Source organism: Amblyomma maculatum, chromosome 9, assembly GCF_055883805.1.
Source record: "Amblyomma maculatum isolate TAMU_Amacu chromosome 9, ASM5588380v1, whole genome shotgun sequence".
Lineage (NCBI taxonomy): Eukaryota > Metazoa > Arthropoda > Arachnida > Ixodida > Ixodidae > Amblyomma > Amblyomma maculatum.
Genome location: NC_139352.1, coordinates 69971448 through 70030004, shown reverse-complemented (window position 1 = coordinate 70030004; position 58557 = coordinate 69971448). Strand labels below are relative to the sequence as shown.

Below are 58557 nucleotides of genomic sequence, written 5' to 3'. Positions count from 1 at the left end.
ATCCAGATGCGACAGGCAGGTGTGCAAGGTCTGCAACATCCCATGAATCACACATTTCATTAATGGCTGACAGAAAGATTAGTACAAAGTTATAGACAGAAAACATCCATCCGTCACTAAAATCAAGGAAAGAATAAGAGTATTCATACTTTCTAATTTGCAGTGCTGCACTCAGTGCTGCAATGCCGCAATATCAGTGCTGCACTCTATAAATTAGTCTTTTATTGATAGATCTGCCAGTTTCACCAATGTATGCCTTGCCAGAAGACAGTGGAATGGAGTATATGATGATTTCTGTACATGCAATGATGGGATTCTTGTATTATATAGTATGAGCGTTTCTCTTTGTCATATCTATTAATAAAAGACTAATGAAGCACAGCAGTGATATTAAATGTTCACTGTCCAGAAATATGCAGTGGACAGTTGCAAATGTGACAGCAATGCAAAATTTTTACCTGCTTTTTGAACAAACGACCCTTCTGAAAAAGTGCCAAAACAAGCTCACACATGAAATAATGAAAGCTGCCATGATCGCAAACTTCAAGGATGACTACGTGAGCACCGCCTCCGTTTCCCTTTCACGCAAGGAGGTTCCCTTTGTCACTGGTTTTACCCAATTTTATCCTTGGTTTTCTTTGCACCCTTTACATGCCCTCACTTTATATTTTTTTCTTTTATTAGTCCGGTTCAGAGCTTGTTTGTCCTGTATATTCTTCAGTGCTCTGTACTCGTCCTGCTATGCTCTGCTGAAAGTGATTATACACAAGAACAGGAGCACAACGGCGACAGCACAAAGAGAGAAATAACACAAGTGCATACTACCAATTGTTATAAAAACAAGCAGCCAAACATGTTCCTTCCTACCCAAGCACATGACACACTGCAATGTAGTAAAATCTTTCTATCACCGGTGGGTACAGCTATTCAACAATGGAATTTTTATCTTTTTAAATATAAAGGTACCAAACATCTTAGTCAAAGCAGTGTCCACCCAAAGAAACAAAGCCAAACAAACACAGCCAAAGCACAGTCACACAATGAGACCAGAAGCAGTCACAGGTCACACACAACTAAACACAAAGCAAAACAGTTCTCACATGACACTCAGAACATGACACTAAAATGCTCCAAGATATTTTATTTCTGTGCATAGCTAGTGAAGTGTCACCAACACATCTGCTGCCCTTATTTTTTTCAATCTAAAACGACGCTAAAATTTAATGCGCCACTTCATGAATGCTGGGCGGACATTGCTTTTGGCTTATTTGGTATATGTTTAATTGTTGGAAAGGAAAAAAAAACTAATTGTTTATCACCCTTATGCGTGGGTGATAAAAGGGTTTTGAGAGATAGCGATGTGTCATCTGCTTAGGTGTAAAGGAAAAAGTTTGGCTCCTTGTTTTCATAATAATAGCTGATAGTATGTGCTTGCCAGTTCTCTCTCTCTTTGTACTACAGTCGTGCCCATTATTCTTCTGTTCATTAAGAAATCATGCAGCAGGTCATGGACAGCATATCCAAAAAACCAGAGCTCCAAAGGAGTAAGGAAGAGTGGTCTGCTCACAATCCAGGGACCTGTGACTACAGTGGGGCCATAAAGCCCTCCTATTTGGCTCAGCATTGTGCCCTGTGGGATGTAACATGTTTGTCAAAGCTGCACCAATGCATGGCATCATCTCAATATGTTCTACGCACGATGATAAGGATTTAAGTGGAGAATATGAGTGAAGCCAGCAAATCTAACAGAACCTTTAAACTTTCCGGTACAATTATACTGTACAGTGCAAGATACTGTGCAGTACATGTTTAGAGTCAATATTATGCGGAAGTAATATTTTCTTTGCTTTTTCAAACTGCCTGTTCTCTAATTGACGGTACCAATCCGCTACGCGGGCAGGACATATCTACAAAAAAAAAGAAGAAAAATCAATTAAAAAGATAGCAAAGTCGCGCACCACTGCAAAGCACTGGTCGTTTTGACATTATGCTTTAGGCGCCTTCCGCTTAACCACAACTACGAACTTACATATCATTCCCGATTCACACGTAAGGACGAATTTTTCTTTAGCTACGAAATTTGTCGCCCTGAGGCTGTGCACGGGTACGGGTGGGCGTAATAATTGCTCCCTCATTCCAAAACTCCACATTGCCTTGAGGGTTTCCTCTAAAACGCTACCAAGCGATCATAAGAAACACAAACAGAGGAGCGAGGCGCTCGTTTCCGGAGCTTTATGGTACAGGCCTGTCTTGTAGCAGGTATCGCCTCGCGCTTTTAACTTCATGCCATAGCAAACAAAGTACGCAGTAGGTTGCAACTGTGTTACAGCACTATATCCATTCAGCAATAACATCCGAAAAGTAGTGTTCATGCAGTGTTACTTACATTCGGGAGTGACCAGCCGCTGCTTTCATCCAAAGCAACAAATCCCCAGTGTCTAGGCGAAGTCAGTCGCAGAACGACACTTTAGCTCTTTACGAAAGGTCTCGACTAGCGCATAAGTGGCACATCGCTTTAATAGCACTGCCGAATAATCACACAATAAACAAACGACACGAAATAATGAGCTCGAAAAACCAAATTCCGCCGGGGTGGTGCAGTGGTAAGACGCCCGACTACTGTGCCGGAGTTCCCGGGATCAAATCCCGACCTCGGCGGCTGCGTTTCGATGGAGGCGAAACGAAGTGGCGTCCGTGTGCTGTGCGATGTCAGCGCACGTTAAAGATCCCCAGGTGGTCGAAATTTCTCCGTAGCCCTCCACTACGGCCCCCCCTTTCTCTCTATCCGCTTTCACTCCAACCTTCATCCCTTCCCTTACGGCGCGGTTCAGGTGTCCACAGAGCAAGTGTGACATACTGCGCCTTTCCCTTCCTATGAACCAACCAAAGAAGCGCCACGGAACGACAAAGCTCGCCACTCCCGCGACGAATGGCGCCAAAACGTGTCTGCCGGATTGGATATGGTGGACTTTTGAGGTGGGCTTCAATGCATTGCCAGCTGCCTGGCAGGAGTTTCGTTTTCACCGAACGAAGAGTGCATGCCTCGGCATGTTAGAGTGCTGGAGAAAAAACGTTATTATCATATCAAATGCTATAAAGTTACATGATTAATTTTGATCACGTTATTTTATATCAGCGCCATATTCAAGTGGTAGTGTTCAGTTAGTTCGAGCAATCAGTTCATCAATAGGAAGGGGGTCAGATAAATTTCCTCATCTTCGCAACAAAATCCCTTGTTGAAATGTTTTGTGTGAGGACAATTAAAACGCGTATGTCAGCCACAAATTCATGTCGATAGATGGACGTTCACGGATACCTCTCGGATGTCTACGTGCGGACATCCGCTGGCCATCTAATAATGGATGCCCCTCGGACATACACCGAATCTCTAAGGCGGATATCCGATTTTGGACGTCCGTAAGATGTCTCACGAATGTCCTCTAATGGCAATGGAGATTCGGATCTTAATCAGACGTACCACGGATATGCGTGGCTGACTGAGGTATCTACCTAAATAATTTTTAAAAACATTCTTGGTCAGAACAGCCAGCTTCCCTTGGGGAGGTGCAGGAGGAAAAGGTATTGAAACAATATTTGGGATCTAGTCAAGAGACGATTGAGTCCTCTGCGGGCGGAATAAGAAACTCTATGGCGGGCGGCCTCCTCAGGCCGGGGTTTCAGGAGCCGGTACCGTCCTGCGCACTCGCTCGATCATGCGTTGCTGATCTTGGAAGGGTTAACAAAGCAAGCTGAGCTCCTTCTACAAAAGAAGGGAGAATAAAATAAAGTTATCTGTGCTGAACTTTGATTAGATAAAGGACAACTGCCAGTTTCCCTCAACTGATTTTTCTAGATGGCACTGCACGTGTGCAAGCATGTCCGTTCAGAAAGGTCATATCTGAGGAAAAACCCATGCAGAATACCAAAAGATACAAGTTTGACATTCTTTGGCGCACATTCGTGTGGGATCGCAGATGGCAGGAACGCTAGGCAACCTGTCACACTTTCTCCGACAATAAATGAATGAAAACTTTATTTCCACCGAAAAGGAGCCCTTCATCCCCCGCCCCCAGCACGCAGGCCGGGGAGCGGGTCAGGAGGGCCCCGCAGGCTGAGGTCAGGTGAGGTTACAAGCACTCTTCACGGCTTCAGTCGCCAGGCGGGTCGCGTGCCGCTGAACGGTGGGATCTCCGCTCCGCAGCCAAACCTCCCAGGCTTCTCTACTATCAAAGTTTATGCCGGCGCCTGGGGAATCGGCGCATTGCCATATTATATGATGTAGCGTGCCTTTTTGTCCGCAATTTTTACATTTAGAATCTTCTTCCTCCCCGGTCTGTGTTAAGAAAACCCAGACAAGGCAGATGTAGTTATTGGCTTGTAATCGCCTCCAGATGCGTGCTTCATTGTTAGTGAGAGACCGATCTGGGGGAGGGTATACTTTTCGATCTAATTTGTAAGATTCTGTGATCTCATTGTATGTGATAGCGCAATCTTTAATTCCCTTGCATTCGGGCTGTTCTACCGCTGCCCGGTGGTAGAGATCTCGGGCCAACAGGTGCGCAGCTTTGTTGCCAGGGACAGACTCGTGTGCTGGTACCCATATGATGGATATGGTTGTAATGGGATTTGTGAGAAGAATCTTTTTGGCCTCCTCTGAGATCCGTCCTTTTGCAAAATTCCAGACAGCCGTTTTGCTGTCGCTGATTATAGTTTTGGCCTGTGTACCAGTCATGCGAGCGCTATTGCGACCTCTTCAGTTGTACTATTGTCACGGGTGCGTGTTGAGGCCGCAGTTTTAGGTGCACCTTCTCCATTTACTACTGCCGAGACAGCTGCTCCGTGTCGTCCGCATGATGCGTCTACATAAGCAACTTCATCGACTGCTTTGCGTTTCATTCTTTTAGCGATGGCTTTGGCTCTGTGTTCTCTGTGTTCTTTGTTGTAGTCTGGGTGCATGTTTCGAGGTAAGGGTGGTACCAGTATGTGTTCCCTATGTTGTGTTGTATGTGTTCAGTATGTTGGGTGGGATAGATGTTTTCGTCTGTGGGCCTCTGTCTGATTGGAGTCCGACCCAGTCTAGGATGGCTCTGCCTGCCTACTTGTGACTTAGTCTTTCCAGTTGAGAGATTCTGACAGCTTCAGTGAGCTCTTGCCATGTATTATGAATCCCCATTTTCTCCAGCTTCTCTGTTGATGTGGAGACAGGGAGGCCTAGTGCGCGTTTGACGCATTTTCGAATTATGACGTCGATTTTTTCACGTTCTTTCTTTTTGAGATTGAGAAAAGGCGTGGCATAACATATGCGACTGATTATGTAGGTCTGTGTCATTTTGAGTAGACTACGTTCCTTGAGACCGTGTCCTCTAAGCGCTACTCTTCTGGATATGCCCTTAACTTGGGCTGCGTAGTTCTCCAATTTTTTTGATGGTGTTTGTGCTCTGCCCTCTTGCTTGGAGGATCATTCCTAAGATTCTAATTTCCTCTACTTGTGGAACCGGGTAGTTTTCAACATTTATCTTTATGTCTGCTTTATTTTTCTTATATTTGGGGTTGTAGATGAATAGTTTTGACTTTTGCGACGAGCAGGATAGACCGCGTTCCGCAGCGTACTCAACCACCTTATTTGCGGCAGCCTGGAGTTTGTTCTCTATTTCTGCGTCGCTACCTTTATTTATCCAGAGATTTATGTCATATGCGTACATGCTAAATTTTAAGTCCGGTATTTGTTTTAGTTGCGCTCGTAGCCCCCTCATAGCAATGTTAAATAGAAAGGGAGACAAGACAGAGCCTTGTGGCGTTCCCTTGCTACCCAAGGTGATTGTGGGTGATTTGGCGCTTTGAAAGCTCATGGTGACTTCTCTGTTAGTGAGAAAATCTTTGATATAGTTATAGGTTCTGATTCCAACCCCAACTTCTTGGAGACCTTCGAGCACTGCCTTATGCTTGACATTGTCGAAGGCTTTGGTTAGGTCAAGTCCGAGAATAGTCTTTGTATCTGAAGATTCATGTGTTATGATATCGTATCTAAGTCTGAGCATCACGTCCTGTGTGCTTAGCCCCGCCTGAAGCCCACCATTTCGTGTGGCCAGAGGTTCTCTTGCTCCATGTATTTGATAAGTCTCGTCTGAATAAGGCGTTCCATTAGCTTTCCCACGCACGAGGTCAGTGATATGGGTCTTAGGTTTTCTATTTTTGGCGGCTTCCCCAGTTTGGGTATGATGACTATACTGGCATTTTTCCATGCCTGCGGTAGTTGACCAGTCTCCCATACCTTATTCATGTATTCTGTCAGGGCTGTGATTGACTCGTCGTTTAGATTTCTGATAATAGTGTTCGTGATACCGTCAGGTCCTGGGGCCAATCTTATCTTTAATCCAATAATCTCAGCAAGGACTTCAGCTCTAGTGATGGGGGCGTCTAAGTCTAGGTTAGGTTTCCCCTCATATGCTTGTAACGTTTCGGTTTCCGTTTGTCCGATGTAGATTTCGATTAATTTACTCATAAATTGTTCGTCCGAGCCTTTGAAGGCATGCTTAACTTTAGTTTGATTTACGTTGGCTTGTGCTTTAGATTTTTCCGGATCGAGCATGTGTCGTAGAATGTTCCATGTTTTGGAGAGGCTCATGCCTTGTTCCATTTCATCACATCTGCTACACCAGTTTTGTTAATTTAGTTTGATGGCGTATGTCTCCATCTCTTTATTACGTCGAGCTAGTGCTCTCCTAATATTACGGTTCCAGCTTTGTGTTTTTAGGCTTTTCTCTAGGTCCTCTTTTTTGTTCCACATGTTTAGGAGTTTCGCTATCGATACTCGGCGGTGCATCTTCGTCTTCTAGAGTGACTGTTGCTTCCTCCACATGTTTCTTTAGCGTTTGTGACCACTTATCGATATCGTCGATTTTCTCAATTCCCTCGGTCTCTCGTATTTGCCTAAATCTTTCCCATTCCGTGATTTTGGGTTGTTTGGGTTTTCTAATTTTGACTCCTTTTCCTAATGTGAGTGCAATAATCAAGTGGTCACTACCTAGGTTTTGCTCGGCGTTTTTCCAGTCCGCTGTACTTACATTCTTGCTTAAGGTCAGGTCGGGGGTGGTGTCCCTGCTGACGCTATTACCCGTGCGTGTTGGTGCATTTGGATCAGTGGGCAGGGTAAGTCCTAGGGTTTGCATGTCTTCCCATAATTGTCTGCCCTTACGATCCTGCCGATCGTACCCCCATTCCTGATGGGCTGCATTAAAGTCACCGGCTATGGTAAGCGGGTTATTTCTTGCGATCTTTAGGGCTTTTCGGAATAGGACTTGAAACCTAACTTTCCGTTGCTTCGGAGTGCTGTATATGTTCAAAAGAAAGATACTCTTTCGGTTTTTTCTTCCAGTGATGATTTCGGTTAAAACTGCTTCTATATCCCGAGATGTGATCTCGTGATTAGTAGCGGCTATGTTTCTCTGGATAAAAGTCGTAACTTTGGATTTTTCGCCCTTATCGCTGCTGTGGCTTTGATATCCAAACAATTTGGCTGGGTTTTTCCCAGTCTCCTGTATCATGATAGCTATGGGTTTGTCAAGTGTGCGCTTGGATGGTGCGTCATCGCTCCTGTCGCGTGGCTTTTCTTGGTGCGCGCTCAAGTGTGGGATTGCAGATGTCAGCAACGCTTGACAAGATGAGGCTTCTCAGGCTTTCGCCTTTCAATATTTTAGTCTCTAAAGTCCCTCGTAATTTTTAAATTTGTTTTATGTCGTATTTTTCAACATGCCACTATTACCAAACAATATGTTATGTTTGCTGCTACGAGCCGCCTCAGCAATGGCCAAGATATGGAATGTACATGCAGAGGTACCAAGCATGAATGATGCTGTAGATTAACATAAAGCACTCCTACAGCATTGTAGTATTACACAGGCATGCATTGGTGACAGCTAGAGCTCAGCATTTCAAGTGGCTTAATAGGCAAATTTCTAAAGTCACTGTTACAGCTCTAAAAAGTGATCAATAATAACATAACCTAAAACTGTCTTTTTATTCTGTACCTAGAGTGGGTCAGAGAAAATAACTCAAGTTACTGACATTCTAGTGGAAATCAAAAAGAAATGGGCATGGGTAGGACATGTAGTGTGAAGAGAGGATAACAGATGGTCGTTTAGGGGTAACAAACTGGATTCCAAAGGAAGGAAAGCATAGCGGGGGCGGCAGAAAGTTAGGTGGGCGGAGGAGGTTAAGAAATTCGCAGGGGTCAAGTGGATGCAGCTAGCACAGGACCGGGTTAATTGGAGGAATATGGAAAAGGCGTTCGCCCTGCAGTGGGTATAGTCCGGCTGGTGATGATGACGATGTACACAACGTTTTGCTGGTTTCCATGTACCCTTCCCGAAGACACTCTCAGTGGATGTCAGGGGCATATCGACATCAACATGTAGACTAATAGGAAAGAGTCTCCTTAGCTTGCCCTGATGGACTTGGGGCACAAGTAGGTTAACGCCGCTTGCGGCGGGGGCTAGCCTGCTACTGATTTTTATCTTTTTTAGGCCGTCATTGCACCCGCCACCACTTCGGTGGTGGACGACGGCCGTTGTTGCGGCTCGCGTCTTTTTCTCCCTTTTCTTTTTTCTTCCTTGTCTATTTTCTCTTCTGTCCGCACGAGGCAGCGGAGGTGGCTCAGCTACAGAGCCAGTAGCAGGCCCGTACATTTTCTTTTCTTTTTTCCTTCAGCCACAACAACAACAACAACAACAACAACAACAACAACAACAACAAAGAGTCTCTTTAGAGCAGCTGTGAGGAAGTAAGTTTTGTCAGTGTAACGGATTAATATGCAAGCTGCAGCACCAGAATAAAGATATAGATTTAACATGGTGCTAAAGCCTAATGTTGGGGAGAGGATGTGCTTAGATTCGAAAAACCTAAAATCTCCATCCACTTTCTCTCCCACCTTCCTCCCTTCCCTTACGGCGCGGTTCAGGTGTCCACAGCTACAAGTGTGACAGATACAGCGTCCTTTCCCTTCCTGTGCACCAACCAACCAACCTACCCCCATCTGTTCTCGCGTCGATATCTTGATGAGACGGGCATGAGAAATAATTTATTTGGCAAAGTAACTTAGCAGACGTCTTCCGCAAACGTGATTGCAGTTTGTTTAAAGTTCAATCTCTGACAGGTCTTGGCAAAAGTCATACCGACTTCTGTTACTGATGTCAAACAGCTGACTACCAAACAAAGTAACGCGGGCCGGCGACGCCTATGAAACACAGCCAAATGGCCCCCATTGGAGGTCCACATGGCAACATGCTGATAGAGTAATAGGGGTCGCTTTCGGCCGGTTTTTACCGTTCTGTGCCGCCAACTCTCCTGCAGTGTCGGAACGCCGCAAAGCAAGAAACTGGAGATCACGCTGCAGACGCCGCGCCAATGTGTTCTGGGTCGAATGAGTGAGCAAGCACGCCGGCGGCCTTCTCCACGCTCTCTTCCTCGCAAAGGAGGAGATTCTTAGATTTCACATGCAAACTTTTTTTCCAATTGTATGTTTGTGAAGTTAAGGGGGGGGGGGTGCTTAATAATAATTGGTTCATAGCAAGGGGTAGGCGCAGTAGTCACATTTGCTCCATGGACACCTGAACCGCGCCGTAAGGGAAGGGGTAAGGTGGAAGTGAAAGTAGATGGGAGAAAGGGGAGCCGTAGTGGAGGGCTACGGAGAATTTTGGCCACCTGGGGATCTTTAACGTGCGTTGACATCGCACAACACACGGACGCCACTTCGTTTCACCTTCATCGTAACGCAGCCGCCGTGGTCGGGTTCGAACCCGGGAACTCTGGCACAGTAGTCTTAGAATCGCGAAAATACGGTAGTTTTGTCGCCTAACACGGGAAGCATGCATACATCACGGCCCTCCTCACGAGCTTGCCTCTGGCAGGTGGTAGTGCAGGTGACATGACCAAACACTTATTCGTCCGCCATCGCATGACTCAAAAACATTATACAGCGTAAAAATTGGCTTGAAATTTTGCAAAGTAACAATGTAAAGCTATGCAATACCTTCGTATTCTCGCGCACCAGCAGTCTCGCGTCTCTATCGACTTTTAAAGCGAAAGCCTTTTCATCGTTGTCGACAGAAGGTTGTCAGCAAAGTGGTCATGCTTTCGAGAGCGAGAGTTAAATAAAAAATAAACCTCGCCTCCACCGGAAATCGAGCCTCCGTCCCTCGGATCCAGCCGAGTGCTTTACCACTGCGCCACGCCTGGGATCGCGTGAAACGGTGAATTCCCCTTGTCTACCGTGAGGATGATAGCATGACAAATACAACGTCTTTCCTTTCTTGTACACGAATTGTAGAACGTCGGTGAACTTTGATGCGTTCTATGAAATGCTGGTTGCGTTCGACAAGGGTTGGTTGGTTGGTTGCACAACTTTTATTTCCATCGAAAATAAGCGTCCTCTTCCCCGCCCCCGGCACGCGTGCAGCCCTTGTTGTGGCTTCTTAATTCCGCCAAATGGACGGTGCAGTGCTGAATCGCAGGGTCCGTGCTTCGCAGCAGGGTATCCCACGCTTCTCTACTTGTAATATTTTGTCCTATCCCTGGAGATTGTGCGCACTTCCAAATTATGTGGTCGAGGGTACCTCTCGCGTAAGAACAAAAAACAAGTTCACAATTAGTGACAGTAGAACTGCCATCTAAAATTTTGGAAAGGGGGGGGGGATATCGCCGGAGGCAGCCAAAATCTTCACCCAAAGAACGCTGAATAGGAAAATTCAGTTAATTTGGACACCCGCTCACACTGCCGTCTCTGGTAACGAAGGGGCTCACGAGCTAGCCCGAGCTCTCTATTTTCGGGTAGCCGTCGAGCTCCCCGAACACTGGGCATACGACGAGCGTCTGCAAAATTACGGGGAAATCATCGACCATTATAAATTGGGAAGTAGACTGGTACCCACGACGCTGTTAACACACTGCATACATTATGTCAAAAGATTTGGACAACCCTGCAGTGGCCACAGGATTGGAGGAGGTTAGTTTACATCCCCATTCCAAAGAAAGGCAGTGCCAAAGATTGTTCCAACTACTGCACGATCGCGCTTATTTCGCATGCTAGCAAGGTGATGTTAAAAATCCTGCAAGGTAGGCTTCAGTAGTATGTGGATCGGGAGCTTCCGGACGTGCAAGCTGGGTTTCGCAAGGGCAGAGGAACTGGAGACCAAATTGCCAACCTTCGCTGGATCATGGAAAAAGCAAGAGAGTTCCAGAAACCCATTTACTTCTGCTTTATTGATTATGCGAAAGCGTTTGACTGCGTAGATCACAGCAGATTGTGGCAAGCTCTCCAAGAGATGGGAGTTCCAATTCACCTCATCTGTCTCCTCAGGAACCTTTATGAAGGGCAAGAGGCCACAGTCAGAACTGGGCATGGTCTTACTGATTGGTTTCCGATTGAGAAAGGGGTGAGGCAAGGCTGCATACTGTCGCCCTGCCTATTTAACCTATATGCAGAGTGCATCATGAGGAAGGCCGGTCTGGACGAGTCTTCAGCTGGAGTGAAGATCGCTGGAAAACGCATCAACAACCTTAGATATGCGGATGATACCACTTTAATGGCAGAAAGTGAAGTGGATCTCAAGAGACTTCTGATGCGCGTACAAGAAGAGAGTGAGAAGTTTGGGCTTAAACTGAAGATTAAAAAGACGAAGATCATGGCGTCTTGCCCTATCAAGTCCTGGAGCATCAATGGACAAGAAGTGGAAGCTGTGACAGATTTTCTGTTCTTGGGCGCCAAGATTACCTCGGAAGGAGACTGCAGCCATGAAATTAGGAGACGCCTGCTTCTGGGAAAGAGAGCAATGGTTAGCCTTGACCGCCTAGTAAAGAGCAGAGACATTAGTCTACCAACCAAGATCCGTATAACCCGTGCTATGGTCTTTCTAGTTGTGATGTATGGATGCGAGAGTTGGACTGTGAAAAAGGCTGACCGCCGAAGAATTGACGCGTTTGAATTGTGGTGCTGGCGAAGACTCTTAAGAGTTCCTTGGACTGCCAGAAGATCAAATCAGTCGATATTGTCGACCATAAACCCTGACTGCTCATTGGAGGGTCAAATTCTAAAGTTAAAGCTCAGCTACTTTGGTCATCTGATGAGAAGAGAGGAGTCGCTGGAGAAAGATTTGATGTTGGGAAAGGTTGAGGGTCGCCGGAGAAGGGGTAGGCAGCGAACGCGATGATTAGATGGCATTCTCGAGGCATTGCAGATGAAGCTATGTGATGTTAAGAAGATAGTGAGAGACCGGAAAGCGTGGCGTGACATGGTCCACAGGGTCACGAAGAGTCGGACACGACTGAACGCCTGAACTGAACTGAGACTGGTACCCCCGCCGGATGTTAGCCTAAATAATAGAGAAGCTGTCGTGTGGAGGCGGCTACAAACAAATACATTCATAAACCCGGTCTGGGCGTTTCACGCGCTACCAGACCTTAGGGACAATGATTTGTGCAAACACTGTGGGGCGTCCGACAAGGGGGGCGCGATGTACCGTCACGACAGGTCATGAAATCACCAGGCGATTCATGCATATACGAAGCTGACCCCGCCGGACGTCCGATCCAGGAGTCCGTGCGGCGCCTTTCATTTGCCGCTTCCTCGAACGCCGAACCACACATCAAGGAGAAGCAGAACCAGATGTCTAGGAGGCGTTAGTACAGCAGGCATCAGCGGCGTTTGAAATTGATTTACAATATAGAAAAAGGCGCAGTATCTGTCACAATTCGCGCGCATACTCTGCGGCCACACTCCCGATCACAAAATCCACTTAGTCTGGGTACCCGCCCACTCGGCGGGCGGCTCCGCGGATCCAGAGGCATTCGCCGAGGCCCCCTTGACTTTTGCCGAAATCACTAACCTACACAGAGAGACGAGATGACTCATCCCGCCTCCCCATCCTGACCTTGACAGACCGCAGGCCACCCTGTTGCGTAAACTTCAATCACATTCCATTCTCAGCTATTCGAGATTGGCACTGATTTCAGACGGGGACTACGACCCTATTTGCCCCAATTGCGACAGTGCAGTAACGGCCCCATTGGCACACACCCTTTGGGGATGTACGGGAAGACCATCCCCTCGTACCTTACTACCAGTTCCCTCCGAGGAGAGCTGGGACAAACTTCTTACCTGCTCAGACAAGAAGACGCAGCTGGCACTTGTCTCGTGGGCCCAGAGCGTCGCCCCCCATTGATCACACTCTTTTGGCAATGAAAGTTGTTTCTCTCTCTCCGCGGACAATATGTACTACGCCGTAAAGGAAGGGAGGAAGGTGGCAGTGAAATAAGAAAGGGAGATAGAGGTGCCGTAGTGGAGGGCTACGATCCACCGCGATATGATGGCCCTCATCGCACTTTAGTGGTTTAAAGTGCCCTTTATAATTTTTTGATGACCTTTATGTAGATGTGTAGTCCATTCTAAAGCGCTTTTTTACTTTTTGCGGAAGGAAACTAGTAGATCCCATTTATATTACTGGCTTTTCTTACGCTATGTGGACCTTCTTTTATGTGCCCCCCTCAACTCATATACCGGCCCGAGAAAGAAACATTTTGAGAGACTGATTTCTTAAAAGCACCAAGGCGAAAGCCTTTAGGCCTTTCAATGGCCGTAGGCAAATATCACGTGGTGATCCGTGCGCAGTAATGTCTTACGCATTATTACAAATGATAAAACTACAACCCAAACATTAAGTGTCTGCGCTATTTAAGTGTCAGTTCGTCAATACATTTCCTGCATACATTTCCGCAGCCCATAACCTTAAAAAGTAGAACACAGACTGCACCGCGACCCGCCCAAGGAAGCGTCCGTAGCCAAGCCGGCTCGGCTCGGTTGATTACCTTCTACACAGCAGATGAAAGTGTGAAAACGTAGGCACGCTTTGGTCTGCTTGCGGGCCGAGTGAGCACTGACGCTTTCTCTGTTGCGCTGGCTAACCAATGATGACGCTCCGGTGCTTGACGTCACTTGCGCTATTGAGGTCGGAAGAACGCCGCCCGGCACTATTAGGCACAGCGTGATGGGGAACGGGAATTCAAAACAAATTGCTTGCGTATTATCAGCTCGTTTCTGATTAAAGGTTGGTACGTTGTATAAACTTCCAGTGGTACTTTCTTCACATTCTTCACAATGGCATTTTCTCCACTTTCTCAACTATCTTTCGGCGACTTTATCGACATTCTTAGGGACCTGCTGAAAACTTGTGGATACTGAGCGTATCCATAGCAGAGGGAAGCAATATGAGGACAGTTGCAGACCGGGGTCTTTAAATTTATTGTCGGGAGAGACTAAGAAAAAGTCCTATAGATCTGTGAAGAGAAAATGTCACTCACGGCGTATTCCCGAGCACAGTACACATAACCAAGTCGTTCGTCTTGAGTCATGACCGCGAATGTGGCGTCGCAATTGTAGTAACCGTCACGTGCTTGAAGGGTTTGAGCTAATCTCCGTACTTTAAATATATTTTAATCGGCGAAGTTTACTGGTAGTGCTGGAAACACCACATGACTTTTTGAAGCGAAAGCATCGCTATGCCATGTATCAGCCAAGGCCAACCAGGCAGGTCACTTGACCTTCAATGAGCCAGCGATCACAGTGTGGCTATATAGCGCCATGGGACCACCTATGGTGTGCCATCACTTGGCTATTGACCTTGACCTTTGGCCTTTAACGGCAGGCACAGCATCATGTGTTCCCTCTTGTAGTTGACGCGTGCCCTCGACTCTCGGCAATTTAATCGTGGCAAAACCATGTCTGCCCACGTCTAAACCTAAGCCTAACTGAAACAAAACTGAGGAAAACGACGCTCTTGTTCCGCCTGAAGAGGTAACCTCAGTCAGTTAGCAAATGACCATAGCATGCATTGATAGTGACGCTCTTATATGCAGCGATTTTATTTTGCCAACATCAGTCGAGATGATTTTCTATGTGCTCAATCTCTGCTTCGAAGCTCCAATACTTTGGTTATCACTGCTTCCTGTAACCTAATTCGGTTTGTTAGAAAATCTACCGGTGTTTGTAGCACATTTACATACGAGTTTACTACGTATAACCCTGCTTGGTCAGTTGGCCTTTGCACCTTCCATCCCGGCACATCCAGCCATGGATTAATTAGCGGTACTCTTTAAAAGCCAATGGCTGCGAGCAGCCATCCGGCTAAGAGACAAGATGGAGCGCTTCTCGATTTTCCTAATTTGCACACGATGAAACCATTCTGGACTTGCTTGGGCTGAAGTATAACTCATCTAGAAAATTCATTGGTGGCCGTGAAGGTGCAATGGCATAGCACTTGAATACATTAAGCATGTACAACTGTCATGAAAAAGAAACTAAATAAAACGCAGAGGCCTGCTCCACATATCCGGTCGCCGCTTAGACTGCGTGACGCACGAGAAGAAAATGCCATAGCAAAACATTTCCGCTCGCCGCGTTATCTTTAACAGCTTTGTTCACGTTCAACTGCGTGATGCTAATTGTTGTCGGACACTGACGTTTTCTTGCGCATCCACCACCTTTGCAAAGCGCGCACCAGTAATGGGCACGGCTCGCGCGACGCAAATTGAGTCGTGTGGGTGCCGGTGAACATGCGTGCTGATAGCAGCCCTCACAAAAACCCCAGTTTGTCATAATCTGGCTTGCTTTCCCTGCCGTTTGAACGTGAAAGTGAACGTACAACACACTCTCTTTGCAAACAAATATCGTCATTGCGAATCTACGCGCAAACTCCCCGCTGCGAGCTATGGCTGGCCATTTGTGTTGAACGGCGAATCAGCGTCCAAGGCGCTCCTCGTAGTGACTCCGTTGCATTTAGTACAGTATTCAGATCATTTCATATTTTATCAAACAGGGAAATAAATGAACAAATACAAGACAAAATCATCTGTCTTCGGCGATTCGTTTCGAAGAGTAAGTCCTTCCTTGGGACCAAAAGGGCAAATTGATGAGACCGATAACTGCTTTTTCCTTGTTATACCCTGCGTACTTTATATATAATGAATGTTTATGCAGTACGGAACAATTAAAAATACGCATCACTTGTGCAGTCTTTGTGCGCTTCGATGGTAGAGAACACTCAATGTGCTTCAGATTTTTCAGGACCTATATAGCAATAGGCCGGGGTGCTCTGAGCGGCCTTCCTAACCGATAGTTATTTGTCTAAATCATATTTTTGCACCAAGATGTCAAATAGGTCTAAAGTATTTCGCGGTTTTATGTGAGAATATTTGCATTTTACTTACATACGCAGTTCGCTTTGCATGGTTTTAGCTAACATGTGTCGTAAGACGTTTTTGCACGGTCCTGTAAACCCAGGCACGTGCTAGCGAGCATGAGAGAGAAAAAAACAAGAAAAACAGCCAAAGGAACGTCTTTTATAGACTTTCGGCTGTAGAAATTTTGGTACATTCACGAAAACTCCATTACTTCAGAAATGTACATTAATATCATTTTATTTCTCGTACGAATTAAATAATACGCAAAAGCATTCAATCAGGGGTCAAATTTTAACCTGGCTCGCGAACGCAAATAAAAAAAAAAGTATTTTATGGGTGGATGCAATGAGTATTTACTCCTTTATTATTTCAACGAAAGGCAATCGAAAATATTGGCGAATGAATGCAGAGGGCGTGTTCCCATTTACTCTGTAAAAGACTGTCAAGAATTTCGATGAAGTTGATAAAATGAAGCTTTAAAATCCTACGAGCAGTGCCATTTCGCATAAGCATTGAGGGTGTCGCGAGCGCAGAGGTGCCAGGTGGAAAATGTGATTCTTGCACGTGACAGTCCTGGCCAGAGTTACCACCCTGCATTCAAGGAAGAGTCCAAGTCAAGCAACAAAACAACTCGGGCGTCAAAGGCGATCCCTTCACGGTAAACATCGAACGTCAGCCCGGGCTGGTGGTTATGACACTGATGACATCACAAGTGCGTGCGACATAGCTGAGACGCGCCCAACCGAGGACGTCCTTACGGAATCACGGTCTTGGCACATTGCCCGCGAAGCACACAGGCCACTGGCGCAACAACAGGCTGGCGGTTTATATTTATACACTCTGTCTCGGAAGGAACCGTGCAGTAAAATGCGGTGCTTGAGATGCAGCTAACGTAGATTCAGAAAAGCTGTTATCTTATATACAGGAAATGATCTTGATGAGAACATTCGCGGCATGAAGACCAAAATCAAGATGCCGAATGCCTGCAGAAAAAAAGCTGCCGTACCGATAGCCTGCCAAAATTGCAAGACGTACCTCGTCATTTTACAACAGTCCCAAACAAACAAACAAACAAACAAACAAACAAACAAACAAACAAACAAACAAACAAACAAACAAACATACATACATACATACATACATACATACATACATACATACATACATACATACATACATACATACATACATACATACATACATACATACATACATACATACATACATACATACATACATACATACATACATACATACATACACACACACATACATACATACATACATACATACATACATACATACATACATACATACATACATACATACATACATACATACATACATACATACATACATACATACATACATACATACATACATACATACATACATACATACATACATACATACAATCATACATACATACATACATACATACATACATACATACATACATACATACATACATACATACATACATACATACATACATACATACATACATACATACATACATACATACAAACAAATAAATAAAACAAACAAAAACATCTAGATAAAGAAAACCGCACGTGAAGAAATATTGTTGCAGATAAAACATTTGATAATAAAGGAACCTTTCGTGAAGCTAGTAATTAAAGTCAGTTTTCAAGATATAGTCACCAGAAGCATTGATAAAAATGCTGTTTATATAAATTCGATGTATATTGTTTTCTGCTTTGCTCTACCGACGCCTGTCTATTTTTATTCTTGGAGTTCACTTCTGCTTAGAACCTAGCGACCCAGCTACACTCTTAAATAGAATGTAGGTAATTTATGCATTGAAGATATTCAGGCTCTCAAAAAATAAAGAAGAAAGCCAACTGTCACAGAGGACACAAGTACAGGTCGTTAGAAATGCCATTACAGAAGCTTAGTTTGCGCTCGTCTCCACGGTTATTCTTCTTCAGCGGACATGCCGATGGGAGTGTTTGCTCATACAAAATCTTCTTCTATAATAAAAAAATTTTCCATCATAGCTGGTTTCAATTCTTCGCTCATTATTTTGACATTCTTTTTGTTATTCCTATATGTTTCCTCTTTTTTTTAATCTCACAAATTAAAGCTTAGTAAGTTCCAGTAACACTCTCAACCACCTCTGTCAGTAAACCTGTTTGGCTCAAATTACTAATCTCAGTTCTGCAGTATGGAATTCAAAGAAACTGTATTCCCCGCCTGGTCATTACCAATCCCCCTTGTGGGTACAGGCCATTTTAATGAGGGCAACAGCAACAAGTACGGGACTGCATTGAAATGTGTATCGCCCCTAATTAGTAGGGACGGGATGCTGGACAGTGCACGAGCGCCGGCCAACGACTTGCGAAGAGCTTTGAAAAGATTAGGAAAACACAGCTTGACCGTGGGCATAAAAAAACAGCATGTGAAGACTGGAATCAGACGTTGACCCACCTCTCTCTTTCGTCTGATCTCGTACCGCAGTGAGTATTGATCGATTATCAGTATAAACAGAGCCAAGCCTAAGATTCGCACAATTTTGAGCGCTACACCGAGTGAGAGCTGCACATATTATCATAGAGGGTGTTTGGCCGCAGTGTAAAACAGCCGGGAAGACAAACATGAACAAAAAAAAAAAACAGTGACGATGTGCGTATGTTTTGTCGGCAGCAGAAGGAAAGGTCCACGGAATTAGTGACATTGATATTGGATTGCAAAGTGAGTGAGTAAAGAATGGTTTTTCAAGCAAAGCATCTTCCGACAGAAAGCACCTTTTCTGCTATACCTTATTTGAAAAGTAACATTGATATGCGCCTGTGAGTGATAGTGGAGAATGGGAAGCAAGAAAAGGTCTCTAACGAAGTACTGGTTTCGTGTATGCAGAATCCAATTGAAAAAAAAATAAATAATAAGGGGGACACTTAAGCTCTGCCTCTTAGGGTATGACTCGATAGCGAAGGCTGCCACACGATATATAAGCACCGCTTTAACCAAGCCGTATGAACTTCCTGCATGGCCTAGGGGTAATGTGTGAGACTCAGAGTGCAAGGGTCATGACAGGCTGATTCTGTAACACTTTTCCATATGGAAGGAGAGGCCCTAATTGACAGCTCCGGCCAAACGCAATGTCAGTCAACCCTACTTCCATTTAGTGCTCGGTCATGTCAGCTGCCAGCTACGGCCTGCCAGCGCCATATGCTCGTGTGTTTTAACATTCTCGCGTTAAAACATATTTACTGTGCAAATAATGAAAAAAGTCCTAAATACGCGGTGCGTAAGATACCTTTGCAATGTTGTTTTGTGGTCAGTATAATATTATAACAAAAGGGTGTTATTCAGAAAGTAAAATTATTGCCTTTTGATATGACATACAATATTATTGTTAATTATCAACATTATAATTAAATTTAAGAACTGTCGTTGGAATAATGTTTACTTTGAATTTTAAACTGCAGCTTGCTGTAGAACAGTATTTTCTATGTAATATCACTGCTTAGTTAGAGTGAAATGTATAACATATACTTATATACCATTTTAATGCGATGCCTTTAAAGGACACGCTCACCGAAAGTCCGGTGTCGGAGGCCGCCGCCAGCGCCACCGTTAGCGTTGTGAGCGAAAAATCGCAAGCATGGCGCTGGCACGCTGTAGCTGGCAGCTGACATGGCTCATCACTGACTGGACGTAGAGTTGCCTGACATTACGCTTGGCAGAAGCTGCCAACTCGAGCCTCTCCGTTCATATGGGAGGGGGATATCAGAATCAGCCTGCCAAGACCCTTGCATTCACATAATCCCTAGGCCACGCGGGTACGTTCATACGGCTTGGTTGAAGCGGGGCTTCATATGTGGGCTGGTAGCCTACGCAATCGCGCCATACCATTAGAGATGGAGCTTAAGTGTTCCCCACAATTTTTTCTAATATTCGATGCCTGGGATGTTGTTGGATATCATTAATTCAAAATTCAAAATAAACAATAACGCTGATGCTGTCTTCGAAGTGGTGTCTTAATGTTGAAATCATAACTTAGTTGAAATTTAGGGGCATTAGGAAATGTGAAGGGGATTTGCAATAAGAAAGTATTTACCGCAGTATTTAGCACATCCATACGGCTGCGAAGGAAAGCTATACAGGTTTTTCATAAACTTCGTAGTTGTAGAAAAATTCGTGCTAGTTTGCGCTCCAGTGTCTGCTGGCCGTCATGCTCAGGCCAGTTTGTAGAGCAACTGTCTAGAACAGGTGGGCTAGAACCACGGACTAGGATCAGATTTTTTTTTTTTTTTTTTCATCTGCAAAGTTTACGAGAAAGCTGATAGCATTCTTTTGTACTTTCGAGGTTTAAAGGCTGTGCTTGGCTGGACGTTAATGAGTAATTACTTCCTTATTATAAAATCATAACTATAATACAGCGTCAAAAATTAAAGTGCCCAAATATTAACGAATAGAAAACATTGCAAATTTCTATAGGCATTAATCGGGGAACTTTTTCCACTGTCTGCACAGCATGATGTTTTTCAACCAGCATAACTATGGAGTTAAATATTTAGAATGTACCTGGGATAGAATGCACGGAGAGCTCAAAATTTGATTTGAAAGCTTTGCATATTACCCATCCAGCACTGTCACTCATGACACTTTTCTTGGCCGGCGAAATAAGCTTGAGTCCTTATTATTCGTTCGATAGTGAGTGTGAGTATCGCAAGCTGTAGTTGTGGTGTATTGTAGTTGTTCCCATCTCGTTACTCGTTGCCCTTGTCCCTTGCAAAGTGTTAAACTTGTGGCAAGGTCACAACCGGCAGGTACGGGACCTAGATGCAGGTATGGAGTCTTACTATTTTAGCGGAGGCTATCTTTATTTACGTTCAGGTAAGGGTAATTACAAAGCTCATTCGTAACGCTTCACAAGCACTAGAAAAATACATTAACAACAATGTATTAACCTTGGATAAAACATAAAAAATAACATGGTTGCAATGGCTTGTTGCTGACCTTTTTACTATACATATACTGCGTCAAGTGCACTATTAATTCTAAATTACTACTGCACCCATTAGTATAATGGTGGCAAATTCAGCTTTTGACGCGGTTAAAGGCTTCGTACGCTGGAAATTCCTGCGTCGGTGTCGATGCCGGCTTTGCGAGCAAAAAATCACGGGCACTTTCTGGCCGGTGGTAGCTAGCAGCTGACCGAGGCAACGAGCTGACACGGCCGCTCACTGAGTGGCCGTAGGGTTGGGCGATTTTATTCGACCACCTGGCAGGGGCTGCCCACTCGGGCTCCTAAATTCAGGAGAGAGCTAGGGTGAGGCGAATTCAGCCCTCCAGGACCCTTGTATTCCGAGTCAGATATGCCACTCATAGGTCCCGCAGATACGTTCATATGGCTTGGTTAAACAGGGCTTTATACCTGTGTCAGGTGATCTTACTCATTATATGGTATCTGGCATGTTAACTATTATTTGTGAGTAACAGAGCCGCAAACTAAAGGATTAGGGATCACGCGAGTGGTAAAGTGAATGTACAATGCCAATTACAGTTAGCGGGAACACGGCACTATGTGGTTGCGCATGTGCGGAGCACCATTGCGCCCAAGCCAGTACCAAATTCACGCAAAAGGGCGGACAACACGAAGCACTGTATCTAGGTCCTCGTAATCGTGCGTCACTCAGCATTGATCGGTAAACAGGTTACGACAAATGACGCAAAGCACGTGCGTGGCCACGCGGAGCCGTGTTCCCGCTAGACACTGTACGTGAACGACGATCAGCAAAGCCAACCGTTACTATGCTGTCGTTTCACACCCTTAAAGGCGGAACTTAAGACCGCCCACAGCTTTGCCGTAGAAAAGTTGCAGTATAATTAGTTGGGGTTGCCGATTGGGTGGTGCCAGCTTTGGTTTTCGCAGCGCTGCACCCATCTTTCAATGTGGCGCGAGGTGCATAAGTAAAAAGTCTGACAGAGCGGAGCAAGTGAAAGAGACAGAGCCGAGTCAAAATGTCATTTGCGGGGGTTTCCCCTTGCCCCCCTCTCTTTTTCGTCTCTTCGACGCAGCGAGTTGCGTGCCAGCGAGTCTAAAAATACGCATAGTGCGAGCGCATGCATTCTCTCAGGTGTATTTCTTGATCCACCGCACAATATACCTCGACAGTGCGTCGCTACTCAGGTGACCTATGCGCTTCCCGGTCTATTGCGAAACCGAGTGATGGGACGTCGCCGTGTTGTTGACGGTGTGCACAAGCTTAAACCTCGAGGGTGACAGTGGCACACACTAGTGGTCGTCCTCAGCTAGCGCGCGCGCAGGCAACCGAAGCGTGTCGTCGTCCCGAGTTCATTTCCCCCGCATGCTTGACGCCTCCGACGGGCGATGATCTAGCTGTCATTCGAGACAGAATTCCGCGAACCACGGCCACAAGGTATGCATGTTTCGTCGATGTTTCTTTCTTTCTTTCTTTCTTTCTTTCTTTCTTTCTTTCTTTCTTTCTTTCTTTCTTTCTTTCTTTCTTTCTTTCTTTCTTTCTTTCTTTCTTTCTTTCTTTCTTTCTTTCTTTCTTTCTTTCTTTCTTTCTTTCTTTCTTTCTTTCTTTCTTTCTTTCAGTTGGTTTGTGTCATTGAAAGGTAAACTAACATTTTTAAAACTTATATTTTGCGTCTCTTCATGCCTGTCTTTCGTTTGTCGTGTTACCTTTATATTGCTCCCTTATCCATTTGTTATGTCTTTCTTTCAATATAACAACTTACTAAGAAACTTAGTTCTTATTGTTAAAGCTAAATTAACCTTTCTCCCTAATCTCATAATTTGTCTCTCTTCGTATCAGGCTTTCATATGACCAGTTAATTCATCTTCTAGTCGTCTTCTTTGCTTACTGCTCTGATCCTTGAATTCCGGCCAACCTCTCTGCTTTTCCTTTCAATAAATCCATCTATCTATCTATGTCCAGTATCCCCTGGCGGATCAAATATCCATCGCGCGTGTTCTCCGATCAACGGTCGCCAACGGCCCCAGCGCAACGGCTGAATCATACGAGAGCTGTCGATGAGAAGGACAATCGGCGCCAACACGTGACTCTGTGCACCGCACGCGAGGTGATTGCTGCAGCCGTCGGAGACACCGGTCGCATAGGGCAGAGCGAGAGAGAGACGACGAGGAGGAGAAAGAAGCTGATAGACCTTATCGATATGCCGCTCGAATCGGTTCACCCTACCGGCGGCATCAGAAGAAAGCGCCTGCTTCAACGCCCAACGCTTCGCCTCGGCTTCCACCGAGCGGAAGACATGTCCACGGCCAAGGCACGTATTGTAGCCATCCATAAGCTTTCTCGTAGTGCGCATAGCATGCTGTGACGCGTTTTCTTTCTTTATATGTACATATGCATCGAATGCAGGTTTGGCACGGAGCGCGATTAAGCCCGGCTTCATAGTATGTTCAGAAAGATATGGTTGCTACCCGCTATGTCGCTGTGCTGGTTCCCGCAGCTCTGCCTTGCTGAAACGTAGATGTTTTTGCACCTGTCCTTTTAGCAACCCCGAATGCAAGGCGCAAATCGTTTTTTCCGGCACCGAAATTTTCCAGCTATACAAGTTCGAATGTTAGGGAGACTGTTAGGGGGGGACTATTGATTGCTGATATGAGTAACAAATGTTTTTGTTGCGCACGAGTATATATGTTAGCCAACCGAGATCTCATTCTCCGCAACAGTCAGGTACGCGTGTGAGAGCAGTACATAATTGACCTCGTTTCGGCTTCACATTGTTGTCGAATAGCGTATTTGTTTGGCAGGCATGCATTTAACCAATTGATCGATTTGGCCGCCTCGTCCAACAATACTGCTGCTGATACCGGGGAGGCGAGCGATTTCCGCTTATTATTGATGAACGCCAGAATTCAGTCGGAGTTATCGGTCCACCTCTGGCTTTTATGGGCACACATTGTATTCGAGGAAATTTGAGTCACCCTTCATGCACTTTAATAATCACACTCCGTTCAAAAAAATAAAATAAAAATGTGCCTCCTTTTCTAAGCGTGTTTATGTCTTGTAAGTATGCCTCTCCAAAGCCTAAGTCTTCTTATCTCGACCCAAAATAAGAAGGCCAAAGTCGCAAGTTACCCTTGTGTTACTGTCAGTTTCATAATGATCATAGCTGCATAAATTTTCTTAACTTGAGAGATAGGAACAACATTATTTTCTCTTTATTACGAAAAAGCAAATCAGTTTGCTCCTGTTTTTATAGCTTTTGACATTTAGATCTACGCACTGGCATTGACACCATGTACATGGGCATGTCGATGGCAAATCAAGAAAGATAAGGGGGAGAGAAGAGGGAGTTCGAAGTCTCCTTTTGTGTCTACAATACTCAGTACTTGCTCTTTACGCCTACAGCATTCCTTTTCTTTTAGAAGACAATGCCACGCAAAATCGCTTTCCCTCCCAGCCATAATTTCTTATTCTTACCTAGAGGGAAAGCTGTGCTGCCGTCTATGGGAGTTTACATGGAGTTTCCAGACGGCCAGTTCAGCCACCATGGGCGCTCACAGCATCATGGGTCGGAGAGCTACCGAGTGCAGAACTACAACTTTTGGCCAAAACTAATGCAAAGATAAACGTTGTTCTACTGTAAATAATGTCCTAAGATTGAATATTGTGACTATAAATTGCAAAAAGAGAGAGAAACAGCATGTCAGTGTGAGATTTATACAATATAAGCGATGGCTCTTTCTCCTACTGGCTTAGTTTTGAGCGGCACAAATACCAATATTTCGCACTTAATAGGCAAACTGAAATAAAAAAAACGTTATGAAAATATTCATGGTTGTGCAATCACTTAAGGAATTTTTTAGTGGCATTTCGGGAAACAGAAACCATTTATTGGCGACGTCTGCTTTTGCGCCTTCGCTACTATGGCTTTCGCGGTCTATGTACGCACCTTCAGATGACGATGATGACGAAAAAGAAACTTCGCAGTAATGCCCCTCCACGTACCCGAGAAAAACCGACTGTCCCGCAACAAGTAGCACACCGGCCCATGATCCTTAGCGCGCCCATGGTGGCTGAAGTGCAGCGCCCTCAGCCTTCCCTCTAGTTAGTGTAAGGAATCTATGCTCCCAGCGGCACATGTTCACCCTCAATTTGCCAGTTGAATGTTCTAATTCGAGCAGCAGCTAGCGTTTAATGGGTTACGACGCCACGCGTTATTAACCAGCTTTTATCACCCCTTTGCTGCCAAGATAACTGCACTCTATGTATGCTGCGATAAAACGGTTTGGTTATTAAGACAAAAAAGCGGTTCAGTTTGTCGCGCTCATGTGGTAATTTAAGCGCCTATCCGCGTAACAAAATTCAGTCGGGAATAAAGATAACGCCATATCAATTGGCCTGGAGCTTACGTGTTGTCTTGTATACTGATAACTAAAGACGCCGCGAGTGTTCGCACAGTATCGCGCTGCGCAGGGCCAGATATAGAAATCTGCATTTTATGCACTCGTGCCAAGTGCATATCAGGCTGCGCATTGCGTTTCACTCGAAATATCTCGGCGGGTGCTTGATTCCTAGTTTCTCTTTGGTAATTTCTTATTGTCCTTTGAATTTATCTCTGCCCTGCCGGCCGACAAAAGCTCGTGATTGTAATACTGAAAGTTAAATGCTTATATTTCTATATTGCTTTGGCCTTTCATATTCCTAGCTTCTTTCCATTTTTCTTTTGCTCTGATTTACCCCTTCTGTTACGAGAATACACGCTAGGAAAGAAAGTGGACAGGAGCGTTTCGAATTAGTTTGCGTCTTCAAGGTCCAGTGTAGCGGTGATTTTTAATTTCGTCTCTACCTAAATGCGGTTGCCGCAGCAGAGTTTCGAACTCACAGTCTCAAGCTCCACAACGAAAATGCACAGCCCCGGAGCGACCTCGACGGGTTCCATGTTTAGATCAAGAATTATTGCTTCAACGGTTATTTTTTTTGTTTAATTCAACGTTTTTGAACTTACCTAGTTCTTAACGATTTTATTAGTGATTTAGTTTCCGCGGAACCTCGTTAAAACTGTGTTCTTGCAGCTTTTACGGGCCATCAACGTACCGAGCCCTCATCAAGCACCCCTCACAGAAGCTTGGTTTATAGGGATTAACGTCCAAAAGTGACAAACAGGGACGCCTTAGTGGAGGGCTCCGAAAATTTCTTCCACTTGGGTTTTTATGGAAGAGGAATAATAGCTCACAAAACGACACAAACGGAAGGACAGAAAGGAACAGGACACGAAATAGGCATGAACCAACTCGCAGAGATACAGGTTTTGTTAAATTGGTGTTCTTTGTTAACTGACGATGAATAGTAAAAATGCCCTGTATTACGCATTCTTGGAAACGTTTCAGCCGCGACCGGGACGAAACCCGCGTCATTGAGACCGCCAGTCGAGTGCACTAACGGTTGAGCTACAGGGATATGATTGGAAAGCACGCTATCACATCAGTCGAATGGCATGCATGTAATTTGAGTATCTATGCTGTAATGTTAAGCGATACATGCTAGCGATATGCGACAGCGTATCTTTCTGAAGTAAAATTTGTTGCTAGGTGGTGTGCATATTGTATGAAAACAAGTTAGCGCAAAACAGAGTTGCCAGTAGCGCGTCGTCCTGTCTCCCTCTCTTTTTGCTATTTGGTTTGTTGGCTTATGAGGTTTAACGTCACAAAGCGATTCAGACTATGAGGGATGCCGTTGTGGAGGACTCCGCAAATTTCGACCACCTGGGGTTCTTTAACGTGCACCGATATCGCACAGCACACGCGGGCGCCTTGGTTTTTGCCTCCATCGAAAGCAGCGGCCGCCGTGGCCGGGATTCGATCCCGCATCCTTTCGCACATGCAGAGTCGAGCGCCGTAACCACTGGCACTACCGCGGTGGGGCCATCTGTTTCGTACTGATTTGTTTGCATACATATCTCCCTTTTCTATACCCTCATTCCTTTTCCGCAAAGGTGGGTAGCCAACCGGAACACGTTTCGAATTAACCTTACTACCTTTCACCCCCACCCCTCCTTACCTCTATCTCTAGTTATTTGAAAATTGAAAATCAGAGCAAGATGCGATGCAGCACGGCTGTTGAAATGTTTTCTAGTGTCCATATTTCACAGCAGCTACTCGACAGCAGAATATGTATCCACATTGAGCTTTCTGTTCCTTTCAGCTCAATCATCAAGGGGGGTTTAATGGACCCTGAATGCGATTTCATTTTAACATGTATCGATAGACTGCGGCATTGGGAAAGTGACCACTACAGAGAGGTCAAAAAAGAATACAGATGTTACTGCTTACATGCTGTGTAGGCGAAAGCATGAATGCCTTTTTGTTTATTTGTCATGTGTTGGTATCCTGTCGCGAGCTACTCTCCTATTTGACAAGCAGTTAAATGTTATGTGCTAGGAGAAATTGTGTGACATCACACAGACCGCTGTACGACGGACTATTGCGTCACAACTATAAAACGAAAGTCCCGGGAAGGTATTCCATTAATAAAGGCAATGGGTGACTGAATAGCTGATTCCTGGAATGAGGTCCCCTCCCCTCTTCCCCCCCCCCCCCCCCTCCAAAAAAAAAAAAAAGCTTCCCCCTGCTGTGGTGGGTATTGGCCAATATTATTGAACTTCTACATGGCGTTCTTTAGTTGGTACTCGTGATGCACAAAATTTGGACATTATCGCGCGTTTCGCATATCTGAGGACACTTTTTTCAGAAGAGGATTATTCGGTTATTAGCTGCTCTTTCACGAGGCACGAGGTAGAACTAGCAATCGATCGGTTGAGTCTCTGAGGGGATCTTGAGGGAATTTCATAAAACATTTATTTCATCCCAACTTCTATCTTGCTGCAAGTCTTCATGATAGGTTTTGATAAGCACCGATGAAGAAAAATTGCGTTCAGAGGAAGGTTATGGGCCCATCACGTTGAGAAGTGCTGCTTAGAAAACTTTTGCTACAGTTTTACCAAATTTACTACATGCAGATTGCAATGTCAGTCCTGACTGCCAATCATTAGACGGGCATTTTGAAACGTCGCTTATTTAAATATAATGTTTTTGGTTTAATAGTTTCATAGTGTTTAACTTCCCGAAGTACTCAGGTTATGAGAGACGGTGTAGTGGAGGACTCCGGAAATTTCAACCACCTGGGGTTTGTTAACGTGCACTGACATCGCACAGCACACGGCATTTCAAAGTAATGTACACATTGTACTTACAATTCTCGAAATTTATTGCGGCTGCGATGATCAGTTTGCTTTGCTTCAAATCGATGTTTTTAAGGTGTTCGATTACATTTGCCTCATGAGTCCTGCTTTCTCTTCTAGAGCGAGGAAATATGCCTTGTTTGAATCTCTTTATTGTTAGTGGTTATTTGCCAAACCCCGTGCCGGCTCGCTCTTCTGTGAAGCAAGACTGCCCAATGCCCCCGCTGCTTTTTGCCCTTTGCGGGGAGCCTCTTTAGTCGAGTGTTTTTATGCAGTAATATCCATGGCATCTCTATTTTGGGCAATGAAAATTGTGGGTGGTGGTGGTGGTGGTGGTGAAAACGTTTATTAAAAATAGAGTTACATGGAGGTTGCTCTTGGTCGGGCATAGTGCCCTTCTTCTCACAAACACTAGGTGGAGTCCCTAGTACGGGACCCCAGTGGCTTCCGCTGCCTCCATTGCTCGTTTGACCAACGCCTTTTGGGCTTTCAGGTCGGAGCAGGCGAGTAGGGTCGTCGCCTTCCAGTCCTCCCGGGTGTGGTTCGGGTTAGGTGCAAAGGCAGGGTTGGAGGGGCACGCCCACACAATGTGGCAAAGATCCGAGGACATTTCCCCACAGTGCGGGAACTCCCCGGAGAAGGCACTGTCAAAGTGTTTAAGTGACGCCGAGCACATCATGATGTTCGTAAGGAGGCAAAGCTCCTCTACCCACGAGAAATACACAGACAGGCTGAGGCGGGACATAAGAACAAACAGGTTGTTTATTGCTTACTAGGCGTCCATGACTGAGGCCAAGGGAGTTGCGGTCGGCTGTATGCAGGCGAAGCGCCAGAAACCAGACGACTCTCGCATGACGAAGTAGAATGGACCCTCGAGGCGATAGTACACTTCGACCATCGCAAGAGGACAAAGGGGTATGAGGGACCGCGATGGGAAGTCCAGGAAATGAGCGCGGGATTTCAATGCACTTGGTGCGGGGTACTTGCGCAAACTGACGACCTTGTTCTTTTCTGCACTGACGCGGAAACTCTGACGAAGCTTTATCGACGAGGCCAATTTGGCATTATCTCTGGCGTCCCGATGAACCGCTCCAAAGATTGGACCTGTGGTTTGGTTCGTGAGGCTTGACGCCGCTCATAATGCTCGTGCGTGGGCCCTTTAAATATCCTGGCGTCCCACATTACGTATTTAAATCAAGCGCACAGTGGGTTCCGATTGTTGAGCGTTATGCTCAGAATTCATAACACATCGCGTTTCGAGTTTTGGTCGTGTTCATGCCTGCAACATATTTTTGTCGAGAAAAAATATTGCGCATTTAGGAGGAGGATTTTATCTAAGGAAGACTGGGCATAGTGAATTTGTATGTGAGACAGTTAATTGCCCATTTATTCGTTTTTCATCGTTATTCCGATATGATTAATAGAGCATTCTTGCTGGAAAAATTTCACGACGCAGCTTCCAAACTTAGTGGCTTCATTCATTAAACTTTGCTGAGTGGCCCTGTTTTCATTAGGCCTGATGCAGGAAGTTTATACACCTGCAAGAAATTTCACAGTTCGATTTCCAAATGACCACTTGTATTCTGTTTCGCGTAAGAGTTTGTACAGGGATTTGATGACAATGCTGTTTCCACCGCCATTGTATCGTTGGGCCAATGTTGCCTTGATGTATTAATGCGAGTAGGAAAAATGCCGATTTCTTCTTGCATCAAAACCTTTTTTGCTGCTAATTACAAGAGGTAGCGCTACCTACTATCACGTGGCTATATTAAAAATATATTTAGTACATTCTGTTAGCTGTAGTCTGTACAGTGTACCTAAAACCACTGATGATTGGTTTATTTACTACAAAGATGCAGTTTCGTTTTGCATATACTAAAACGACGCTTAAGAAAGACTTAGTTTTAGAATCGCTACTGTGTGCGTTACCTTAACGTACTCATCTTACGAACTGTATGAAGTGTTTCCCTCATTGTACTTCATAGCCTGCGGAAAACGTAGTACATGTTTTACCACAACGTTTCACCACTTTTTTCACCCAGAAGCCATTTTAGCCGAAGGATACTTCAACTCAGAGTCATAAATGACTGTGTTGCGAGTTGGTTTCTATAGTTCCTTTATGAGTTCTGAGTATCGTTGCTCAGTATCGAAGCTTTGTTGGCGTTTCTATTGGTCGAATTCGGACCAAGTGGGCTTTTGAGGGTGGCTCACCCAAACTTGAAACTCACCATTGAGTTGGCCATATTGAAATCAGATTAGGCATCAATTTTGCTCTCATTCGGACGAAGACAGGTTTCGGGAGTCCAAGGTATATTTGCAAGCTTAGTTGACCACAATAAAATTAGGTTAGACACAAATTTTGGTCAAATTGGGACGAAGTCAAATTTCGGGGCTCAGAAGTACATTCACAGTATCACAAAGCCGAGCATCGGAATTGTGGGCCGTCACTTTGTTTGGCTAACCTGTTTAGCGACTTCATCGACGTGAAGACGTCATTAGACGTCGCCATAGAAACCTAAACTTTAGCCACCTACACCTGGTGGTTTCCATAGCAACCGAGACCCTGGCACCCCCCCCCCCCCCCCCCCCCCTCCCTCTCGTTTGAAGCCTGTAGCCCGCCAAAAATCATGGCAGGTGGTTTTTGACAGATGTCAAGGTCGGGCACTGATTGGTCAGCGGGTTGTGTGAAGTTACGAGCTGCTTGGGCAGCTCCAAATGTAGCTCGAAGCTCGAACGCTACCCAGTACAGCTATCTAATATAGCTCACTAGCACAATACCCAAATAGTTGCGGCATACTATCCATTGCGGCATACACTTCAAGCTGAAGCCGCTCATGTCGCTGGAGCCCGAGGCCGCTAGAGGTGTTGGAGCTAGGTCCACCAAAGGTTCACACAGTAATCAGATAGGCAGTAGGCAAAATCAATCAGACGTTCCGCCAGTGACGAAGAACGAGCTTAAGAAAGCTTTAGAAACTATGGAAAGGGGGAAAGCAGCTGCAGAGGATCAGGTAACTGCAGATTTGTTGAAGGATGGGGAGGGGGGGGGGGATATTGTGCTAGGAAAACTGGCCATCCTGTATACGCAATGCCTGGTGCCATTGACGCTACCGGAACCATGGAAGAACGCAAACATTATCTTAATTTATAAGAAAGGGGAAGCTAAGGACTTGAAAAATCACAGACCATATATTAGTTTACTATCTGTTACGTATATGGTGTTTACTATGGTAATCACTAATAGAATCAGGACAACCTTAGACTTCGCTCAAGTAAAATATCAAGCAGGTTTTCGGGAAGGGTACTATACTATTGATCATATCCATACCATCAAACAGTTTATAGAAAAGTGCTCGGAATATAAACAGCCCTTATACATAACATTCATTGATTACGAAAGAGCATTTGGCTCAGTAGAAACCTAGAAACCTCGGCGGCCATGCAGGTATTGCGAAATCAGGGTGGAGACGAGCTGCATGTGAAAGTACTGGAATTTATATATAGCGGCTGCAGAGCAACTATAGTTCTGCATAAAGAAAGTAACAAAATTCCTGTAAAGAAAGGTGTTACTATTCACAGCTTGCTTAGAAGAAGTATTCGAAGATTTGGAATAGGAGCTGTTAGTGATAAGGGTAGATTGAAAATACCTCAGCAATCTGCGATTCGCTAATGACATTGCCTTGATAAGTAATTTAGGGGATGAACTGCAAAAAAATGAATGATGGCCTAGGCAGGAAAAGCAGAAAGGTAGGCTTGAAAATCAATATGCAGAAGACTAAGGTAATGTTCAACAACATCGGGAAGGAGCAGCAGTTTACGTTAGGTAGCGAAGCACTGGAAGTAGTAGGCGAATATGTCTACTTAGGACAGGTAGTAACCGCAGATCCGGACCATTAAATGGAAGTAACCTGGGGAATAATTGATTTTGAGGGAGCGCATTTGGCAAGTATACTCGCAGATTATGACTAGCAGATTACCGTATCGCTCAGGAGGAAAGTATTCAACAGTTATGGGGCTGAAACGCGGATGCTAACGACAAGGGTTGTGCTTAAGTTGATTACAACGCAGAGGGCTATGGAACGAAAAATGGTGGGTGTAACATTAAGAGATAGGAAGCGTGCAGAGTGGGTCAGAGAAATAACTCAAGTTACTGACATTCTAGTGGAAATCACGAAGCGATGGGCATGGACAGGACATGTAGGGCGAAGAGAGGATAACCGATGGTCGCTTAGGGTAACAAACTGGATTCCAACAGAAGGAAAACGTAGCAGGGTGCGGCAGAAAGTTTGATTGGCGGATGAGGTAAAGAAGTTCGCAGGGGTCAAGTGGAAGCAGCTAGCACAGGACCGGGTTGATTGGACGAATATGGGAGAGGCCTTTGCCTTGCAGTGGGTATAGTCCGGCTGATGATGACGATGATGATGAACTTTTGTTGTGCTGGATACAGTTGCCATGGGAACAATGCTACACTCCATTTGGCTTTCCTCCGCCCGCTCACAGAGAAATTGGCTTTGATGTCTGGATTGGCTGGATAATAAAACTGAGCACGGAAGTATCTTAACATTGACGTGCTTCTCAGAACTCGCTTATTCTTCACCCGAGTGGAAAGTGCCTCCGCTGTTGTCCGCGACTCGCTATCTGTGTTACGCCATCACTGGCGCATTTTTAGGCACGCTTGTTTGGGTGTCGCATTTGAGGTTGAAATTGCTCGGCTATTGTCAAAAGTGCTCTGAACGCGATTATGCGCAAAGGTCGTTCGATTGTGCAGGCTCTACCTGACATGCGTTTATTGAAGATAAGGCTCTTTCAGAATGCCTTCATTTCGCTGCCATTCACCACCCAGACGGGCGTATCGCTTGTGACCTTGGCATTCGCCGGACAATTGAAACGATCAAGCCCGACAAAGCTCGATGTTATTGTGCAGGCTGGTAATATTAGCTGCTGCCGCTCATGGTAACCTCGCTGGTTTGTGAGATGCTGTGGAGATTAGGAAAAGGTAGGCTGCCACGATCGATGAGAAGATAACAAAGTACTTTCGCACTTTCACATGAAGCAACTATACTTTGCTGTTATAGCGAGGACTGCAAGGAAGGCGGTGTTGACAAAGACGATACCTCGTATACTTTACGGTACTGTAAAACATATTTTCAGTTGTGTTCAGATTTCATTAAAACTCTAAAATTACACTATTATATAAACTTAAATATCTCTTTATTGGGACAACTCGACCGCCCAAGGTCTATCGTTTGTTTACGAAACTAGAAAAAAAAAAACACGGATGATTTAATTCGGCTATTCGCGGAATATCGCGGATCTTCAGATCTTGGCGTTGTTGCGCACGGTGAATCTCTTTCGCAGACAGGCCAGACGGCCCTGGCTCGCTTTCCATGGTTGCCGAAAGCTATGTACACCACAGTTCACTCATTAAGGAAACATGAGACTGCACTGTTTCAGCTTTTTGCAAAGATCTCTCGCGATAGCCAATGACAAATAATGGCAAATGGTGCATGCGCAGTGACCATCACCGGCTGCTCTTCCCCAGAATGCACACAGTATCTTCCATTCTCGCCAGTTGTCGGTGGCAGCGCTTTAAGAAGTGTGTAGGCCATGTGACAGAACGTTCCCTTTAACAGTGAACGGTACTGTACACACAGCGAGTACATAGGGGGAATTGAAAAGCGAAGCATGTGTGCGCGGGTATTTATCTTCAAGTGATAATCATGTGATTTCTTCACAAAAAACACTTAGACAGTCTCAACATTGAAGGGAAGGTCAAGATCAAGGCCAAAGTTCGGTTCTTTAGTTGTCCAGGTCAAAAGCCAAAATAGGCTAAGGTGCTTAAGGGTGAAACCCAGACAGTGGCCAAATCTGTTCTGCTAGCCTAACGGTGCACCTTTTGCATTATTATTTAAAAGAAAAACGTGTAATAAAAGACCATGTACAGGACGCTACGCCGCGAATAATGAGCAGAACGTCCGGCGATCAGTCGTAGCTTTTTCCACAATACACACGAGCATCAGAGTGAGCATCCTGCGGTTGTCGTCACCGTTTTTCTCGAGTGTCAGGCGCTGCAAAATTCAGGAGCCGAATGCATGTCTTACAAACGAAGTATTTCGGACAGTGCACTGACCGAAACTACGTCCGACACATTGTCAAGATAGTATATCTGCCTTTCCCGCCTGCGTGGGGTGCACCATATAGTTTACCGTTCTACCACTGGAATATTTGTCCCTGTTTTGGTACTCCGAACTGATATGATGGGATTTTTAACTTCAACGGGACTTCGGCGGGGCATGTTGGCGGGCCATATCAAGCTAGCTCGCCTACGCACCATAACAGCTGTTTTTCCGCTACTATGGCATTCCCCAGGTGTTGTCACATTGGGGCTATATATATAGAGGGTACCTGTCATCTCCGTTCATATATTACTCCTATTGTTATTTCCAGATCGCTCGCGCATCGCCCAATCTTACCGTATAGATATGAAACTCCATCCGTGTGCTTTCCAGTGGTAGTACGCATGTCTAGGTTCGGACACGTTAGTGACGTGCGAAAGCTGGGAATACAGTACTGACGAAAAAAAAAAAAACACCAGGAAAGATGTTAGCGCTGCCATCTAGGCCCATGTGAGGTGGTAGGGTGTAACGAAGAATCGTGCCGTGCACGTCAGTTCCCGACTTCGGTTTGAGTGCGTTGGCTTCAGCATATGTGATGGGGGCCACGTTACTGAACATAATATCCCATACCATAAATGGAGCCGTTCGGATAGTTGTCGCTTTGCAAGTTTTCTGCGCCGATAGCTAACGTTCGAATCTCATATCATTCTTTTTTTTCCTGCGGTTCTTCGTTCTTCGCCGATTCTTTCCGTTGTATTGTTTAGGAGAAGAGGCGCATATTTATGGAAACTGACTATGCTCCTGACAGTGAAGCCGCATAAAAGAAACCAGTAAATGACGCACTACACTCCTGCCGCAGGAGAGCGCGAAACAGTAGACTATACGATGCGCAGCGTTCCCCACAATCACACTATCACACGGAGACTATCACACGGAGCCGGGGTAGACCTAGTTTGCTTCTGCGACTGTCAAATTCGCCGTGTTATTATTGCAAGTCTTTCATTTGTATATAACGTTCGCTGAAGGTTCACGTATATGGTTTACTGAGCTGATTTTTTTTTTTGTCGTCTACAAGTTCATTGAAACGAATTTGAAATGCAGCTCATGCGGTTTGCAGAGTGAAAACGCCATTATTTTAATACCGAGTGAATTCTGAACAGCATCGCCGCTTGAGAGCATCCCCAGCAATAGTTAGAAGGGCGCTCCTCCGCTACTGCCAGGAGTCGAACGGGGCGGACGACCGCTCAGGAATAGAATTCGGGACCCGTGCTCAGGCACAGGACAGACGTTTAGTGGGGAACTGCGGTTTCTTTTAACGCAAGCACTCCTACATAGGCGTGAGTGCCACCACTGGAGTGAACGGCGCTAGCGTCGAGTAAGTGGGATCACATGACTCCTCTTACAGCTGCCAGTGCATGCAGCCGCTGGAAAGAACTTGGGCGTTTTAAGAATTGCAAGTCCGGTTTTTCCCTGTTGTTTTGCTTGCCAGCGTTTGCCAACATTGCACATTTTGATCTTGTGCCCTCGCTGGAGTTTCTGCAGTTAGCTTGAGGTGTTGTCATGGATCGATGGCGCTCCGTACTTCAATGCCGGACTATACGCAGAAGCGCGCACGAGCTTGGTCAATCAAGTTGCGAATTGGAACAGCAATGGTGTCTTTCTCATGTTTATAACCAGCCGTTCAGCGAGCAAGATTTCGTCAATGGAGTTGGCGCTAAACAGTTCGGTGAGATAGCGGACGAAGGACGTTCTTACACTGATCACTTGTGAAGTTAACATGCGTTGGCTACTGGCACGATGGAAAATATGCTGGCTTTTTTCACTCAGCAGTGCCTTCTCACAGCAAGAAAAGTACGCCCGTCCGAAAGCCGGGATATCTCAACTTTATTCTCAATGTAAGCATTGATGCCTGACAACAAAAGTTTTACTGAAACCAACGAAACGATTCTGGACCGTAGGTAGCTTCATCAGTACTGAAATAATAATTTGAAGTGTTCAAGAAAGCATGAGCAAGAAATACTTCTGGATCTTCAGAGGCAAGGACTAAGGAAACCACTCTCCCAGTCGGAAAAAAATTACAGAACATTTTCTGATGTTACGACAGAGTTTCTGTGCGGGTTTTGACGGAAAACCTGTTGTGACAACAGAACATTCTGTAGTAACATCAGAAATTTCTGTAGTTACAACAGAAAAGTGCTACAAAACGACAGACAACAGAAATATACTACAGAAAAGTCTGATGGTTACGACAGAACTACAGGATATTTTGTCGTAATTTTGACACAGTTCAGTAGTTTTTTCGACTGCGGACTAAACAAACAACCCACCGAAGAGACAATGATCGTATTCAGTACCCGAGAATTCGCAGTGTGGAATACGGATCTGCACATATGCATTAAAAGGTTTCTCCGCGTCATCCCCACTGTCCAATTTGCCTACTCTACTACGTTCAAAGGAGCAACCAAAGCAGTGACGTAGCGTGAAGTCGAACAGTTTTTTGAAATGCACTGGTTGGAGATAGACTCAATTACTTTGCGCTATTTCATCTGTAAAATTGGTTCTTTACGCATTAGGCGGCACTTCTCTTCTCGCAGACAAGACGGACAAGACCGGCGGCGTCCGCGGCGTGCGACATCACACCGCCGAGCTTCATGAGTTGGAGGAACAGCCGCTACAGCACGTGGTTCGCTAACGGGGATGGCTGCTCGCCCAACCAGTCACTCTCTTCGTTCGATATAGGTGAGGCGTCAAGCCGTGCGCACATGTTTAGACCTAGTCTCGGTATTCACGCATCTTCTGAAGCGATTTCAATTAGCGGTCGGCAGTTGGTCGAATAAATCGGGCTTATAGTAAGTCCGAAGTGAATATTTGTTAGTGTGACGGTCACCCCCGTTTCTTATGAGTGAAGATATGCCCTATTTACGTAGAAGGAGAAAAACAGTGAGGCGCAGATATTTATCCCGTCTATGCTTTTAAATGCGAGCTGCTGTGCAACATCAGACACTGAGGCTCGTTTTGGAAAAGTCAGGCTTGTCGCAGAAGTTTATAGTGTTTCATGCTCCGAACGGGAACATATGACTAACATTTATAAAGAAGCTCTAATCGTCGTTTATAGCAGAAATATGAACGCAGCGCCCCAGGAACCACTGCGGCTTGTGCCTGTGATTTGCCAAGATGTGTGTCAACATCTCGGGGACTGGAAAGGCTGCCGAATCGGTTCCGTGCTTTCTTGTGTTGCTGTTGTTGTGGCTGTAGGAAGAACAACAATAAAATCCACGGGCCTACTACTGGCTCTGTAGCTGAGCCACCTCCGCTGCCTCGTGCGGACAGAATAGAGAAAGTAGAGAAGAAAGAAAAAGAAGAGGGAGAGAAAGACGCGCGCCGCAACAGCCGTCGTCCACCACCTAAGCGATAGCGGGTGCAATGACGGCCTACAACAGATAAAAAGTCGGTGGCTGGCTAGCCCCCACCGCAAGCGGCGTTGACCTACCGTCCCAGCCCCGTAGGGCCAGAACAGCCACCCTCCCGCTTGCTTGTGGGCAGATGGCAGCTCGTTGCGGTCTTGTAAAGGCCATTATGGCACGGTGTTAACACTAGGGTGAATGTCGCGGTTTTGCCGTATTCGTACCAGTTATCTGCATACGCAAACGACGGAGCATCTGGTTTGCTTTGGGTTTGGGGTTTAACATCCCAAAGCGACTAAGGCTCTGAGAAACGCCGTAGTGGAGGTCTTCGGAAATTTCGACCACCTGAGGTTCTTTAACGTGCACTGACATCGCACAGCACACGGGCGCCTAACGTTTCGCCTCCATCGAAAAGCGGCCACCGAGACCGGAATTCGATCCCACATCCTTGAGCACAGTAGTCGAGCGCCCTACCACTGCACCACCTCGGCAGGGCGACGCAGCATCTCCGCTGCGGTAGACCAACCGGAAACATTTCCTGGCTTTGAAAAATGAATTATGCAGGCCAACTACCGCAATCGGACGCTTCATTCCCCGTTGAAAGCCCATCGATCTGTAAAACGCCGAGAGGTATTATGCAAAATTTATCGCCCTCAGTTACCGTCTTCGTACGTTGGGAAAACGAATAATTTCATGGAAAGGGTGAATCATGAGAAAGCTGATGTCCGATACACGAACAGATGTTAAAGCGCCGCGTGGTAGCAGGATTCACTTTGACGGATATATCCGCATTGCACATCCGTCAGACTGGCGGAGGAGCTGTTGCCTAATAGGAACCCTTCTTTCTTCTTTACACCCATTGTATTATGTTATTGACGCGGCGGTCGGGTGTAAGTACGTTTAGAAGCCAAACTTCAACTCGCAGGCAGTCGCACTTCGATGAAGAATCCAAGCAGGTTTCAAAACATGGTGTTTGATTGAAGAGTTTCACTGGCATTTATTTCTCACCTAATTTGCATCCACAACCAAACAGGTGTGTTTCGGGTCTTTTCGTTTGAATAGCGTAACTAATAATTTCTGACGAGGCTCCGACGGGTGCGAAATAACGACACTGGATAAGAGCAGTTTCGACGCTTGCTTGCTTCGGAGCATCGAACCAAGCTTCGCACAATACGCTCCAGATCTGGCAGCACCTGTGCTGAGGTGAACGACATGCACCCGAGCTTATTAGAAAGCTTCTATTGAGGTGAAAGATAATCGGCATCTGTAGCTGATGAGTTACGTGATGTTTAGCGCAGATGCTTGTAACATGCGCCATTATGCGATAAACGAACACACGCAAGTATAGACATGCGCCGATGCTGTCTCTGATTCAGCCATGTCTTTTTCAGTGTAAGCCGCGGAAGTCACACTAGGAACTGGCTCTGCACGCAGCCGCTGCCACGGAATTTCTTCGCGAAGAATATACTTTCTTTGGCCGGCCTCAACTTATCTATTCTAATCGCAGCACTCCACTGTGCTGCGAGCCTTTGGGTCGTGCTAGAAACGGTGGAATATGGAGTCGTCGTGGCCATAGGTACTGGTGCAGGTGAACGTAGAGCAGCCTCTTGGATTCAAAGCTCAAACTACAGTTTACGTACTGTGCACGGCACCCAGCGCGCTCAACACGAGAAGCAACGCACGCTGAAAGCGCGATCGTGTGGCTCGGAGTCTTCCGGCTTCTCAGTAGAATGTCACATCAGCCGACAGGGACGAAGTTTGCCTCTCTACTATTCTCCTCGCATGCATTCTCGCGGAACGCGTTAAGTGGAGGTTGCTGCAAGATAATGATGAGCTTAACCTTGCCGATCCTGTCTGCTAATGCTCCACCGTAATGACATTTAGGTGTTAAGTAAGGTCCATAAACTAGGCACATAATCTTGACCTCACTAATCTTCTTCGCAGTACACATTAAATAATCCACAATAGTCAATAGTGAACTCCTGCTGTCAGCATCTGGAGTTCAGACCCAGACCTTGAGGAGCTGTAAAAGAAGGCGCGTAACTTCCCTTTTCTGCAAGTCTGGTTTCTGAGCGGGTAAACAATGTCCTTAAGTGAGTTATATACGGCGCTCCGCATTCTTGAAGGAATTGCGAGCAACTCATACTTTTCAGCATTGTTTACTGGGCAGCATATAAAATATTGATCCGTATTTCGCACACAGCACACGAGGAACGCGATAAAAATAATGCAGCCCCGCCGGGGTGGCGCAGTGGTTGGCGATCGACTACTGTTCCCAAGGACGCGGGATCGAATCCCGGCTTCGGCGGCTGCTTTTCGATGGAGGCGAAAGGCAAGGCGCCCGTGTGCTGTGCGATATCAATGCAAGTTAAAAAACCTCAGTTGGTCTAAATTTCCAGAGACCTCCACGACGGCGTCTCTCATAGCCTGAGTCGCTTTGGGATGTTAAACCCCAAAACCAAAGCAAACAAGATGCTCCGTCATTTGCGTATGCATATAACTGGTACGATTCCATCCATGTCGAAAGGTCTCTCAGAGTCACGCCATGGAGTTCTACCGAGCGGCCTGGGACACAGAAAGCATCATCATCATCATCTATACCCACTGCAGGGCGAATGCCTCTTCCATATTTCTCCACTTAACCCGGTTCTGTGCTAGTTGCATCCACTTGACCCCTGCGAACGTCTTAATCTCATCCGCCCACCTAACTTTCTGCCACCCCTTGCTACGCTTTCCTTCCCTTGGAATTCAGTTCGTTGCCCCGCCGGGGTGGTGCAGTGGTAAGACGCCCGACTACTGTGCTGGAGTTCCCGGGTTAGAACCCGACCACGGCGGCTGCGTTTCGATGGAGGCGAAACGAAGTGGCGTCCGTGTGCTGTGCGATGTCAGCGCACGTTAAAGATCCCCAGGTGGTCGAAATTACTCCGTAGCCCTCCACTACGGCTCCCCTTTCTCTATCCACTTTCACTCCCACCTTCATTCCTTCCCTTATGGCGCGGTTCAAGTGTCCACAGAGCAAGTGTGACAGATACTGTGCCTTTCGCTTCCTATAAACCAACCAACCAACCAACCAACCCTCAGCGAACTGGATTCCAAGGGAAGCAACAGCAAGCCTGGTGCGGGCCAACTATTGACGATAGAGCAGGTGTCAGGCGTAAGGAGAGACATTTGACAATTTCCCTGTAGTCCGTATTTAGAAAGGTTATTAGCCTCCAAGCTTTAAGGTCGCTGCTCCTGATGAGGCCCCCGCATACACAAGAACATCGCGCCAACGTGTCTATGCATAGCGTTACGGATTAAACCTCCATCACTTCAATGCCTGCTAATATCATCTTTGCAATCTCTGCGTGGTGTACTAGGAATCTCTGTATACTTTTTGTGATCGGAACCAAATTTTGATATATTTTCGCCAGTTACTTTAAACTCGCAGCACATTCCTTTTCCTGCTACAAGTTTTTATGCTGAATACCTTGCTTCATCGTGAATATAACACCACCTATTTTAGTTCCAATACATTCATTTGCATGTTACAAGCTGTTATCCTGAACCGCTTGCTTCATTCTAAGCAAAGCCAGTTTATTATACATGGTTCATAGGAATGGAAAGGCACAGTATCTGTCACACTTGCTCTGTGGACACCTGTACCGAGCCGTAAGGGAAGCGAGGAAGGTGGGAGTGAAAGTTGATAGAGAGAAAGAGGAGCCATAGTGGAGGGCTACGTAGTACTTTCGACCACCTGGGGATCTTTAACGTGCGCTGACATCGCACAGCACACGGACACCACTTCATTTCGCCTCCATCGAAACGCAGCCGCCGGGGTCGCGTTTCGATGGAGGCAAAATGAAGTGGCGTCCGTGTGCTGTGCGAAAGTCCCAATTTCGTAATTTCCCAAACAGCGGCCGAGCGCCATCTTTTCTATCAAATAAGGGCTTTATTCATTCATTCCAATACATTTATTTACTCGCTACAAGTTTTTATCCACAAAAGCTTGGCTCATAGAGGACACCAGTTTTTGTAGTCCCAAATGCATTCATTTGCCAAGGCGAAAAGGAAGGCGGCCATGTGCTGTGCGATGTCAGTGCACGTTAAAGAGCCCCAGGTGGTCGAAATTTCCGGAGTCCTCCACTACGGCGTCTCTCATAGCCTGAGTCGCTTTGGGACGTTAAACTCCACAAACCAACAAACCAACCAAAACGATGCAGGGCCCGTATTATACGTCCATTTGGGAGTGCGAGCAGAGCAGAGCAAACGCGAATGCGATCTAGTAAAGTGGATTGGGAACTTTTTAGTCCCTGGACACACTTTGGATAAACTCCACAGGGTACTGAAAAGGCTAAGAACTGTGCCCTTGAAAAGTCTCCTGACACCTGAAGGGTTTTTTCTTGATGGATTTCCAGACAGCGCTTCATGGGCGAGGTTGTCCGTCACCTCGTGGCTTATACCTTTGTGCAAGGGTGCCGATTGGAGACCTGTAGAGAAGTCTCTGCTATGCAGATTATGCGCCAACTATAGAGAGCCAAGAAACAACGCATCACCAGAGAACCCGGACTTTAACCTTTGGAGGGTGGGTTTTGAACCTGCCAGTATGATATCAGGTTGAGCCGGACAAGACACTATATATCTTTCGAGACGACGGTGGAGAACCTGACTTCTGTAAAGTTCAGTTCAGTTCAGGCGTTCAGTCGTGTCCGACTCTTCGTGACCCTATGGACCATGTCCCGCCACGCTTTCCGGTCTCTCACTATCTTCTTAACATCACATAGCTTCATCTGCAATGCCTCGAGAATGCCATCTAACCATCGCGTTCGCTGCCTACCCCTTCTCCGGCGACCCTCAACCTTTCCCAACATCAAATCTTTCTCCAGCGACTCCTCTCTTCTCATCAGATGACCAAAGTAGCTGAGCTTTAACTTTAGAATTTGACCCTCCAATGAGCAGTCAGGGTTTATGGTCGACAATATCGACTGATTTGATCTTCTGGCAGTCCAAGGAACTCTTAAGAGTCTTCGCCAGCACCACAATTCAAACGCGTCAATTCTTCGGCGGTCAGCCTTTTTCACAGTCCAACTCTCGCATCCATACATCACAAGACTTCTGTAAAGCGTAGCATTTAAAGAACCAGTGTGAAAAGCCGCTGCGTGAGCCCCCTGACCTTGTCTGAAGAAACATCAGTGAAAATCTGAAGATGGCGAGCTGTTTACAAATGTTCAAGTATACGAGCGAACCGGAGTCCTCCACTACGGCGTCTCCCATAGCCTGAGTTGCTTTGGGACGTTAAACCCCACAAACCAAACCAAACCTTTTCCCACCTAAAGGAAACTTCGCATAACATGAACGTTAGGAGCATAGTCAACGTACAGTTGAGGTTCGCAAATGATGAGGGAGGTCTCAACAGCCGCTTGTTTTCTCTTCGAACGTCCAGCCGTCAGTAACTAAGAGTATTGAGTGCGAATGCATTCGGGACCCAGAGTCTTTTCCGAGCAGCTGTGGTAGCTGTTGTGGAGCAACTGTCTCCCCGAGGCGGCCTTGTGGCATTAGTAACCTTCGAGAAGCCACCAAGCTAAGAGGCTTTGATAGCGACTCATCTTGTATAGCGCTGTTGGCGGCCGCCTCCGACGGGACGCGGGAGATTTGAAGGAAGCGCGTACAGTCGGCGATTCCGCCGTGTTTTAAGCTTAATTGAAAAAAAAAAAAAATTATATGTGATGAACAATAAGTCTACTTTAGAACCCTATAATTAAATGTCCACAGTTATGAACATGTCTTGAGTCTCCCTTTAATGCAGTCAACTATTTGATCCTGTAAAGCTTGTTATTATCGCTTCAAACGCAGCTGCTCAGACAAAACCGCAAGCGAACATCTCAAGTAATAAATAGGTTCTGTCCAGAACGACCATTTCATCCACTGCGCAGCCGACGCCTGGCACACATCACTGCTAGCGGGTGATCAGCTGGTGTACTAATCAGTCTGTTTGAACAAGAAACTGGCGTTGTCAAGCAATGACGCCTAGGCACACATTCGAGAGTTGTCCGATAAACGCGGAGAGGGCAGCCTCGGCGCTGGTTTCTCAGGTCCATGTAAACGAATGTGTACACGAAGTCTTATCTGGCCTACCGTCTTCCCTGGGACAACGCGGTATCGCATAGACAATGCGACAGTTAGATTTCGCCTGCCACGCGATGAGTGCACCTGAAAACATTCCACGCCATTGACCTGCTCTGCTTTGCCTCTCTTCCCTTTAATGTCGTGCCTTGTTTACAAACATTCGGTGCCTAAAACGAATTTCAACACTCCAGCGGCCACTGATACGTGAACATGTCTGTCCAACTTTACTTATATTTCTGCCCGAGTCAACTACAGAAATAGAAGATATGCGAGCGTGTTTCATCTCACTGGTCACATAAGCACAGCTATTTGAGGCGCACGAATGAATTTGTATGTATGCAGCATAATAATAAGCAAGGAGGTCGAGGGTCATATGGCAGTTTTGAATAGGGGCGTTCGAATATTCGAAAATTTAGAATAGCGAACGGCATTCTATACTCTGTGTTCAAAATTATACGTGAACCGACTCCGCATGTGTTTTCCAAGGTTTCGAACAGTGCTCGAATAATTGCCGACAGGAAGCGAGAGCAGGAATCGTTACCTTTTTTCGCTCCGCAGTTCTCTCTTTCTCTCCCCACTCAACACTACCTCCGAGATGCCGCGCGATTTCAATTTCTCTACCCTCTCGCACCACCTCTTTCTCTGCTCCTCAGCTCTCCAAAGCGCGGCCTCTCGATGGCTGCTTCAGAGTGCGCTCACTTTTCTCTTTCTTTATCAAACCAAAGCGTAATTTAATATACCTATAATTTTGCGGTCGTATAGTAATTATGCTCAATTAGTTTTGGTACGACCTAGTGAAGTTCATTACAGCGTGAGTTGTACCTATGGCACGATAAACTATAGATCGCAAAAATGCCACTGTTAGTGCTCAGCTGTGTAGTGTGATTGCTCGTCTTGTACGAGTGTTAGCACGAGTATTTGTTTGTCCTCCACTTCAATTTCCACCTGCGCTAGTAATATTCAATTCGGTTCAAAAAAAAAAAAAAGCTACTATTCGTGCGTAATCATGAGCGTGAAAGTACGTCACGCATGACGAACGTCATGCGTGACGGCTCTTGATGGGTTTATTTAGGCCGAAGCTAAAAGGCGTCAACGTGGCGCCGATGTCAATGTGCCCAACGAAAAAGGGAAAAGGAGGCGGCTTTAATTTCAAAGGCTGGATTTATGACGTCACTTGTTCCTCTTCCTCATCTTTCTGTAGTCTTTAGGCCAACTTTCTTCTCCAGGAACCAAAACGTTCTGTCTATTTTCTGCAAACATAATGGCGCCTGGCCATGTGACCCATTATTTTCATTGCGCTCCTTCACAACTACACTGCTTTTTTTGCAGATGACGCAACGTTCATGGAGTGCCTCGTCAATGACGTCGGCAGCCCGGACGATGCAACTCAACGACGTCATTTCCTGGCCAAAACGCCTCCACGGAACACAGAGGTCGTTGTGGCCGCTTTGCAGTCGCCACCACCCGTTTCCTGCAAGGCCAAGAAGAAGGTGACCTTCGCATCTAACGGGGCAGCGGCGGCAAAAGCCAAAGCGAAGTCAATGTCGGACCTTGTGGATGAACCGCCCCCGAAAGCCATGCCATCCGGCCCAGAGCTCAGAGACGTCAGGAGCCGACCCGAACAGAAATCGGGCACCAGAAACTCATTTGTGTTCGCGGCGTTCAGCAGACTCCCGTTTTCGACGAAGCGCACTGGTTCCTTCACCAGTATTGCACCGACATCTGTTGATCAGAGATGACTGGATCGACCAGGGCAATAGAGTGCATGTGAGCGTGTACATACTACGTAGCTGCGTGTGTCCATTAGCCTCCTTGTACCACACACCGGTGAACACCTTTCGATGTGAGGTTTGTGCGATACGTACGCATGCATGTGCATCCTTAGGTTATGTTCATGGGGACCTGGTGTGTTGCCGTTGCATTCAATGTGATATACTTTAGCACCTCATGCGCAGACCTGTCTCGTTACCTGAGTGCGAACTGAGTGTAAAGCTCGACTGATTAGTGGTCCTCAGCCTGACGCAACGACGTTTAAAGACAACAGAGTTTGTTTGTGGCTGAAAATATAAAAATTCTCTCAGTGCTGTAAATACGACTACCTATTTCCTGTGTTCTCGCCTACACAAAGGCTTTCTACCATTCTAGAGAGCTCACACTTCCAAGACAGCCTTCATTCTGGAAAGTACCGTAACGACAGGCTTGTATTACAAGACTTCGAAGGGCCGCTAGGGCAAACGAAGCCATTGAGCCGAAAAGGCATGATCTTCGAGATTTCAGCCAGAGGAGCTGTAATTTTTCTCGTCTTGTGTTTTTGCGACGTATCTACTCCCCACGTGTATCAGAGTCGGCGACTTGTACACTTTGAAACGTTCTTCTCGAAGGTCCCAGAATACCCCAGGAACACACGTTCTTATTTCTTGCCATTCCAGGATAATCGCATTACTTAAGCTATTTTTGAACAATCGTCTGCTGTGTAGACTGAAAAGGACGAATAGAACCCATCCGTTGTACTCTTTCCTATGCTTAAATTCTCTTTGCTCCATTGGCGCCAGAGTGCTAGGACGGACGAGTCAAACGTGGAAAGTTGCATAGAGAAAAGGACAACAGGCCGACCGACCGATTTCACGGACGTGGTTTCTCTCTGTGATAAGCCATAGCCAGAACCACTTCAAGTTACCGCCTTGACAATCCATGCACTTTGACTTGAACAGATCCCGCTTCATTCCATGGACACGACCGATCCACGCATGCAGAAGGGGCCGCGTGTTGTTGATTCATCGCGCAGATTGTGGTCCGCATTGTAGCAACATGGGAAACGCCCGCTAGCATTGCTCGCCATCGTACACCTCAGCTTCCATGTAACGGCAAGAGACACGCCCCCAAATGAACTCGACTTCGGCACCTGTTCTGTAACTTCCTACCTACTTCTCAAGCCTCTCCTTGAGAGGCTGTAACTTCCTACCTACGTCTCAAGCCTCTCAAGGAGAGGCTTGAGAAGCGAGCGGCGGACACAATTTGTCGTGTACGCCCATCCTTCACCCGTCGGTCAGCGAGACGGACCAATGGATGTTGTTGCCGTTCTGACGCCAGCCTACAGGCCCGAAGGGCCAGCGTAGAAAACGGGGAAGGTGGTTTCCCGAAGGAGAGAATGAGAGAGCTTTGATTTGTATTTTTGCTGCTTTGCGGTGCGCGTACCGCTGTAGCATTTTGCACAGACTGTCTCCGGTACATGATCGAAGTATTGGGCTCCCTTGCTTAAAAGGTTATATGCTTGACAGTGGCCATTTAAGGGTATATTTAACATTAGACTGCGGAAACAGCTTCGGGCTCTTGATTGTATCAAAGTGCGAAAGATTCGAGGACCAAGTTATTACAACTAAGACCTACACCACCACCGCTACCACCATCATCTTCATCATCATCATCAGCAGCAGCACCAGTACAACCAACATCTTCATCGTTATCATAATCCGGCACTTACTCATCCATACGAAACGCACGTGTTCAGAGGACCAAAAATGCTGGACAATTTCCTTTCAATTCCATCGAGGGTGGTTTCTGTAACTCCGGCCATGACAGAGCGTGGTGTGCGTGTGTCCTGTCGGTCCGTGTCCTGGACGCAAAACATACTACTTCGTTGTCGAGAGCACACACTCACTGGCCCACCTGGACGAAATCCGATAGGTCGGTATGGGTGGTATATTTTTAAGTGAAGCTATACTACGACGGCGCCTTTCAGTCAGGAGAACGCCAGCCGCATCTGCCCCGAGACCATCGACTGCTTCCCTTTAGGATTTTTAGACTTAAGGGCGGTGCTGCCTCCCTGCGTTCTTGCAACCTAATATGTGCCCGTGGATTCGAAGGACGTTCTCAGTGGTCCCGGCTTCGTTCCATTGCTTGGTTAGCGCAAGCTCTAGTGGTGGTATCCGCCTTGACGTTATTCGCTATGTCTCCCTGCCCAGGGGTCCATATCAAGTCGTTTCGCAAGGTTTTCTTTCAGGCTTGACGTGAGGTGCGTCAGGTTTTTCAGCGGATTTCTACATGTGCTTGTTGAGGTTTGAGCTGGGTAATCCGTGCCGCAAGCGAGGAAGGGGGGGGGGGCAGAGTTATCGTCGTGTAGCGCAGTTTAGTGTAGTAGGCTTTAATTAGAAGAATCGGTTTGACGAATGGATAGCGGTGAAGGTAGTTTGGTAGGAGTGGTAGGGAGGCCAGCATGTGCTGGCATCCAGATGAGGGTATGGGGTGCCGGGGCTGCCAGAAAGCGTAATATACGAACAGCGGTACGGGATATACAGCCGTTGGCATAATTTAGAATCGCAGATTTGGAGTCGGAGATAATTTTTGTGGCAGATGTAGAGATGAGAGCAAGCGCGATGGCTGCCTCCTCTGCCTCTGTGGTAGAATTGATTATAGAGCTGTAAGTAAGCAGCTTTGATTGATTGTCGGCTACAGACAGGACGATACGGGAGCCTGATGTATATATTCTGCTGCACCCACGTAGACCACCTCTTGGTCCTCGCTATATTGTCTGTGAAGGGCGTGAGCCCTGGCTATTCTGCGGCCCTGGTCTCGCTCAGGGTGCATGTTTTTAGGGATGGGAGGTATGATGAGGTTAGAGCGGAGGTTAGGAGAAAGGGGGACACCGTCAATGGGGTGTGTAACTGGGCTAACAGCTGTCGCCTGCCACCGAAGCAGTGGCGGGTGCGATGACGGTCTACAACAGATACGACCGCCGGTGACAAGTGAGCCCCCGCCGCAAACGGCAGGGGCCTACCATTCCAAGCCCAATAGGCCCAGGAGCTGCCACCCTCCACTACCTTCCCGTTATGCCGGTGGAGGGAATGGCGCAGCCTGAGGCACATTGGTTGGGTAACACAGCCAGCTCATGCGCTGGCTGTGTTGGCTTCAATACCACGTATCACACAGCGGGAGGAATCTGATCACAGCGTTGGTTAGTCGCTGTTTAGTTCCGTTTAATTCGATATTTTGTAGATTGGCAAATTTTCAAATTGCAGGTAGTCTTGAGGTTCAGAAAACCGCTAGGTTTCTTGTGAAGCAGAGGCTTATGTGGGTGCCCTGGTAGCCGGAAAGGGTGAGCTTGGCGGTGGCCTTTGCAGCACGCATGAGCTCGCTGAGCCTTAATCGGAGAGGTTTAGTTTCCCCGGGAAAGTACTCATACACTCACCAACTCCGACCAGGAATCTTGTCCGATGTTTCTAGTTTGTGCCGTCATTCTGATTAGCTAAGCTGTTTTGTGAGGTTACAGCCTCGTGACCTCGCTCGAGTTATTAAAACTAAGTCCGGTATAACGGCTCCAACGCGGGAGTCTGCCCGAGGGTTTTTCATTCACTAGCCAACCGAGAGAGAGATGGCGCTTATGACTGACCAATGTCTCGCCATGACATCTTTTTTTGTCTTCCACACTAAAAAAAGATTGCACTGAATTCAAACCATTTGGGTTTTAGCCGCCGTACTTGGATTCAGTATCCGTGCGTCTCCACGGCTGCGGGTGCTTTTGCTCCTTACATCCAGGTTTAATACGGTTCAAGCTCAGGAATTTGACGTGGCAGATGCCAAATGGCGATAAAAATAAGGTTAAACTAGGGTGCCTCGATGCGTGCACGCTCCGCTGAGAATACACCCTAACGAACAAATACATCACAGATCAGTATATACGTAATAAAATTTGGCTGTTCGTGATGATATATACAATTTTGAATGACAATATTCATGAGGGTATAGACGGGGTAGAATAATTTGCCAAATAAAATAGATATAAACATATACAGCAATCGCAATGCACAGTATGTTTGTACATGTGTGTTGCGATGTATAGAGTTGTGAGTTGACATATATATTTGCCTTATATTAGAGGTACCAAGGTGGGTTAAAAACTACCCGGACACGTCCATCCGACACGGAAACAAAAGGGCAAGACCATTGGCGAAAGAACTCTCGCTCCCCAAGGTAGAAAAGTTCCTCAGCCAGAAAGCTTACGACCGCCTTTCGTTGACGCACCAGGACAGGGAAAAGCGCACGTCGGCGCCGGCTCGATGCGACAGCCTCACAACGATTGCGCCATAATGGGAAAGCACCAGCTACAATCGGCAATCGTGCAAAGCGACCGCGAGGACATCTACCATTTATCTGAAATCGGTTAACACCTTGACTTCAGAAACCGGCATGAACTGCCCTCCAAAAAACACGAGCAATGACGCATTATTGGGCCATGTGACGAATTCTTGAAGTGGGCAGTTGGGGCACTGCGCTGTCCGCACAATGCTCCATCGTTGCAGCCGGCCTTGTGTAGGCAAAACCCTCCCCTCCAAAAGCCACATAAAGTCACGTAAATGCCCTGACAGAAACGATGCTGTGAGTGGTAACCAACAAGTGGATCCGACCTTCGCCTACGTTCCGCAGGCACCAGCGGAAGGAGTAACGTTTCCATCGACTGTACTATTCTGTTCGCCGAGATGTCTAAGTCCTGGCTCACATGCCGGGCGTGGCGACAAAATGCCACCATACACGAATAAAACACAGGCATCTGGAAAGCCTGAGGTCCCCTGTTGAGTGGTATGTCAGGGACAAGCTCCCTCACACTTGTGCCTAAAAAATAGAAGTCAAGCACTCGTGCTGGGCACTCATCACCCTGCAGCAAACGAAGAAGGTAGCGCAGAGCCAGCAGCCGACAGACAAAGTGAAGGCGAACCCATCCTTCGAACGTGGCTGGCCGAGTGCCGTACGGCATACTACTTTCGTGCGACCTGCTAAAAAAATGAACTTACAAGAGACTGAAGGGAACACAAGATTCTGAGAGGTGAATGCCTTACATGTGCGAGGTACCATATTCACTCGCAGAACAAAATGTGGACAAGGTAACGTTTCTCCAGCATGGGTAGTTCAAAGGCATTGGCTGTAGCGACCTTGCTGCGCACCTCGTTTAAGACGGAACTCCACCCCGAAGCTGCTATCCTATGTGACTCAATGCCATGATACGGATTGTGTTGCTGCGCTAATTGGTAGGGTACCATTGAGGCGCGCTTCTGGCCTGCTAATTAAAAGATATTTACTTTTTAAAAATTGCGAGCAGCCCCAGATACATAGCCGTATATGTCAAAAAAGGCAGCGCAGCCGGCTGGCTTCATCACACAGATACAACGTAATGTCATCCGCGTCAGCAGTCGCACGCAGCATCTGAAACCTTGGAAGAAGGAGGCCATGGATACTTTGATTGGTAATTATCGGCCTCAAATAAGGCTTTAAGGCGAGAGCAAACAAAAGAGACGAGAAGGGACAACCTTTCCGGACGCCGCGGGTCACAGGAAAAGGGGCACTTTCCCACCTATCCATCGCCAGTGTACTTTGAATGCCATCATAGATGCTTTTAATTAAACGTATGGAATTTCAAGAAAACCGAAGAGCATCCAGAACGCCCTATATGTAGCCATGTTCTAGCCAGCAAAAAGCTTTTTCTTGATCTACATAAACAAGGATACCACTAGCTAAACGCTTCTGTGTGTAATCAATAATATCACGAGTGGTATACGACAACCTATGTATTTCCCCGCCAGGAACAGAGCACACCTGATGACAACCAATGAGGGAGGCCATCACACTCCTCAAGCGCCGAACCACGATGGCTGCGAGAACCTTGTAGTCTACGTTTAGAATGGTGATAGGCCTCTACTCTTCTGGACGAGATGACTCAGGATCACGTTGTGATATCAAAATTATTCGTTCTCCTCGAAAGATAAATACTCAAAGAATTTAGCTTTCTAAATGCTTTCTAATTGCTAAAAGCAAATCTAAATGCTCAAAGCACTGTCGAAGAACATTGGTCAGTGCTGGACCAAAAACGTCCCAGTAACCCAAATAAATTTCCACAGGGAGCCCATCAGGCCCAGGCGCTGACCCGCGCTTCATTGACCCTGAAGCTGTCGTTACTTCTTCTAAAGAGGGAAGTGCAGAAAGCACATCATGCACTTCTGGGCTGACCAGCGGCACCCCAGCTAACATTGGAAGCGTCTCTACAGCTCTTACATCAATCGCAATATCTGAAGACGCTATGCCTTTGAAATGCGCCAAGAATCCCGAGTTTGATATGACGCAGAGGAGGGGCGCTCCGCTGAACGATGAGCTATGGATGTAATTTCACCGCGCAAATCGAAGCACCTCAGGATGTGCAGATGGGCTGCGTCTCCTCCGCCAGGCCGCCGCCGAAAGGAACGAGGCTCCAATAAGGCAATGATACCGGCTATGTATAACTCGTCGCACCAGGCGCGCATCAGAGGGGAATGCCAACCCGCTGTGTACGCGATGCGAATCTTCGCAGCGGTATCTACCAGCTGCTGACACACGCGACGACGTAGTGCACGACCCTCTTCCGAGCTGTATTTGCGCCAAATTGATTTGAGCGTGTCTCATACATTTTCACCAGTGTCAGAAAGTGAGACAAGTAAAGCTCACTAAAAGCTCTCACCCAAACGTGAATCGTGCAGTATACCACGGACGAAATGAGTCAGCGCTAGGAAAAAAAAAAACTGAGCGTGACTGGCTGGTGGTCAGAAATAATAATGGGCGTCTGAGGCAAGGTCACAACATCCATAGCTGGCACATACATAGAAAGGAACTGCGGCACATATGCGCGGTCTAACCTGCGCGCAGATGAACCACGATGCCATGTTCAGCAGAAACGCGACCCATGGATGAGTTCGTGCACATCAAGAAGCGCAAATTGCTGAACCAGGCGCTGCAGTTCACGTGCGTTCCAAGTCGGTCACCCTCGACTAGAGCCTTGAACATTTACATAAGTCTATGACACAATTACAATCGCCCGCTGTTATTACATGGCGGCCGTCTAAAAAGTAAGCATCCAACCCTTTAATGACGTTATTAAGGCTGGCATCCGCCGGAGCATAAATGCACAAGATGCGCAACCTCAAAGCCGAAAATAAGCAATTGAGCTCTAGCACACGCCCAAACCCGTCATATTGACACGTGTGTAATTGTGTAACAACTGTTACAATATGTGAAGTGATAACCGCGCAAGAAGGATCAGTTTAGCACCACAATTCCTACGCCACTCGAGCGCGAAGTGGCGAAAGAAAAGTACTACCCCAAATTAAACTCGCGCTTAAATGCCAATACATCAGAAAGAGTAAAAAAAATTGTTTCGCGAAGACACAAGATACCACAGTTTGTTCTTAAAGCCAAATCTACTATATTTATCTGTTTTCGCGTACTCCGAAACCCGGCGTTTAAAGAATTTTCAGTCCTAATGCCATATCGGGTATTGAGTTTCGAACGCCATTAAGGCAGATGCGTGCAATGAGGTGGCATCACGAAAGTGCTTTGAACTCACATTAAGCGGAGCTTCCCGGCCCTCCAGAAGGACGGGATTTCTTGGGAGGCTGTTCCTCCTGGCGACCGTCTTGTGCCATGTCCGATCCTGAGGTCGGCGACGAAACACAGCGCTTATTCCCTTCTCGCTGGAGCTCCATGGCCATATCACATTCACTGAGTATAGAAAGCGACGGGGAGTGTCCGAAACTAAGGCTAAAAGAGCTGCAGGAATCATCCACATCCTGTTCTTGGCTCACAACCACAGATGACTCCTTTAAGTACTTTCGCAATGCCGGTAGCCTATTCACGCGTCCCGTTTGCTTCTCCAAGGCTCCACGAAACTTAGAAACGCCAGCAGTGGCCGGTGTCGCCGCCAGCTTCATGACACGATCAGTGCGTTACGAGGACACCGTGGGTTTTCGGTGGAGCGAAAGCCGTAGATGCCGACTACAGCTTCTTTCCGCTAACTCCATGCTTGGCATGGACGCCGGGAACATTAGACGTGAACGGAGATTCCGGTGACGATGTGGCAGGAGCTGCCTTGATAGCGGGAGGCTCACACGATGATCCAGGGTCACCGAGGCGTCAGCCATGGTCGCGCAAGCAATCTCAGGCTGGGATGGACCAGCCGTGAGCTTGTTAAACGCTACGTCGCCACTGCTGGCTGTTCCTTCCGCCTGTGCACCAGGAGTCGAATTCGGCAACGTTTCTGGTGTAGTGCCCTCCAAAGAGTTTATTTGTACTACTTCCTAGTGGCCGTTAGCCGACTCAGCTGGCTTGCCAGATGGGGCCGGCACTGTAGGCTTCATGGGTGTAAGTGGAGGAAACGCACTTGCCGCTGCGTAGGAACGGCGCACCGGGCACGTCACCGTAGGGTGGTTATCACTGCAGCGTCGGCAGGGCAGAGCGCAGCCTTCGCCTCGCCTTGTCAGATGGAAGGAAGGATGCACTAGGTGCGATCCTCCTGAGAGGGTACAGACCTCAACCTGCGACCATCATCACCCTACGGCTACCCCAGGCAAGGCCTCCCGCACCATAAGGTTTGGGGTTTTTTTTGTTTCGGGGAGCGGGCTTTTCCCTGCCGAGGGGCTCATGCAATCCGGCCTGTTCCCACCGGGGTGGGGTCGCAGTGCATATGCACCACGTCCGCACCACCCCGGTGGGTCGAAGCCTGACGCGAGCAAGTCTTCTAATATCTCACTTCGAGTTTTCCGTTTTTTTCTTTGAACATCACCATGGGGTGTCCCCATTCTTCAAAAAAGTTCTTTCTCCCTAAGTGGCGTCTCTCTCTCTCTCTCTAGGTGGAACCATAGTTCTTTTCTGATTTTGGCCTTCACTTCATGGAGGCTCGGAGTCTTGTTCGAGTAGGCCGCTTTGCAGCGGGCCAAGCAGACCTGATAGTTGACCTCTGCCAGTGTCAAGACAAACTGTTTGCGCCCTTCCTTTGGAAGCGGGTTGAAGTAGCGCACGGTGGGGTATGGGATCCCGGGGAGGCCGAACATATCTCTCAGACGCTCTAGGAGTCAAGAAAGATGTGCTCCGCTGTCTCTCGGGCCAAGCAGAAGGGACACAGGTCAATCATTCCTGACGTCGCAGGGACGAAGGCACGCCTTCTGATAGGTAAGATGCCTCTTGCGAACCTCCACTCAGGCAGGCTCGGCGCGCATCGAGGAAGTGGGCGGTTATGTACTGCCAACTGGGTCTTTCTGCACATAGCATGTATCTTGATAGGCGGGCAGGGAGCGGAGGGGTGATCATATTAATAATATCTTTCAGGTGCATGGTTTGTGGGTCAACGTCAGACGAGTTTTCTTTCAGGTACTCTAAGTCTGTGGCTGCGGTTCGGTAAAATGATAGGGGCGACCCAGCATGAAGGGTGTTGTGGTGTAGGGCCTTCTCAGTGAATGTTCGCAGCCGTGTCGACAGATAGTACGAAGCCATCGTTTTTGTTAGCGGCATGTCGCATTCGACGGCTCTGAATGTCCATTTGATGTGCAGAGCCCTTGCGAGAATATCCAGATCGGGCAGCCCCAGGCCACCTTTGAATCTGGGCAGGCAGACAATGGCTCGTTTTACCTTATCGGGGGCTCCCTGCCACAAAAAGCGGTATATGTGTTTCTGGAGCTGTTTTTTCTTGTCTGGGGGGATGTCAAGAATGCTGGCCACAAAGCTGAGGGTAGAAATCAGCATTGTCTTAATGATGGTGGCCTGCGCAGTCAGGGGACATTTTAGAGCACCAAGTTTGCGGGTTTTGATGCTTAGTTGCTCTTCAGCCCTATTCCAATTTCTAGGCGCTGGCCCAGCCGAATCGAAGAAATATCCGAGGATTCGTGTCTCGCGAGTAACAGAGATCGATTGGGTAGTGGTAGGGGAGGGGGTCGCGTTCAAGGCCATAACAGTGGATTTCTTGTGATTGAGGCGAGCCCCACTAGCTTGGCAGTACTCCGTAGTTAATTCAAGTAGTCTCTCCAGTGATGTTGTGTCTGGCACCACCACAGAAACGTCATCCGCGTAGGCGAACACTGGAGTGCAGGGAGGGCCAGCTGGCAAAGGTGTTTTGTGGATGCCGCCATCTCTAACAATCTTTTGCAGGAGGGGTTCAATCGCTATGACATAGAGCAACGGGGAGAGGGGGCAACCTTGACGGACACCCCTTTCCACGGGGAATGGCATTGAGATGCGCCCCTGTACAATGACTGCTGCTTGTGGTGCGGCATAAAGCGCCTTGCACATATCTATGTATTGTACGGGAATGCGCGCGAGCTCAAGTGTCCTAAACAGGTACTCGTGACTCAGGCGGTCGAATGCCTTCTCTTGGTCCAGGGAGCAAAGAAAGCCATTGATGCTGCGCGATTCCATCCATGTCAAAAGGTCTCTCAGAGCCATGCCTTGGAGTTCTACCGAACGGCCTGGGACACAGCAAGCCTGTTGCGGGCCTACTATTGACGATAGAGCAGGCGTCAGGCGTAAGGAGAGACATTTGGCAATTGCCTTGTAGTCCGTATTTAGAAGGGTTATTGGCCTCCAAGCTTTAAGGTCACTGCTCCTGGAAGTGTCCTTGCACAGGAGTGTGATGAGGCCTTCGTTCATACTTGGAGTTAGTTCCCCTCGCTCTAGGGCGTCGTTTGCTAAGTTGGTGAAAGCGGTCTTTAGCGACGGCCAAAACTTTATGTAAAAAGCTGGCGGGAGTCCATCCATACCCGGGCTTCTGTTTGGCTTCATCTGTTTTAGGGCTGTGTGTAGTTCTTCAGACGACAGCCATGTGTCGTCTAGGTTAGGTGCGTCAGTTGCTACCTCCAGCTGGAATGATGTGGGTGTGCAGGGCTCAGCAGCATAAAGTTCAATGTAGAAATCGCGTGCTAAACTCAATACCTGCTCAGGATTCGTAACAATATGGCCGGTGAGTGGATCTTCGACTGCAGAGAGGGTTTCGTTCTTTCTGGCAAGGCGACGGCGTAGCAGATGACGCGAACACCATGCCTCGGTTTCCCATCGTTCAGCGCGTGCTGTTGCGCGAAGTCTGTCCCAGCGCCGATTTAGAAGACGATGGAACTCCTTACGCAGGGTGGCCAACGCCGCGGGGATGCTTGGTCCCTGAGAAAATGGGGTCGATAGCGCGATGATGGCATCCGAGACTATTCGGATTTCTTCTCTCTCTTCCTGCGCCATCTTCTTCCCCTACTCTTGGAGGCAAATCTTGATGGAGGTTTTCATATTATCCCAGCTTTGTGCATCCATGTTAGGGGAGACGTAACGCTTTATAACTTTGACGACTTCCTGCTGGACACGCTCGTCATCCAGAAGTCGCGTGTTTAATTTCCAGCAACCCTTTTCTCGTGGAGAAATATCAGCCGCACACAAGCGCGTGATAAGCAGCTTGTGATCACTTAGGGCATTGGGGAATACCCACACAGAGTGCAGGGAATCAGCTACGCTAGCAGAGACATAGACGCGATCAATACGGCTTTCGAGACCACGGCCAGACCAGGTCATGCCGGCGCGACCAGGTTGTAGTGCGCGCCAAGCATCGGTTGAGTCTAACTCCTCCACCAGATCACGCAAGGCCTGTGCGCCATTGTGGTCTCGTCTAAGCCGCCGCGGTGTACCCCGAAGAGAGCGGCGGTCTTCTTTGAAGAGGACACAGTTAAAATCGCCCAATAACACTATTTGGCTGAGCCAATAAATCTCTCTTCTAGCCCCTCAAAAAATTCTCGCTGTCCAAAACGGCATGGGGCATATACATTAATGATGCGCATGCCATTGTTAAGGTCAATCGAGACAAAGCGTCCTGCGTTGTCCCTATCATGGCGTAGGACTGACAGGCCGGCGTCTCTTAGGAAAATGAGCACAACTCCCCCTGAACCCTTCCTTCCGAAACTCCAATAGGATTTTGTGCTGAAACGGAGGTCAAAATTTTCAATTTGTTGTTGCCGGTGAATATAAGTTTCTTGAAGTGCGAGGATGTCGATCTTTTTGGCGCGGGTTATGTCTATTGTTTCAGCTTGCTTCGCTGCTTTAGTAAAGCCGCGAATGTTTAGCGTTGCGAGAACGAAGGAAAAGGCCAGGATGTAGCTAGAGGAAGGAAAGGGGGGAAAGCGCGACCACCTCATGAGGAGGGAGCGGTGTCATGAGCAGTGGGAGAAGCGGAAGGTGACTCCGCTGTGGAATCGGCGTCGTAGATGTCCGAGATGTCCGAGTAGCATACACAATTCGTTGTGTTGCAAATGTGACAGCGATGTTGGCTCGGCATTTCTGTTTCAGTGTCAGAGCTGCTCTCGCTTATTGGTGGAGGGTTTTTCAGAAACGCACGCTTCGTCAACGGCGTGTCGGCGGAAGATTCCGATGATGTTGATGGTGCTGATTTTTTGGTTTTCTTCTTTTTGGGACTGCGCTTGCGTTTGGGGCGCACTGTGGTCGTATCCATGTCCTTCTCTTCATCTTCTTTAGTTTCAATCGATCGGTCTTTTTTTGCGGCAGCGACGCCGGCTGCACACTCTTGTTCCTCTACCGTGGCGGCCACTGAGGGCACCTGGCAGTGTCCAGTTTCAGTTTTCTTTTCGGGGTTCTGTTCGGGCGCTGTAGAGGGTGCGGCAATGTCCGTAACTGCTTTCCCGGCAGCGGACGTTGGGGGCACCTCGTGGTCTTCATAGACAACTTCT

The 58557-nt window shown here is 46.9% G+C and overlaps 1 protein-coding gene across 1 annotated transcript; it reads left to right on the top strand.

Moving 5' to 3' along the window:
- Positions 1–23381: 23381 nt before the first annotated feature.
- On the top strand, positions 23382–46146 carry LOC146179338 (uncharacterized). Its single transcript, XM_084579873.1, has 3 exons — positions 23382–23511; positions 37142–37286; positions 45386–46146. Exons 1-3 carry the CDS (start codon positions 23401–23403, stop codon positions 45793–45795), a joined length of 666 nt encoding a protein of 221 aa, XP_084435999.1. The 5' UTR covers positions 23382–23400; the 3' UTR covers positions 45796–46146.
- Positions 46147–58557: the final 12411 nt, after the last annotated feature.

Excerpts from the sequence above, each read along its gene's own strand:
- LOC146179338 (XM_084579873.1), top strand. The coding sequence starts at position 23,401 with ATGCCGCTCGAATCGGTTCACCCTACCGGCGGCATCAGAAGAAAGCGC. Across the intron at positions 23,512-37,141 it reads AAGACATGTCCACGGCCAAG|ACAAGACGGACAAGACCGGC; the intron begins GCACGTATTGTA and ends CTCTTCTCGCAG. Across the intron at positions 37,287-45,385 it reads ACTCTCTTCGTTCGATATAG|ATGACGCAACGTTCATGGAG; the intron begins GTGAGGCGTCAA and ends CTTTTTTTGCAG.